General features: G+C 45.6%; 2 protein-coding genes and 1 pseudogene across 2 annotated transcripts; 2 read left to right on the top strand and 1 right to left on the bottom strand.

Moving 5' to 3' along the window:
• Positions 1-11779: 11779 nt before the first annotated feature.
• Positions 11780-12269, top strand: LOC130884717 (CXXC motif containing zinc binding protein-like; annotated as a pseudogene).
• Positions 12270-19641: 7372 nt separating this feature from the next.
• LOC130885131 (40S ribosomal protein S12-like) lies at positions 19642-20046 on the top strand. The gene has a single exon (XM_057786548.1). The coding sequence runs from the start codon at positions 19666-19668 to the stop codon at positions 20029-20031; it is 366 nt and encodes a 121-aa protein (XP_057642531.1). The 5' UTR covers positions 19642-19665; the 3' UTR covers positions 20032-20046.
• Positions 20047-37766: 17720 nt separating this feature from the next.
• Gch1 (GTP cyclohydrolase 1) lies at positions 37767-70901 on the bottom strand. Its single transcript, XM_057786284.1, has 6 exons — positions 70438-70901; positions 54036-54145; positions 50744-50799; positions 42085-42116; positions 41147-41231; positions 37767-39717 (listed from the first exon to the last, which is right to left on the bottom strand). The coding sequence occupies exons 1-6, from the start codon at positions 70772-70774 to the stop codon at positions 39591-39593; spliced, it is 747 nt and encodes a 248-aa protein (XP_057642267.1). The 5' UTR covers positions 70775-70901; the 3' UTR covers positions 37767-39590.
• Positions 70902-71929: the final 1028 nt, after the last annotated feature.

Below are 71929 nucleotides of genomic sequence, written 5' to 3'. Positions count from 1 at the left end.
CACATCCTCAAGTGCCTCGCTAGGTGTGCAGAATGAAGAAGATCGAAGAAAGACCCAGGAACATGCTTTCGTCAACCTCCGATGGGCAGGGGTCCTCAGCTGCAGGATCCTGGGCTGCCCAGCAGAGTCTGGAGCGGAAGCCCCCCTGGAGCAGCCTCCAGGGAAGGAGCTGCTGTTCTTGTCAGTGCTCCAGTGTGGCTGAGGAATGTGATTTACATCAAAGAGGTCTGTTCATTCTTGTTCATCATTGTTGGGATCATAATAAAGAGAGTGGCAGGCTCGACACACTAAGCCAGCTCAATCTTTATTAAAATCTTTTTTTTTTCACATCGTGTTCCCAATTTGTTTCTTTGTTCCTGGTATCAGGCGTCATGCAATTTCTGATATTTGTCTCCGAGATTGAACAAGTTTGATGGGTGGGCCACGGTGAAGGAAGGGTGGTATTCATTCCCTAGGAAATCTATTCCATCCAGCAAGGACTCCCCATCCTCCAGGATTACTGAGCTTCAGCCTCCAGAGGCTCTTCGGTTTGGATGGCTTGGGTGGAGGCTTCCCCAGGCATCAGGAAGATGCTGTAGTTGGTGTAGAACTCTGAGTAAGCCCACAAACAGCCCTCCTACTATTATAGCTAGCCTGGCCCCCTAGGACCTAAGTGGAGAGCTGTCAGCTCTGGCATGGCTTCACCTTTGCTCCTGGACCTTTTCCTGGACAAAGTGGCCAGGGCTTCATGTTCCACAAAGCCCCCAACCCTTCCAACCAAACACGTGCCTTCTTATCTCGTTCATCTGTTGGGGTTGTCTGGGAATTGCCATGCTTATATTTTAAAGTTGTTTCTGTTTTTTATTTTGTTTTTATGTCTAGTTTTGTTAAGGTTGGATCTCACATATAGCCCAAGCTGATCTGAAACTAGTAATCCTCCTGCCTCAGCCTTCCTAGTGCTGGACTTACAAATGTGCGTGCACACACACACACACACACACACACACTTTTCTTGAAACTGAACCTGGTGTGTATGCTTGCAATCCCAGAAGGTGGAGTCAGGAAGAACAAGAGTCCATGGTCTGGAAGATGCTGTTTCTTTGGTGTCTTTCCTCCCCTCTGGCTCTTACAGTCTTTCGTCTTCCACATAGCTCCCTGAGCCCTGAGGAGAGGAGGTTTGGTTTAGATATCACCTTTAGGACTGAGGGTTCCAAACTTTCTCATTCTCTGCACACTGTTCAATCGTGGGTCTCTGTATTGGTTCCCATCTACTCCAGAAGGAAGTTTCTTTAATGATAACTGAATGAGACATTGATCTATGGAAACAGCAGAATATTGTTAGGAGTCATTCGATTGCTGTGTTCCCTTAGCAGAACAATAGTATTTGGTTATTCTCCTAGGTCCATGGTGTATCAGGTTCTTGGCCACCTGAGCGGACATGAGCGCCATCTCATGGAGTAGGCCTTAAGTCTAATCAGATAGTGTGTGCTTACTACCACAATGTTTGTGCCACTATTACACAAATGTATCATACAGGCAGGTTCCCATTGTAAATTAGAGCTTGTAGCTGGGTTGGTGTTTACCTTTCTCTTCTGACAGCATCAAAATGCCTTCTAGTTCCACAACACTAGTCAGTATGGTTATGGCTGAAGGCTCTAGTTAGGGACCAGTTCAACTTCTCTGCATTCAAGGAGACATGTAAGTGATATCTTCAGCAATAGGAGCTTATCATCTATTTGTGGGGAGAAACCAGTAGCCTTGGAAATAGTCTGAACTGTTGGGTGTTTCCGTGGGGCCCCTTTGGCCAACAGCCCAGATGTGACCCGTTCCTGGTACTGATGTGGCTAGAGATGTCTAGCTGGGTTGTCTCTCCATCATTTCATGTATATATGTTTCTTGTTCTTTTTCTTTGTTTATTATTGTTGTTTATTTTTTACTTGCCTGTTTGTAAGAGAAAGAGGGAATGGCATATGATGGGTGGATCTAGGTTGGGGGGGGGGGACCATGATTAGAATATATTGTATGAATCCTGCCAGGCGATCGGTGGTGGCGCACACCTTTAATCCCAGCACTCAGGAGGCAGAGGCAGGTGGATCTCAGTGAGTTTGAGGCCAGCCTGGTCTACCTGCAAAATATGCTAGGGCAATGGTGGCACAGAGCTTGTGGGAGTAACTAACCAATGTCTGATCTGACCCACCCCACACGATGGAACCCATGCCTGACAGTGCTTGGGTGACGAGGAACCAGAGATTAGATATCCCAGGGACCCAGGGTAAAACCAAATGCTATCAGGCTTTTAAAAAGTTGCAATAAAATGACTCCTAATGACAACCTAATATAGTTATAGATCAGCGCCTTATCCAGTCATCGTCAGAGAGGCTTCTCTCTGCAGCAGATGAGAACAAGTAGAGAATCCCACAGCCAGACATTATGCAGAGAGGAAGAGACCTTGGAACACACAGCTATAAATGGGACGTCCCCATCAAATTCTTCCTCGCAGGGAACCCAACAGAAAAGGAGGTGGAAGGAGAGTGGGGGTCATAGGTGATAGAGGACACCAGGAGAACAAGGCCCTCTAAAGCAATTGAGCAAAGCTCATACAAACTCACAGAGACTGGAGCCGCAAGGCCAGAGCATGCATGGGGCTGCACCAGGTTCTTACACATTTGCATAGCTTTCATCTTAGTATGTTTGTGGGACCTCTGAACATGTGAGCGAGTGCGTCTCCGATTCCCGCGCTTTTCCTGGGCTCTTCTAGTGGTTTGCCTTGTTCAACTTTAGTGTGATGGGTTTTGTTTCATTTTGTTGTGTTTTATTTTGTTAAAATAATCATATATTGTATGAAAAAATATTTTTAATTAAAAAAAGGAGTTCAAGGTCACCCTCAGCTATATAACAAGTTCAAGGCCAGCCTGGGCTGCAGGAGATGCTGTATCAAAAAGAAAAGAAGTATTTAAACTTGAAAAGCATTGATTTTAGTATATGGGGAAGAATAGAAAAAGTAGGCAGAACGGTTATGTAACTGGAGCTGGTGGGAATGGAAAATAATGTAAGTACATTGTAGCTAGTTGGAGGTTTCTAAATCCTTTAAGGACGCGTCTGCCTTACATCTACATCCCATTCCCAGGCATGGTCCAGTGAAACAAGACCCAGGTAAATTCATGGTCAGACTGGCGAGCAGCGGTGCGCACAATGGTGTACTACCCAGGGGTGGAAAGCTCATGCTGTAGATGCGCAGAAGAGCCAAGACAAATCTCAGAATATGAAGGCCAGCAAAAGACGTTGGGCACAAAAAGAACACAGCCATGTGACTCCATTTCTCTGTGATTTCAGAACGTGCACCCTCAACCAGTGACAATAAGCAGGCTTAGTTTGGGAGTTTGAGGGAAACGGAGGTGAAGAAATGTTGAGGAGGAAGGATGTGTTCCCTATCTCAGATGTGATAGTTTCACAATCTATGTACGCCAAAATTCCCCAACTGAGCTTTACATCAGTTATAACTTGACCATTTGGTAGGGGTGGGGACTAAAGGAAGAAGACTAGCTTTAACAAGGGCAATCAAGAAAAGAAAACAGAACACCTTTTTGGGGGGTATTCGAAGACCCCAGCAGTTCTGGCTCAAGGTCAAAGGGAAGGTCCCTCTCTCTGAACCTCCTTGCCTGCACCGAACTCAGTTCACTCACCATCTCCTGCTTCCCTGTCCTGCCTGTGAGCCCTTCCCTGGGCCAGTCCCTGGAACCAGGCTGGCCCAATGCTCCAGGTACTCGGCAGCTTCCCACGGGATTGCGGGGGGGGGGGGGGGGGGGAGAAGGGAAGGCAGGAAAGGTAGGAAGGTTTGTCAATACACACAGCTCAGCCTTGCAGGAGATGGAGTTGGCTAAGTCAGTCAAACCCAGCACCCTTTTCCCTCTGCAATGATTTGGGCTGGTGCGGTAATGGTGGCAGTATGCTGGGAATGACTAGAAAATGCTTGGATTTTCTGTACTAAAAGGAAAAGGACAAATATTAATTGTTTCCTTCCTTCTTTCATGCTGTCTGGAGTGCAGTTGCAATGCCCGGAGTTGTGAACAGGAGAGACAGGAGACACAAGATTAAGAGGAACAGCCACCCGCCCTCAAACTGCTGCCCTGAGAGGGAAGTAACCCCTGTGTGGTAGCCACTCTACTTACCTGCCCCCCACCGCAAGGAAAGTCTGGATGCTGTCGTCAGAGCAACAGGGACAAGGACTCAGGAACTAGGCAGACAAGAATGTCTTCAAGGTGACGGAAGGCGTGTGCAACAGAAGCCGAAGGAGGCAGGAGAGGAGAAGCCACTGAAGGCAGCTGAGGCCATGACAAACAGGAATACATTCACAAGAAACTGAGAAAGGGTCACTGGAACGCGGGAAAGAACTAAGGAGAGCCATCAGCAAGGAAGGCTGGGGTCTGGATGCTTCAAATCCTTCCAAATTTGGACTGCATAATAGGAGCCAGGACTCACTCCTGGTACTGCAGATCCACACCCAGGAACAGAGGAAGGTGGTTGATGTCACTTGTACCCATGTCCTCTGCATCCAGAGGGGACCACCTTTTACCATTCTACAAATAGACAGCCCCCAAAGTCAATGTGTAGCCAGGGCGGGGAGTTTCTGGGAGTGTTGCCTTTTGACAGAGATAGGATAGTGGTAGTAGGGTGGGGTAAACACACAGCACAGGACAAGCCTGCTCTTAGAGTAATCTGTAACCCCACGCTGCAGTGTAGATTGTAAGCTGTCAGGTGGGCATCTCAGCTAGGGTTTCTATTGCTGTGAAGAGACATTGCCGCCACAGCAACTCTTACAAAGGAAAACATTTAGCTGGTGCTCGCTTACACTTCAGAGGCTTAGTCATTATCACCATGGCAGGAAGCATGGTGGCATGCAGGCAGACATGGCAATGGAGAGGTACTAAGAATTCTACATTTTGATCCACAGGCAACACAAGTGAACTGTGTACCACCCTGGGTGGAACTTGAACATATAAGACCTCAAAGCCCACCCCAACAGTGACACACTTTCTACTCCAACAAGGCCATGCCTACTCCAAGGCCACGCCTACTCCAACAAAGCCACACCTACTCCAACAGGGCCACACCTCCTAACAGTGCCAATACCTATAGGTCAAGCATTCAAACACACGAGTCTATGGGGGCCATTCCTATTCAAACCACCACAGTGGGTTTTAGCAGTAAGGACTTAGAATAAATCTAATGGTGGGCTTTTATCAGCCTTTCTTTCTGGTTTTGTTGGTTTGGTTGATTGGTTAGTAGGTTTTTTGAGACAGGGTTTCTCTGTGTAACAGCCCTAGGTGTCCTTGAACTCGGAGATCCGCCTGCCTCTGTCTCCAATTGCTAGGATGTCCCACCACCATCCAGCAGTTATCAGTCCTTCTCAGGTTTTCCAGAAGCCAGCTTGTTCCACTGGTACCATCTGACATTTCTGACTTTGTAGACATCACCCTTTGTTCTCATTTGGCTTACAAGTGAAGAAGTTGAGGCTCAAAGAGGTTAAGGAACTGGCCCTGGTCACACAGCTGTCAAGCAGTAGCAGGGAAGCAGAATCAGTCCTGTGTCATTCACCCTAGAGTCCAACATGAGAGGGAGTTGGTTGATGGAGAGACTCATGGATTTCTCCAGGCCCGCTTTCCCACATCAGTCCACAGGAAACTAGCCACTCGAGGCTGCTTCTGTCAGGGAACTCTGAAATTCACGGATCTTGTCAGCATCACTGTCACCATAATGATTAATAAGCATTGAGCTGCTTTATTAATGGAGTGATGAATCGTCACACCATTCTTGATATGGATGCTATTATTATCCATATGGCCTACAGAGCTTAGACGACCTGTACAGCACATGCAGCAAAGGCAACAGCTCCACACACAGGTCTTGATGTTTTAGGAGGCTACTTGTTCATTTCCTGGCTACCTAGTCTCCCGAAATAACAATACACAAACTGTATTAATTAAATCACTGCTTGGCCAATCACTATGGCATATTCCCAGCAAGCTCTTACATATTAAATTAATCCATTTTTATTATTTTATATTTTATCACGAGGCTCTCATCTTTTCCCTCTGGCAGCTACGTGGTGTCCCCTGGATTCTGCCTACTGTCTCTCTATAGATCTTTTCCAGCCTGGCTATATTCTGTTAAGCCATTGGCTGAAAGCAGTTTTTTTATTAACCAATAAAAGCAATACATAGAAGGACTTCCCACACCATTTCCCCTTTTCTGTTTAAATAAAAAGGAAGGTTTTAACTTTAGTATAGTAAAATTACATATAACAAAACAGGTATCAAATAAAAATTACAGTTACAATATTTATATCTACCTTATCTTTTATCATAACTAAGGAAAACTATAATTATAACATCTATTCTTCAACTCCATCAAACACCCAAGAAGGATATAATATTACCTAAGTTAGCAGGAAGTGCATTGGAAGCAACTTCTAAAACTAGAATTGACAGACATCTCACTGCCTAGACAGTCACCCAGAGTTCTTCTGTAATGTTGCATGCACCCATCTTCAGCCTACTGGCCCATAGTATTCAGCAGAATTTTCCGTGAAGCAGGAAATTTCAAAGTGAGTTCCACCTATATTGGCAGTTTATCAGTCACTTTCTTCTGTGTCCTGCAGAATGTCTGTCATACTCTTTCATGAAGCAGGAACCCCTGAGGATTGTCTCATCTTTAGACAAGTTCAGCAGTCATTCCTTCGTGGATCCTGCACATACAGTTCATACAGCATAACATCAAGAAGTCCAGACAAGAGCAGTTTTTTGCCCAAATGGCTGGCAAATTCCATAAGGAGCCTCTTCGATGCCCATCTTGAAGTTATTGGTGCTGCCAGGAGCAAATGTGTCTCATGTCATGAAAAGTCCTAAGTTATTAAAACATTTTAAATGCCATATTCTGTAGGTCTTTGAAAGGTTTAAAGAGTATCTATCTAACTGAAATATATCACTATATATCTAGAAAACCTAACTCACCTTACTACAAGCTTGACTATTATAGATGACTCTCTATTAACCTATATTTCTTAATTATACATTACATTTTTAAATGAGCTGGACAAACACAATACCTTAATCAAGATCAGAAATACATATGCACAGTATAACAAAATTGACCTTAAATTTGTATCAATAAACCAAGATCCATACCAATGCAAAGTATCCATCTCTATAGCATATCTCTCTTTAAATGTAAAGAAACATTTGTAAACAATCATTTAGGGAATTTGGGCATAGTTCTCTCCAAACTACTTCCTGCTTTTTGTTGGGTGAAGTTATTTTTGGGGATGTTTACAACAACCTTTCAGGGGGTCTTGGTCCATCAAATCACATTAGTCTTGAAGGATTCCACAGGTTCTTACCCTCTGTGGAAACAAAAGAAGAACCTCTTTTCCAAAGCAACATATCCATAGACTCAAACTTTGAAGTCAAGAAACCTTTAAAACATATATATTGGTTTAGTTTAGCAGTACCCAGAATCAAATGTCTCTTTGCAGTCAAAAAAAAATCAAAGAAAACACAATAATATACATAATCCAGACTCTCTGTGTATATCCCATTTTTACATAGCTTATTTTCCTTTATTCCTATTACTTTTTATGCAAGTTTAACTTTCTATACTCTTTTTCTTCTCTCTCCTGAGCCTATGTACATTTATCTAACACTGAGACCCATTTAGAGGTCTTTTTTATCTGAACATGTCTTTATTGTATATCTGTTATTATTATTATTATTATTATTATTATTATTATTATTACTTAGTGGATGTGGCTAGGGCCAACAAGGCTGCTTTGCCTTTTGGCTCTGCCCAGTCCAACATGTCAGAGGTCTGTTTATTACCTCTGAGAGCCATTCTCCCCATCCCAGATCCAGGGTCAGATGGCAGCAGGTCTGTGTTGCCATTAAGCAAGTTGTAGCACTCTCTTCACAAACCCCATTTAAATGCTCCATAGCTGGACCTCCCAAAAGAGTCAGAGTTCATCCTGGCAGTACAGCCTAAGAAGCTGCCATTTCAAAAGCGTGCGAGGTTTTTGTTGTTGCTCTTGTTACCGCTGAATCAGGAAGACCTCTCCTAAAGGAGCCACGGTGTTAAGCCATGCTTAGCTCTGTTCTTTTGTGTCTAGAATTCCTTTCCAAGATTTCTCAGGTTTAACGTAGATATAGTTGACCATGTTGGCATGCCACCTTGAGACAAGCAACAAAGCCTTGTTGCTGCTGAGGTGGGGCGGGAGATGAGCTTCCACAGTGGTGCCTACTGTGGTCTGAGACACTGTCTCTGGCACAGCCAGCCCATTGGTGACCCCACAGTGGCCCCATGGGACTAGGGTTTCACGCCCAGCATCACACCACTGCTACAGCCTATGCTCTTCAGCTTCCCTAACATACCTGTGATAAAGTGTACCCTCCCACGAGGCCAAGCAGGTAACCAAGACCGACAAATTTAGATTCAATAAACCAGTGGAAAATATCTTATGAAGTCCAGTCAGATTATAAAGAAGCTATGAAAAACACAAAAGTCACTTCACTGTGATTAACCAAGAGTTGGCACACTATAAAGTCAACCAAGTTCCTCCAAATTCTTCCTTCCAAAGGATGGCTCACCTCTCCATGGCAGCCAACTTCATGGGCCACCCTCTCTCTCCTCCTCCTCTCCTCTGACTGTGGCAAACTTTGTAGTGAAGGCCTGAGGTAAATCCCTGCCAAAATGCTCCCATATTGTCAGTCTCTTAATTTCTAAAATCCACACAACATTCAGGGGTAATATTGCCTCAGAAGAACAGAGGACTCGCCAATATTAGACCTGAGTTTTCCCTTCTAAAAATATTTATCCACAAGGCATTGTGGTACCTTGTAAGCCTTTTTAATAAATTTAATTCAGTTGGCTTTGGTCAAGGTACTTCAGAGTCAGCGGCCAAAGTATGAATTCTTCAGCCTCTGGCCTTTCATAACAATAAATAGGCCAGTTGAGTTCTCCGATTGGCTGCCTCTCTGGGTTATTTGTACCACATGATTCAAAGAACTAGAAAGTATACACTTAATAGTATTTTAATAAACTCCATAGCTTGAGCCTCCTCTCCACACTCCAGGGACATTTCTATCACCCCTAGACCCCTCGGAAAGTGCCTACCAGTCGGGGATCATGAAGGGGCTGACTAGCCATGCCTTCGTGGGAGCAGCTCCTCCTTCCTGCCCTGGCTACAGAGAAGCCAGTAACCCTCAGACTTCCTGGACCTTGGGGTCTTGTTCAGCATCTCAGTCACTGAAACTGGTTGAACACACCCTGCCTCATCTGCCTGTAACTAGATCAGTCCCAGGGTCTTTCAATTGTAATAAGGGACACTAAAGCCCTTCCATTGGTTTCATTGACCTGTTCTCAAACCCTGCCCATCATGGATGGCTGCTTCTCCCAAAACAGCAAGTATCTGCAGGTCTAACTCAGGGTACATTCTTCCATACCATGCTCACACCAAAATCTGACTGTCTTGTTCAGTCATCTCCCCTACCTCTCGGCTAGCCTCTATACCTAAAAAATCGCTAGACACTGAGAAGTGTTGACACTCCTAAGCCTCCTTCCCTCAACCTCAGACCCAAAGTATCACCACTAACTGGAGGGAATAGACCAACTAAAACCTGAAGAGAGCTGTGCCTCTCTGGTTGTCTGCACGCATGATGGGGAGGGAGGAAAGGCCCGAAGTATAGAGAACCCACCCCTGAGCTGCCCAAGCCCGTGACTGCAGCCCAACCACCAAGCCTGCTGAGTCCTGCGCCTTTGCAGCCAGCTTCAGGCCTCGCCCAGCAATAGAGGCTTGGACTAAAAGCCACTGATGGATGATTGAAAACAGATCTTAGGAAGATGAATGTTGGGCTCTGAAGACCAGCAGTGACCACTCTAGCAGCCCTCTGCTGCTGCAGCACACGCCACTCTCATCTTCCTAAGTGCTAACTAATAGCATTTAAACTCCCCTGTCTGGAAACCAGGGAGCTCAGAATAGCCCCCACCAGCCAATTACTCACGGGAGAATGCTCAACCTCACGAAATCCCGGATATTAACAATGAAATGCCTGTTTCACCTTTCAAAATGACAAATCTATTTTTGTTTATAACTAAAGGAAACCACATACAGCTGGTTAGTGACACACACAAGCCAGAAGTGACTGTGTATGTCTCCAGTCCTAATGCCCTGCAGACTGAGATGGAAGGTGGCTGAGTCTCGGTGTTGGAGATTAGCTGGGCCTACATTGGGGGAGACATAGAAACAGCACAAAACAAATGTATACAGCCTTATCCACACCAAACAAAGGTTTATTTGTTTGTTTGCTTTAAGTTCTGGGGCTTTGGGAGATATCTCAGCAGGAAAGAGAGGTCCTGTGTAAGCGTGAGGACAGAAGTCAGATTCCCCAGAACCCACATAAGTAGCAGGTGTGCATGGTGAGTCACGTGTGATCCAGTTCTTTACAGCAGCAGCAAGCTCACTAGAGCAAGATGGCCAGCTAGACTAGCCAATTGGCATGCCCTGGGCTCAAGTGGGAGACCCTATGTCTGTGTATAAGGTGGAAAACAATCAACTTCTACATATATGTATACCCATATATACACATGGGAGCATGCATGTATGCATGCACACACAACATACATTCCGAAAAAAAGTTCTAGGGTTGACAAAATGGTTTGACAGGTAAAGTTGTTTGTTGCCAGACTTGACCACCTGAATTGGAACCCCTGGTCCCATATGACAGAAGGAGAGAACCAACCCCTACAAACCATCCTCTGACCCCCAAATGCACAGCATGGAGCACACCCGCCATCAACCCACACAGATTAAATGAATAAATACAATTGTTTAAAATTTTAAGTGCTAAACTTCAGTGTGAAGAATAAAACCTGTGGATATTCATCACATCAATGTTTACAATGACAAAAAAACAGCAAACACCATGGGTGTCATGTGACAGAGATTGACTAAATAAAATGGCATCTTCCTTAGCATGAGTGGCAGGCATCAAAATGATATTGTAGAGTTACTTAACGACAGAGAACATATTGCTTATAATACAGTATTAGATCAAAACACCAGTTTAAAAATAGGTTAATCTCACTTTTAAAAGGATATGTGCATGTGCACACAAATGTGTGTAAGAAAGCATCTGTAGGTTTCAAATAGATGTTTCAGAAGGTAATGACTGTCACCCAGTTAATGAGAGGGCACAGAAGTGTGTGTGTGTGTGAGAGAGAGGGGGGGTGTCTGTGTGTGTGAGACATGATCTCATGTAGTCTAGGCCTCAAACTTACTATGTAACTGAGGCTGACTTTGAACTCCTGATTCTCTTGCTTCTGCCTCCTACCTGTTGGCGCTACAGATGGGTACCACCCCACCTAGGTTAATTTTATTTTATGTGCAGTCTTCTCTTTATTTTTAACCTTTCCCACAGTGAATGTGCAATCATTTCTGATCAGAATCACACACTCTTGTTTTCTAATGACCTTCACAGTTAAACCTGCCTATCTGGGGTTCTCGCCAGTCTTCATGTCACAAGAAATGGAGCAAGACTGGAGTTTTAGACATATCTAGAACATTTCAAGCTAATAGAGATAAAAACAAGTCTAAATGGGGTGGGAATGTCCCAAGAGTACAAAGCTATAATGTGTCGCTGGTCTAACCTAGGAGCTGTACCTTCTGTGGCCCTCAAATCATGCCCTGACCTTTATCTACCAGAGGACCCTGCCAGTGATGGCCATGTTTACTCTCCCCCTTGAAAGTGCAGTAATGGGAAAGCAGAGGCTGCAGCAGCATAACATGGACAAGGCAGCTTTGGGGAAAATCGCGCTGCAGCTTGAAGCCACGCTGGAGAATGTCACCAACCTTCGGCCAGTGGGTGAGGACTTACGGTGGTATCTGAAAATGAAATGTGGTAACTCTGGTGAGATTTCAGAGAAGTGGCAATATATCTGACTGATGGACAGTGTGGCATTGGAAGGAGGCCTTGGCAGTGCCTCCCTGGAGTGCAAACTGTATGCATGGAAAAAACTCCATTGAAATTCTGAGCAGCACCATCAAGTCTTACAATGCTGAAGAGAATGAGAAGTTCAAGACAATTGACTTCCAGCCCCAGTCCGGGTTTGCTGCTGAAGGTGTGGAGTCAGGGACAGTCTTCAGTGACCTCAATCTGCAAGAAAAGGACTGGATAGACTATGAGGAGAAGGCGCGGGGGTCTGTGGGGATCTTCGAGGTCACCCATCGGTTTGTGAAGTGCTGAAATGTGTTCCTACAAACCTGCTTGGAAGAACTGAGAGGAGAGAAAGGGCCCTGAGCAGCAAATCCCACGGAGGCTTCTCATCGCGATCTCCTAGCACCTGTACAAATCTGCACAGTCTGCATGCTGGGATTTGTCACGGTTCTGAGTCCCACCAATAGAGCCCCCACTGGTGTGTGAAGGCAGTGTGTGCAGTACTCCCTCCGCAAATAAGAATGGACTCTGGAGGCCTCTACTTTCTAATGGCTACTCTGTACCTCATCCAGTTTGCAAAATACACAGGAGCACGCAGCCTATAAAGGCTCTCCAGCTCTTGGGAAACAGGCAGGTCCACCTACAAGCTCAAAGGCTTGAAGGCTAAGAGGCACCAAGGGCAGAGAAGTCTGTGGAATGACGCTGTGAGCCCAGCAGCTCCAAACAAGAACATCATGGCTCTCCAGTAAACCCAGGCATCTGTTAGCTGCTCGCTTCACCCCAGACCTCAGTCCTGGCATGTATCCTTCCACTCTACATTCCTGGCTGATGGCTAGCCTCTTCATTTGCTGTGATAGAGCCCTTCCTGTCAGAGTCAACACGGAAGCTCTTCCTCCTGTGGAATCAGACTCTGTGACCCCTGAAGCACTGCTCGCTGGTCCTGGCTTATCCCTGTGGCCCATATCTGTACGTTCTGCTTCCAGACAACTCTTTGGAGTGAAGACAGTATCGTGACCTGCTGAGTCTCCTGGAACCAAAGATTGCCCGCACAGCAGAGTTGGCCAGTGTAGTACTAGGCCAGGAGGATACTGTGCCTTCATACTTGGAAACCCACCATTTGGGAAACCTGTTACATAGACTATATTTCTCCAATATTCTACTGGAGCAGAAACAAAGTTTTTTTTTTTTTAAAAAAAAAGAGCGGTACATGGCTGTTTTTAAGCCAATGAAGGCAATTTCGCTGGAACTGATCATCTCAGAAGCAGGCGAGTGTAGAGGCCTGCAATATCTGTGCTTAGCAGCACAGCCAGGCTTTCAACCACTAGGTTCGAGGTCGCCTCACCCTTTGAAAGTCATGGTTGTAGCATCAGTCCAGGGAGAAAGCATATATTCAACCAAGCAAGTGATGACCTTCCAGAGAAAGAAAATGGTGTTTTGACGTGGTCAAAATTCCTTGCATGGCAATAGTGCTGGGCAGAAGTGGGACCCTACAACTCTTCCCTAAGGAGTGAGACTCCTGCCAAAAACAGCCACGTGAAAAGTGACCACTAAGGACCCAAGTGGCGGGTCATACATATACAAACAAAATCATAGCTCACAACCATGCAAGATTTGCAAAGTTCTACAAAATGGGATGTCTTAGTGGTCTAAAAACTGAATTTCAGTATTTAAACTGAATGAGTTGTCAAGACAAAAGGCACCCTTGAAATCTGATCTCTGCTGACCCGGTGTTTCACACATGTGAGCCCCTGCCCCCCACACCCCCGTCCACACCATGAGAACAGTGCTGGGCATGGAAGGAATCTCTCAGATCACTGGTCAGCCACATGGCCCCACAGGTCAACTCAGTTCCAGCAGGGAACACTATTCTCTACAGAGACGGGCACAGTTTACCTTTGACTAGAGCAGGACTGATTTGGAGACATCCTCCCTCTCTGGGCACTGCTGTGTCTCCCTTCACACAGGTGCCACAGACAACTCTGGATCATTAACACTGGGACATTGGGACGTATGAGCCAGATACTGAGAGCGATCAGATCTGGGCAGGACAAATACACCCACTGTGCTGCAGTCTTGTGAGCCCCATGGTATGGCACTCGGCCTGCTGGAGCGAGTCTTCAAAATTAATCCTCAGTATGATAGACAAGATGTGACTAAGGATCTGTTTAGGGGAGGGGTCAGGCCTGGGATGTAGTGTAGCTGGTATAGTCCTTCCCCATGTGCACAAAGTCCTAGGTTCAATCTGAATAAAGCAGATATGGTGGTTTAGACCTGTAATCCCAATATAAATTCACCCTTGGCTACTGTGGTAGTTTGAATGCATTTGACCCTCACAATCTCATAGGGAGTAGCACCATTAGGAGGTGTAGCCTTGTTGGAGGAAGTGTGGTCTTGTTAGAGGAGGCTTTAATCCAGACTTTGAGGCTGGAGGGTACATCTTTAATCTGGGCCACACCTTCGGTGGGAGCGGGCTTTGAGGTCTTTTTCTCAAGTTTCACTCCATGTGACAGTCAACTTCCAGTTGCCTGCAAGATGTAGGACCCTCGGCTATTTCTCCAGCACCATGCCTGCCTGCATGCCGCCATGCTCCCGCCATGATGGACTGAACCTCTGAACTGTAAATGAGCCCCCTCAATTAAATGTTTCCTTTATAAGAGTTGCCATGGTCATGGCCTCTCTTCACAGCAACGAAAACCCAAACTAAGACAGCTGTAGAGTTGCAGGCTAGCCTCAGCTACATGAGGCTCTCTCAAAGAGTAAATTGGGGCTCTAGGGAGATGGCTCAGTCAATAAAAGTACTCGAATTGAAAGCATACAGATACTAAGATCCCCCGCACCCACAGAAAAAGCCAGCAGCAGTGATGTGTGTCTGCATTTTCTTCAGTAGAATCTCAAGCTTAGGAGAGCCAGCAGGCACTCTCAACAAACACCTTCGTGCCAGGTGAGGAACCCGGAGTTAGATCGGACCCTGGCCCTCCCAGGTCAGAGCCCAGGGTACAGAAATGGCAAGATGGCTGTCTCTGATCTTCTCCCATTTGTACTGAAGATAGAATGGAGACAGAGATGTCTCGTACGGGCCACATACAAGCAAGCATGTGTGCACGCACGCACACATCTAGGAAAAGCAGCTCCATCACTTGCTTACAACCAAATTATCCCATTTCCTGACCTTAAAAAAGAACAGCGGGTTTCCTTAGAAGATTTCAAACCTTATTAGCCACAGTGGGGAATGATGCTTTAATGGGACTATGATGGTCTCAGCCTCGGGTGTCTATGTACGCTGCCGTATTACTTAGCAACACCGTGGCCGTTTAGGTTTAATTTCCTAGCTTTCCTGATAAGGGGACTGCAAATGTAATTTGTGAGGCTGCAAGCTGGGCAAACCTGCAGGGCTATTAGATGAGTCACTGGGTGAGCCAGGCGACTGTGCCCGGCTCTGTGGAAGAAGAGAGATGAGCTCCGATCTGCCGGGACTGATACCGCTGAGGCAGACACAATTTTCCAGGTGTCTAGGAGCTTGCTTCCCTCCTCCCCTCCTGCTTGCTGGGCTGGTGCCATTATTCATTAAGGAAAGCGTCGTTCAGCTCTCAAATCCGGGTACAATGATCTTCAAACTCTCCGGATTCTGCCCGAACGCTCAGAGCTTGGCGAGATGAAGCAGCAAAAGTAATAGCCACAATAAGAAGGATAAACGGCTGGGAGAGCAGCAACAGCAATATTGTAAGCACTTGGTAAACACTGCATTGTGCTTTATGGGAAAGATCTCTGTTATGCCCAGAAAGTAGGCATCACTGTTACTCTGTTTTCCACTGAGGAAGCCAGGGCTCAGAGGGTGGCCACCAGCTATAAGGCAACAGAGAGCTGGGGACACGGCCACTCTCTGAACACAGCATGGCCTACCTAAGGACCCAGCTGTCCTTCAGCCCCTACCAGCACAACCATGCTTCTCACTGTTCTCCGCGGAGCAGGAAACCCAAGTTTTAATACAAATTTATATGAGTTGGCTAATTCAGTTATTTGATAATACTTTGAAAACCAAACCCAACTGGTCTGCCAACCAGATTCAGCTGCTCCCCCCCACCCCCCGGGGGGATTGGCTACGTATTTACAATCTTCTCTGTAGAACAAGCAAGCGTGATCATCAAAAGACCCACTTCAAATGGGATCTCTCCTTCCAGGAGTGGCTGGTGTCCCAGGCCTTTTAAGGCCCTCCTTCCGTGTGGCACCGCCCTCCTTCAGTGTGGCACCGCCCTCCTTCCATGTGGCACCGCCCTCCTTCACTGTGGCACCGCCCTCCTTCACTGTGGCACCGCCCTCCTTCCGTGTGGCACCGCCCTCCTTCACTGTGGCACCGCCCTCCTTCACTGTGGCACCGCCCTCCTTCACTGTGGCACCGCCCTCCTTCACTGCGGCACCGCCCTCCCATCTGCTTCCGCCACGGTTGTCTCCTCTCGTGCAGCTCACCCTCACGCCGTCTCCAGATCCTGTCCGCTCCACCTTTAACACCCAACCACGATCAGACTGTTTCTCACATCTCCAGCGCGACTACCCTGGTTCAAGGCACCACCATCTCTGGCCACCAGCTCTGCCCCTATTTCCCCCCCTATTCTGGTCTTACCAGAAACAGCCCAAGTGTCCCTGTTGAACCTGTTTAGTCCAGATTCTCTGCTCAATGTGGTTTAGTGGTTCCTAACCTGCTGAGTGAAAGTCGGCATGCTAAGTGGCCACCAGGCCCCTCCTGGTGCCACCCCACCTGCGGAGATTCATCTTCCCTGTACCCCAGATATGTTACTTCCTCTTGATTCATCTTCCCTGCACCCCAGATACGTTACTTCCTCTTGACTGTTGTCATTCCCACCCAGTGAATGATAGCCTCAGGCCCGAGACCCTCACTAAGCCCCCGAAACTTTTGTCTATGTAACCTCTGGGCTCTGTTCAGTCTCCACCAAGCTAGAGACGGTTTCCTGGACAATTTAAGGAAACAGCAGTCTCACCTTATCTTTCTCATTCCTCACTACTGCCTGCCTCCTCTATTGGCTCAATTATCTGCCCTCTAAGTGGAGCACAAAACGGGGAGTGTGATCCCTTCTTCACTGTGTGCCTGGCATCGGAAAGCAGGCCTGGTGCCTACAACTGTTCATTAGATGTTTGTTAAATAAATAAGAGAGGCTGTTCCCACAGGGTGCCCTGTTAATACTCTTGAGTACAGCATACACACCGGCCTCATCTTGGCCTCTTCCCTCATACGTACCTGAGACAGGGGAGGTCTGTCCTCTGCCTATTGTCACCACCACCTCCACCACAGTCCCCACTGAACGGAAGGAGCTCAGTGTGTTGCCTGAGTGATCACTGGCTGGAAAAGGACACGGGACTTCTGAGTCACCGGTCATTTGTGCCTTGTCCTGGATGAACTAAGGAACATGAATAAGCAGTCATGATACTGCTTAATTTCATAATCAGCCGTGTTGAGACATGGAGGTTTGTGTGAGGGCAGAACATTCTAGTCCTTGATTATAAAACTAGATAGAGGAGCATTGCTCATTTATCTATAGAGTTTGCATGTGAACTTGTTGACCTCATCTTGGTACTACTACTTCTTTGAACACTTACATACAGCTGAGGTCTGGATGCGAATGGACCCCAAAGAATCATATGTTTAAATACTTGGTCCCCAGTTGGTGAAACTGTTTGGGAGAGATTGGGAGATTGGCCTTGTTGGGGAGACGCATCGCTGGGGGCTGGCCTTGCCATTCCCAGTGTGCTCTCTGCCTCCAACTGCTCCTGCCACCACGCCTGTGCTCTGTCATCATGGACTCTAACCCGCTATAATCACAAACACTTCCTCATGAGTCGCCTTGGTCATGGTGTTTTATTACTATAGAAAGCAGTTAAACCATATATCCCAGGAAGGTAGCTGCAGTTCAGTGTTTATGTCAAAGAAACACTAAGGGTTGATCAAACTACCAAAGACAGAATGTTGGAAGCGACAAGCTACGAATGTCTCGTCACTCTCGGATCTAGCAGCAGCTTGATGGAACGTTCATTTTCACGGATTTTTAAATTTTCCTATTTTCCCACTACATTCACCTATTTCATCCCTTGGAGGTCAGAAAAGAAACTTGATTTAAGTTTAATCTCCTTAAACTTAAGACTTGTTTTGTGACCTAACCTAAGTTCTAGCCTGAGGTGCTATCCTTGTTCACATGATAAGAAACTGTATTCTGTGAGACACCAGGTTTTTATCAGAAATATAGGAAGGAGTGAAATCATAATTTCAAAATGCTAGGAGAAAAACCTGTCAGCATAAGAATGTTATGCGCAGAAAAAAATATTCTACAAAAATGAGAGGCAGCTGGGGAGATGAGTCAGTGGGTAAGGGGCTTGCTATACCAGCATGTGACCCTAGTTCAGATCCTTAGTACCCACATAAAAACAGGGCACAGTGGTGCACATCTGTGATCCCAGAATTAGGGAGCCAGGTGGATCCCATGAGTTCTCTGTCCAGCCAGCCTAGACAGGCTGGAGATCCCAGGTTCAGTGAGAGACCCTGTCTCAAAAACAAAGGTGGAAAATAATCAATGGAAACACTTGAAGTCAACCCATTGTATCCACATGCACACTGACCCACAGGAATACATGCATATAGCACACACATGCACACACGCGTACTCTCTCTCTTTCTCTCTCTCTCTCTCTCTCTCTCTCTCTCTCTCACTCTCTCTCTCTCACACACACACACACACACATACACACAAGATGGAGACTTCCCTAGACCAACAAAACTAAAAGAGTTCATCACCACCAGATCTGCCCTGGAACCTAGAGTCGAAAAGGAGTTCTCCAGTTGAAATCAAAGGGTGTAAGTCAGTAACACAGTTGCGTGGGAAAGTACTAAACACATTGATACAGGGAAATATGTAGCCACATATAAAACATGGTATCACAGTAATGGGAGTGAGGACATCACTGTTGAACACATAATAAACATAAAAATATGAAAAATAGCTGTAGCCATTATGTTAAAAGTATGTTAAAAGATGCATAGTATGAATAGATGCAAAACTGTTAAATCAATAAAATATATCATTTTTCAGGTGGTTGTAGCTACATTGTCACTAGTTGACAGTATACTGTTAATATATTTTATGTGTGTATCAAGAAAATACCTGTAGACGTTATACAAAAGAGAAAAGAAGCGAAGCTTATTGCTTTAGCTCTTTAGCCGTGGGGAAAACCTGTGGTGAATTTTCTTTGATGATTGATGTGGGGGGGCCCAGCTCACTGTGGACCAGGCCACCTCTTGGAAGGTGGTGGTCTTACGTCCCATAAGAAAGAAGGCTGAGCAAGCGCTGAGCCCTAAGTCAGTAAGCTGAATTCCTCCATGGCTGCCCTGCTTAAACTCTAGCCCTGACTCCCCTCAGCATAGACAACCTAGAAGTGTAAGATGTAAATAACCCTTTCCTCTCCAGGTTGCTTTGAGTCAAGGCGTTTATCACAGCATTAGACACCAGCATTAGCAAAGAGAATGAGACGATGGGAGGAGACGTGAGATAAGGAACAAAAGACAGTTTTTAAAAAGTGAAGTAAAGCTTTTTCCCCTGCCGCCGCCGAGTTGCACGGAGGCGGAGCCACGGGTGCATTCAAGATTCGGCCTCACCCGTAATACACTGCCACGGCCGAGGAAGGCATTGCTGCTGGAGGTGCAATGGACGTCAACACTGCTCTTCAAGAGGTGCTGAAGACCGCCCTCATCCACGATGGCCTCGCACGTGGCATCCGCGAAGCTGCCAAAGCCTTAGACAAGCGCCAAGCCCATCTCTGTGTGCTTGCATCCAACTGTGATGAGCCTATGTATGTCAAGTTGGTGGAGGCCCTTTGTGCTGAGCACCAAATCAACCTAATTAAGGCTGATGGCAACAAGAAACTCGGGGAATGGGTAGGCCTCTGTAAGATTGATCGAGAGGGAAAGCCACGGAAAGTAGTTGGTTGCAGTTGTGTAGTGGTTAAGGACTATGGCAAAGAATCTCAGGCCAAGGATGTCATCGAAGAGTACTTCAAGTGCAAGAAATGAATAAATAAAAATTTTGGCTCAAAAAAAAGTGAAGCAAATTGTTAAAAATCCAGAAAGATAAATACATTGATAGATTAACTTAATAAGAAAAAGAAGGAATACTCAAATAAAATTAGAAATTAATGGAAGACAATATAGCTGATGTCAAAGAAATTTTAAAAGGACCATTCAAAACTACGATGACCAATTAATTATACACCAACAGGCTGGATAACTCAGAAGAAAATAATTAATCAATTCCAGGAAACACTATATATACCATGAAGAGACAGAAAAGTGTATGTCATCCATACCCAGAATAGAGACTGACTCGTTGGCCAAGATCTCAAGAGAAGTTCATTCAAAAGTCCCACAAGTTTAAAATCAATGCCACTCCATCTAACAATCTTCCTAAATGTTCAAGAGGAATAAAGAATTAAGAGGTCAGAATTATTCTGGCATCAAAGCCAGACAAATATACCTCAGGATAAGCATCTACAGACCTGTGTCTCTGATGAACCTAGACACAAAGCTTTAATGGAATTTAAATTCTCTGGTTCTTCACTGATAATTTTTTGTAACTCAACCAAAAACCAAATTCAACCAGTTGATGTTTGCCTTGGGGAGGTAAGAATGGCTCAATACCTCGAAAACAATGAACAGTTTAGACTGAATGGCTGAAATTTCCCCGCTACTAAACCCCCACCTCTGGCAGCCTACCTGGTCAGGTGGATTTACTTACAATAGTTATGGTTATGGCTTAGATCTGAAATATTACCCACAGGCTCACATGTTGAAAAATGGTCCCTAATACATTTCAGAGAGGGGACATTGTGAGTGATGGACCAACGAGCGTTCTGAGTTCATCAATGGATTGACCCACTGATAGGTTCAGAGCTGATGGTAACTGAGGAGGAGGGACCTAGTTTGAGGGAGTGGGTGGGGGTGCTCTTAGGAGCTGTTTTAACCTAACCTTCTCCCTGGCCCTTCTCTGACTCCTGCTTCTCTCTGCCTCTCCCTCTACCCTTCTCCTTTTCTCCCACCCTCTTTCTTGCTGGCAGCCTCCTCTGGCTGGGTCAGCACCACTGTCTTGCCTCAGGCACCAAAGTGGGAGTCAGCCAGCCAGGAACTGAAACTGGAAAATGAAGTCGCTCTCTCTGTTTTAAGTGCATTTTCTCAGTTACATTTTCCCACAGTAACAGAAAGCTAGCACAGTATACAGAATTATTGCACAGATTTTGAGGAAAGAAAGACAAAAAATAAGAAAATTTAACTAATAGTTACTAAATTATAAGTGAACATTAAGGTAATATTTTCTATCACTTGCATATTTTGCAGAAAGCCAACTAAAACAGAATCTGACAGAAGTAATAGCTCAATAAATATTTTCTAAATCATGAGTGTTCTCCTTTAGTTTCTTTTTTCACACTTTGATGGCTTGGTGGTGTCATATCATAAGACATGCTATGAGAATTCCACTGTTGACTGTGTCTGCCATTTCAAGTTCCTAATATTATAAACTTCAAAGTAAGCGTCTTCACAGATACACATGTGCACACACATGCCCCGCATTCTCTCTTCCTGGAAATCTCCTCTTGCTTTCAGATGAGTCATCTGCCACTGTTTCCTGAGCCCTGATGGCGGTGTGTGATCTTTGAGGAGTTATTTCTTCTCCATTTTCCTTGCTCTTCATCCTCTCCCTGGCTGGCTTCAGCTCTGGGGATGACTTGAGTCCGTCTCAAGCAGCCCAGCCCTCTTTCTGCTCATCTTTCCCACAGAGACTTCGGTGAGCAGTCCTGAAGCCGATGGCTCCTCTGTCTGCCTTTCTCTCCTTGACGCCCACTAATAGTTTGCATTACTGTGAAATGCCCCTACCAGGCTCATGGGTTTGGATACTTGGTCCTATCTAGAGGCACTGTTTGGGAAGCTGTGGAACTCTGGGGAGATGGTGTTTGTTTTTTGAGGCAGGGTTTCTCTGGGGGAGATGGGTTTTATCTGGGGTAGGTGGGCTTTGAGATTTCTAGATCAGCCTCCCCTCCTGTCTCAGATCAACATCCTGTTTCTCCAAGACATGAGAAGGGGCGGAGTCCCACCCTCATGCTCCTGTGACTGTGGAGTTGATTGCTGTTTTAGCAGGTGGGTCTCTTGGAGGCAGATACTATAGGCTATAGCTTGCCCCAGTTCCAGCCCAACCAGTTGCAACCTGCTGGGATATAAGCAAGGTGTGTCCCACTTCTGTCCCTACAGGTCCTAATGAGTCTTCCCAGGCTCAGTGGGCTGAGATAAGCCTCTTCTCCCTTCAGTTGCTTCTTGTCGAGTATTTGGTGCTAGCACTGAGAACCGGGGCTACTCTGTCCACTCCTGGTAGTGGGCATGCTCTTCAACTCGCAGCTTCTAAACTTCTCTACCGTCTCTTCCCCTCAGCCTCGCGTGCACTGCCCCGCCTTTGCCCAGAGGTAATGTAGCCCCTATGATGCCCTTCTTCCGATTCGGATCACAGCCCCAACGCTGCTTGCTTGAAAGCCTCCTCCTAGCTTTTCAAGGCTTTCCACTGCTTCCGGGTCCGTTCTTGGACCCTCCGAGGATCTCTCCAAAGCTCTGTCTCTAGAACTCTGCATCCACTGTGGGACCCACACACACTAGAGCTCTTCATTGCGTTGCAAACTTGCATCTCCGTTGCAAACATGTATCTCCACTGCTCACACTGCGCCTGAGTCTGAAAAGGCAGGACTGTCTTCCTTGCCTTTGTATGTCCACAGACAGCACAGTCAAACCTAAGGGAGCAAAGGCTCTACACAGGCATCTCGGGAAAGTGTCCTCACCGCAGCGGTGCCAGGAAGGAGCCTGCAGGGTTATTGCTCTGGGCAGGTAGGACCTCACTCCCAGTATTTACCTAGGCTTTCCACCTGTGAGAGGAAAGAGGGCCTGACACCCCAGAAGCCTCTTGAGTCCATACCACCAGGAGTCTCGGGCCAAGGTACCCAATCCAACCGTCTTGCACCAGAGAGCCCAAATCCCTCCCTCTACAACCGTCAATAATGTGCTGGTTGGTTTTTGTCAACTTGAGGCACACCCAGACATATTTGGGAAGAGGGACTTTCTATTGAGGAATTGCTTCCATCAGATATGGGAGTGCCTGTGGGGTGTTTTTCTTGGTTAGTGATTGATGTGGGAGGACTCAGCCATTACGAGCAGCCCCACCCCTGAGCTGGTGGTCCTGGGTTCTATAAAAAAGCAAGCTGAAACAAGTTGTGGAGAGAAAGCCAGTAAGCAATATTATTTATGGTTTCTGCTTCGGTGCCTGCTTCCACGGTCCTGCCGTTAGCTCCTGTCCTGATTTCCCTCAGTGATGAACTGTAACAAAACAAACCCTTCCCTTCCCAAGCTGTTTGGGTCATAGCGTCCATCACAGCAGCAGAGGGTAAGTAAGACAGACTGTATCTTTCCCTTGCCAATAACACTAAGTAGTCACTAAACTATGGCTGCATTTGCAGGGATGTCGCTAAACATAGACACTTAAAAATACTTTAGAGGAGCCGGGCAGTGTTGGCGCACACCTTTAATCCCTGCACTCGGGAGGCAGAGGCAGGAGGATCTCTGTGAGTTCGAGGCCAGCCTGGTCTAAAAGAGCTGGTTCCAGGACAGGCTCTAAAGCTACAGAGAAACCTTGTCTTTAAAAAAAAAAAAAATTACAGGGACAAGGGAAATGGCCTCTTATGTGAAGTGTTTGTACACAAGCATCAGAATCTGAGTTCAGATCCCTGGCACCCATGTGAAACCCAGGCATGGAAGCATGCATCTCCAGGGCTGGGATGGGCATGAGCGGATCCCTGGAGCTCACTGGTCAGCCAGTCTAGCCAAATCAGTGAGTTCAAGGTTCAATGAGAGATCCTGTCTGAAAAGCTAAGGTTGAGAGGAAGACACACAACTTCACCCTCTAGCCTACATGTGAGCACACACATGTATACACATACGCACACATGCACAAATGAATAACACATACGCACACATGCACAAATGAATAACACATGCTCACACACAAATAATTGAGAACAAGGTCAGAAAAGAAACAAGAAGGCTAATTCTCCAAGGTCCAATAGGCCCTCAAAGCCCTCTGAGGCAATCCCCATGGCTGTGATTTCTTGCCTGCTCCACAAAAGCTCCCATAGCAGCCCAGATGGCTGGATCTCTTTGCTGTGCATATGAGGGGACCACATAAATGTGTTGGGTCCAGAGCAAGTGTCGCCATTGACAGGCGCTGGCCAGTTCCTATCCTCCACCTGTTTTTACATGTTTTAATAATTGAAAAAGCAATATTTCATGACACATAAAAATTACATAAGGGGCTGGAGAGATGGTTCAGCAGTTGCTGCTCTTCCAGAGGACCCAAATTCAGTTCCCAGCACCCAGGCCAGGAGGCTCACAGCACATGGGATCTCTGCTCTCTGCTCACCTCCTTGGACACCTTCCAACACATGGTATACAGAGAGACATGCACAAACAGTCCTGTGAAATCCAAATGCCAATGGTCATAAATAAAATTACTTCAACACACGGCACACTGCTCCACTCATGTATGCCCTGGGGTTGTGAATGAGAACTGCCCCATGTCTCAGATGTTCGGATGCTTAGTCTCCAGGGCGTGTTTGAAAGGGTTGTAAGGATGGCCTTGCTGGAGAAAGTGTGTCCCTGGAGGTGGGTCCATGCCAGCCCCAGTCTCTCTCTTTCTGCCTACAGGCCAGAATGCACTGTTCCAGTGCCTGCCAGAGTGCCACCATGGTCCCCACCATGATGAAATGGACTGAACCTCTGAAACTCTAAGCTAGCCCAATGTAATGTTCTCTTCACAGCGATAAAAGAGTGACCAAGACATTTTCTACAGTGAATTTCACACTATGATGCCAGAGTAGACCAAAATCATGTTACCTACAAAGTGGAAAATATTTACTACCAGGCTCTTTCCAGAAAAAGGTTGCTGGTTCTCTGATCCAGACTGCTCAACACCTGTGAGTACAGAGAAATGAAGATGCAAAAATTCAAGCCAGGTAAGATTGTCACTTTTAACAAAGTAAATAGGCCTGAGTTGTTGTTGCTTTTGTAGATTTCTTTTTAAAACCATGGGCATATATGGGGTCAGCATATAGGTGTGTACACATGAATTCAGGTGCCCTTGGAGACCAGCTGAGGGCATTGAGTCCCCTGGAGCTGGAGTTACCACCTGACATGGGTTCAGGTCCTCTGGAATGATCTGTATTCTTTGACTGCTGAGGCATCTCTTGAGCCCCATGTGTGGTTTTGAGGTAGTGTTCACTATGTCCCCTAGGTTGGCCTCAAACTCCTAAGGTAGCCCTTGGCTAGTCTGAGACTGTGTGGTCCCAGGTTAGCCTCAAACTCCTAGGGTAGCCCTTGGCTAGTCTCAGACTGTGTGGTCCCGGGTTAGCGTTAAACTCGTGGCAATCCTTTTGCCTCCTGAGTGCTAGGAGTATAGATACCTAACTTTTGATCATCAAATAGTGACAGAGAAAACGTGTCTAACTGAAGGGTCCTTTGTCTCTTGTGGCCCCACCTCCTCACTGAAAAAGACAGGTATCTGTGAGACTTTCAGCTATCGCCTCTACAAGTTACTTCACCAAAAACTTACCCTTCAGTTGCTCTTCCCGGCTGGTCAGTTTAGATGCTGCGCAAATGGTTGGACAGCGGAGAATGGCGCTCACACGGTGGATAGCTCAGTTTTCAGTTAACTCAGCAGCTGCTGTTCAACTGTGACTATGTGTGTATTTCTCCCAGCAAACACAAGTGAAGCCCTAGAGAATTCGCTGTCTCCTTCTTGTGTTCTTTTTCTGCACATTTGAAAGCTTTAGTAGGGGAACTCCATGAGACAAAACTGTGAGAAGTTCTAGGTCTTCCTTGCTTATAGTGCCCTGCAGATTATTAGAGCGATTATATATCTACAAAGCAAATCCTACAGCCCAGGTGTCCCCCTCAAATGAGCAGCCACAACCACTTTATCTGTTTGGAGAGCACTTTGTCCTGATCCGCCTGCCCTTCCTGCTTCAGACCCTGAAAGTAACAGAAGAGCAAGAAGATCATGCTCCCAGGTCCACATTTGCTCACACACAGAATGACGAATGCTTTGAGGGTTCACAATGAGAACCAGCCAAGTCCTGCCCAGCTGAGAACTGTGCTTGGCATGAGCTACAGAGATGAGGTGAGCAGTGGGTCAGGGAAGAAGGACCCTAAAAATCAATCCAAATCCCATGGACCATGGCACATGCTTTGTGCTTAGAATAGACTTTATAATATATAAAAACTTTAAAATACTACAATAAATAACCATATACACAGGAGTAATCTTAATATGCAGAGAGAGAGAGAAAATAAAAAAGCCCCCAAAGTAGAATTGTTGGGACAAAGTATATATGACATTGCTGTTGTTTTAAACAGCATTTATACAGCATACATATATGTATAAAGATACTTTAGACTCTGATTTTCTTTGTCCATATTCTATCTATAATTTCTTTACTTAAAATATGCATGACTACATGGTTAAAATTAAAGTATATCTTTGTAAATTAATTCCTCCAGGTTAACTGGGGACTAACTCATCCTAAATTAACTATTTGATAAAATACCTCCCCACTTACATTTGCTTAAGGACAGTCTTCTGCATGCCATCTACCTCTCTACCCCACACAGGGGTGACATCCTCTCTATTCTAAGTTCATTCTCCACTCTGTTGTTTATAGGGACTGCAGACCCTCAGACCCTTCAGCAGAAATTTGAGCTCACAGCACAGTCAGATCCCACTGACATCACTGCAGACCACTAAGCACTCTGACCCCACAAAGGAGACAGGATTATCTAGCTTACCCAGCAGGAAAAAAATGTATATTTTCAAAACAGGGAAACTGACCCCCTCCTCAGAGATGACTTCAAACAGAGAAACTGACACACACACACCACCTGCCAGAGATGACTTCAACTTCAAGAAAAACAATTTTTATTAAATGTTTTGCAAGTATCTTTTGAGTTAGATAGAATCTTTTTAACAATGTTGGCAAAGCCTTGCAGTCTGCCTATAGCCAGAAAACCTAATAAGAAAATATCACTGGGGGAGGAAACTAGGGTTCGAGTTCAGTCAGCAGAACTTTGTCTACCATACACCAACCCCTGGACTCGGTTCCCAGTGCCACCTTAAACCAGGGAGGTGGTACACATCTACACTCAGAGTGAAGGCAGGAGGATCAGAAGTTCAAGGTCACCCTCAGCTACACAGCAAGTTTGAAGCGAGCCTGAGCTATACAGAGATCTTACCTGAAGAAGAGAAAAAAGAAGAAGAAAAGGAGGGAGGGAGGGAAAGAAAAAGGGAGTGATGAAAGAAGGAAGGGAGGGAGGGAGAAAGGGAGTGATGAAAGAAGGGAGGGAGGGAGGAAAGAGGGAGGGAGGAAAGGAGGGAGGGAGGGAGAGAGGGACGAGTAGTTTATGATTTGGTAATGTCACTTACTGGTAGAACATGCAGAGCAGGACCTTGACATGTGCTTAGTGTATATGTAGCATGCATTAGTATGTATATGGTATATGCTTAGTGTGTGTGTGGCATGTGTTTAGTGTGTATGTGTAGCAAATACAAGGCTTTTTTTATTTTAGTTTTGACCCTCAGCACCAAAACCTGAAATATACACATATTGCCTCAGGCCCACAAGCAGTGCTTCTAAAATGGACAGCAGCTTTGTTAAAATGGAAATCCGCATGCTATTGCATTTGGCAGCTTCAGTAATCTGAGTTTCACTGAAAACAGTTTCTCCAAGAACTGGACAACCAGAGAAGAGGAACATGTGCCCCTTTCCTTGTAGGAGAATAGCAGCAATGCCTGGGAAGCTGTTGGGGACTGCAGACCCTCAGACCCTGAATTTGCTGCGACCCCTTGCCTGCCGGAGTAAACAGCTTGTTTTCCTGTGCCTGCAGCTGTTCTGAGCATGAGACCCTCATGAGTTTCTGATGACAGGGGAGTGAGTTCTGGGGGACTTGCAGCTGAGAAATCCTGAGAGCTATGGTCTGGCCATTAGTCAAGGAGAGCCCTATATAAGCTGCCCTGGAACACAATAAAGGGAGCATTCTTGTTTCAAGGATTCTCTCTCTCTCTCTCTCTCTCTCTCTCTCTCTCTCTCTCTCTCTCTCTCTCTCTCTCTCTCGTGTGTGTGTGTGTGTGTGTGTGTGTGTGTGTGTGTGTGTGTTTAAGTCTCCAGGCCCTTGCTCCACTCGTGAACCGTCCTGTACAGGTGAACGATACAGGAAGCAGATCTGATGGTCCACATTCCAGAACTTTAACATAAAGCTAGACATTGTCAGTATTATCTGAGGCAGGACAGAAAGACACAGAAAACCATGAGGACACAGGAAGAGAAGAAGCCCCAGCCCTGAGTCCAGGAAACCCCTCACCTGCTGAGCGAATCAGGAATTCACTTAGCAGTGGTTGTTCTCAACCTGTGGGTCACAACCCCCTTGAGGGTTGAACAGCCATTTTACAGGGGTCACAAATCAGATATTTACATTATCATTCATAACAACAGCAAATTTACAGTTATGAAGTAGCAATGATAATTTCTTGTTGGGAGTCACCATGACAGGAGGAGCTGTTTAAAGGTGTGCAGTGCTACTGCCTTCCCCTCGCACTCTTTCCTGCTGGAAAGCCTGTACCATGTTTGCGGAGAAAGGACCTGCCCCAAAGCCCTTTCACAGTCCTGCTGTCTTCTCCTTTAACTTCTCTGATTGCCTTATTCTATCCACACTGTAATCTCATTCCTCAAAGGGGGCCCAGGCGGAAGTTCTTAGCAACCCTTCGAGAAGTAACTTGAGAGTCACCAAAATAGACAGGAGGCTGATACCTCTCTGAGGAGATCCATTCTCTCACAGTGTGACTTTCTTCCTGAAAGCCTTTCTGTTAACCCCCATTCATAAAACCCGTGTCAAAAACATCATTAATAAACTCCATGTCATACTGGTTCATCCCCAAATTCTTTTCTGCAGCGAAGCAAGGATCCTGTTCTGAGTTGAGGATCCTCAAAGATTAAAGGATCTCCTCAGACTTGGAGAGCATGCAGGCATGACCTGGTGGCTGGAGAGCATGCAGGCATGACCTGGTGGCCAGCCTTCTTGGCACTCTGCTTCTAAGTAAGAAGCTTTGGCACGCATGCTCCTGAGCGTCCCTGCGTACATGCTGGGCTCTGAAGCGGCTGGCCTGCGCTGGCCATGTTCCTTTTATGTGCTTCCTCCTCACAGAGACCCCAGTGGTGTGAGTGCTCATTGTCCATCTGAGGCAGCGTGCTACCCAATTACAGACAGGCTTCCACTATAGAAAGCAGAGATCCCCTGGAACTGTCTCTGAAGTAAGTGGTTCATCTTGGGAATCTTTACTGACCCACAGTTACTTTGATCTTGCGGGGGCGGGCTGGGGGGACAGGAGGAGAAGACCCTGCTAACTGTTAAGTTTCTAACCCAGGAAAAACAGCTGAGGTGCCTGCCTATTTGACATATCAAAGCTGGACAGGGTTGCCAGGTTCGGCCAGCATCCCTCCATCCCTACCTGTTACAGGGTTCCCTGAACTCTGCAGCCCAGAGCTGGGCTGCCCTTCCCCAGCAGCTCTTCCCTATAGAATCTAGCCATGTTCGTTACACACCCCTCCCTTCCCTTTGGGGCCTTTGTCGTCCTGGCTGCTGCACGCACTTGGTTTCCCTCTCCCCTCCCGCACAGGGCTGACTCTCCCTGGTGGCCCTGTCTCTGGCTATGCTCTCCTGCAGATCTATGATAGCCTTTCTCTTCCATCACATCCAGGAGCGGTCCTGTCCTTTCTTTTCATTCAGTAACAACAGCCAGCTTGCTGTGAGTGACAGCAAGGAGCTGCACCTCTGCTCCACCGACTCGGACATCACCTATTGTTGGCTCTCACGGGCATCCACAGATCTAGAAATGACCTCAGCTTGGGCTTAGAAGGATTTCTGGAGGGTTAGGTGAAAACCATCATTCCTTGGGAATTTGGGACCAAAGGGGTCACTTCTCTTACTTCTGAAAGAAGGGACTGTGGCTACCTGTGGTGCCAATTAGCACATCAAAGCCCATACTAGCCTGCAGCTTCTCTGGTATCACAAGTACCTGTCATACATTTCAAAGTCCACACTAGTCTTCTGGTCCTTCCCTCGCCACAGCTACATCCTCCTTATAGCCACTACTTTCTATTTTTACTATTCATATTGTCTCTCTTTCTCTTCTCTAACCACACATCCCCATAGTGATATTTCATTTGTATTTTAATAAATAAATCTTACCTGAAAATCAGAGAGTAAAACAGCCACACTGGTCAGCCTTACAGACCAGACAGTGGTGGCACACACCTTTAATCCCAGTAGCCACACTAGGTTGCCATAGAAACCGGGCAGCAGTGGTGCACGCCTTTAGTTCTAGCCCTAGAGAGGAATATAAAATGGGAGGAAACAGTTCTCATTCTGAGATTCCCAGAGGCAGGATCACCATTTCAGACATAAAAGAGCCAGTGACTGACTGTTTTGCTTTTCTGACCTTCAGGCTGTTTTATTTATTAAAATACAAATGAAATCTCCCTACACATCTATCTTGCTAGTTCACTGTCTCCACTATTGTCTCATACTCCCACTTCCCTAGACCTGGCCATGTCCAGTCTGCTTCTTCCTCTCTGTTCTAGACTCTTCCAGGTGCCTCTAGATATTTTATTTCTTGGATTCACAATAAAAACCTTACCCTAATAATGAAATGGTCACATTGGCAGTTTCTTTACCACACCCCTCGGATAGATCTAGTGACAAAACCCTTTCATGTACCTACCTAATAGCATGTTACACTTTAAAAACGATACACTCGATGATGGTGTGTCATGAATTTAGCATGAATTTAATAATAGCTCATCAGGAAACAATTTGAAGTATATGCCAAAAGTCTTTGAAATGGGCAGGGGCTGGTGGTGAGTGGTCAATGAAATAGGCAACTTGGCGGGCCCTACGATTGGAACTCTCAGTATATTCATGGTCATGGTGGATACGTGACTTCCCAGAGTGAACTGATCTCAGCATCTAATACACACACACGAGGGAGGTACAAGCAATCTCAACATTGGTATGTCGTCCCCATAAATTTGTGTGCCATTAAAAGTTTAGCTATAAGACAGTTAAGATATATGAGAACAATTGTACCAGGCTAAAGCCAGAGGCAGACAAATAGCTCATCTGAAAATATTCATTCTTGCTGCTTTAGGGAAACAGACAGATGAGTTATTTTGTTTCAAGGACTCCACTAGAATCCTACTGTTACCTCCTTTGTCACAAGAAACTGGAAACAATTAAAAGTTTGTCATTGTAAAAATAATCATTGCCTGTGTTATTTATACCATAGAATTCCATGAGATGCTTTAAACGAAACTATAAAGATGCAATACCAAGGAAGGGTAGGGAAAGCGATGTGGCCCTCGGGGCCTCCAGGGCATAGATAGTTACATCAAGGAGAATGGGGCAGAGCAGAGGAACAGATGTCAAAGTCTGACTCTAAAAGAAGTTTAAAACCACCTGGGAAAGGCCAAGACAGGGTTAGAATCAGATAGGAATTAATCATTACTCATTGGGGGTGGGGTGAGGCTTTGTAGCACCTGCACTATGGGACAGGACGGTTTGCTAGCCAGGAACTAGGCTGGAGACTTAAAAACATACCCACAGAGACAGACAGAGACACAAGGACACGGTCACCCTTGAAACAAGAATGTCAACTTTATCGTACTCCAGGGAAACTTATATAGGGATCCTTAACTGACAGCCATGCCCCAGCTCTTAGGATTTCTAGCTGTGAAACCCACCAGAATTCACTCCCCTGCCATCAGGAATTCATGAGGGTCTCTGTGCTCAGAGCAGCTGCAGGGCACAGGAAAACAAGTTGTTTTGCTCAGTTCACTCCAGCAGGCAAAGGGTCTGAGGCGGGCAAAGAAACTCAAGGAGGCAGGAGTCTGCAGCCCCCAACAAGGTTTTGTTTAACTCTTTACTCCTTATCCATCAGTAATACAGCCTGAGGTAAATACAGGTGAAATGTCTGAATGAAATTGCTTTAAATCACCATTTTTATTTTTATTTTGTAAACAGAAGTTTCTGTCCAACCCAGTCCCGCAACTTTTCAATCCCAAAGAAACACACAGAGGCTTATATTAATTATAAACTGTTCGGCCCATTGCTCAGACTTATTACTAACTAGCTCTTACAACTTAAATTAGCCCATAACTCTTACCTATGTTTAGCCACGTGGCTTGGTACCTTTTCTCAGTGCATTTTCACCTTGCTTCCTCTGCTTCTGGCTGGTGACTGTATCTCTGCCTTTCTTCTGCCCAGAATTCTCCTAGTCTTGTTGCCCTGCCTATCCTTCCTGCCTGGCTAGTCAATTAGCATTTTATTAATAAAAGTGACAAATCTTTACAGTGTACAAGAGCATTATCCCACAGCATTTTTAAAATATGTACTATTTATACAATTGATACAATTCAGTAGCCAGTGCTTTTCTTTTCACCTTACTCTTATTTTCTCAGTATTCCATGACGAATCAGGGGGTGGAAGTATAGAGTACATTCAGAACAGTCAGACCAGAGAAATAAGTTACTCCTACATAGGTAATTTAGCACTGATTGTATTAATCTGGAGACAGTCTCTCTTAAGGGACAATTTACCGTTAGCCTTATCAGCTGAGTGGTTGCAGATGCTCTTAACTGCCCTAACTAGATCTGGAGCCCATTCTCCCACAATAACCCATGTGCTGCTCCCGCCCAAACTGCCCAGGCAACACGGTACCAGTTTCCTGGAGGTCTGGTTCCGTGGGTCTGAGGAATTGTATTTTTAGCTAGTTGTTCTCAACAGAAGGAGTTCACTGGGATAACAAAGGGTTTTTTATTTTCCTCCCCAAAACACAATTATAGGATACTGAGTAGTTCTCCATAGGGTGTAGGCGTATGTATTGACAAGAGCTTCCTAGGTGGTTTGGGGGAGGGAAGCACGTGTGGCCTGGAATCCCTGATATAAAGAAAACCTGTGTGGATGTGCATGCGATCCTTTTGGAAGAGTACGTAAGAAAGTGGGGGTAGCGGGGAAGGAAACTGGGAGACAGAAGAGAGGGGAGACTTTTCCCTTAATCTTTGATCTTTCTGAGCTTTGCACAAGCATGTTCTAAGATCACGTAAAGCGAAGGCGGAAGGAAACCAAATTTCAAGAGGCTCTGCCTTGGCACTCAACTCCCAGACCCTCTTTTTCTCACGCCAGGGTGTTAAAAGTTCTCCAAAGGACACATTTTTTTATGCAGATATTTTTGCTTTTCCATTTTTCACGGTTAGCATCCACCCCGTAAAAACAGTCATAAAGAATTTCCAGCGTGACTCCTACAGAAACCACTCCCACTCCCGAGGCACACATTCCCCCCCCCCCCCATGCTCCGGTTCATCTGAACTGCGAGCTAGGCATAGGAACACGTATTAGGAGTAATCTTAAGACAGTTTGAGCATTTAATTCAGATAGATGAAACTACAAGGTGATGCACACAAATAGGGGGTGTCACTAAACAGCCCAGGCTGGCCCTGAACGTGCAATCTTCCGGCTTCCACATCACGCCCAGCCTGTGATTATTTTCCCATATTGAACTAATACAGAGATGCTACTAGGGCTGTCAACCCTGCCACAGAAGTCAATCTCCTCTTCTCCCTCAGGACAGCTGGGCTAGATGTACTTGGATGTGGGTTTCATGTGCCCATGCTCCATGCTTAGAGGCACATCAACATTCAGAAACCCAGAGCTGAACCTAATGAGAAAATTTCATCTGAGATTAGCTGCCCTTAACTGGTTAAGGGAATTTCCCGAATGATTTCCAGAATATAACTCTGGAGTCCCTGAATTGTTTTAAGCTGGTGTATGTGTGTATGTGTGTGTGTGTGTGTGTATATGTGTGTATGTGTGTGTATGTATGTGTATGTGTGTATGTGTGTGTATGTGTATGTGTGTATGTGTATGTGTGTGTGTATGTGTGTATGTGTATGTGTGTGTATGTGTGTATGTGTGTGTATGTGTGTGTATGTGTGTGTGTATGTGTGTGTATGTGTATGTGTGTGTGTATGTGTATGTGTGTATGTGTATGTGTGTGTATGTGTGTATGTGTGTGTATGTGTGTGTATGTGTGTATGTGTGTGTGTATGTGTGTATGTGTGTGTATGTTTGTGTATATGTGTGTGTGATGAATATAGTATGTATGGCGGTGTGTGTGTGGTGTGATGTAGACAAGTGCACAGGTTCACAGACTTGTGTGCCAAGGCCAGGGGTCAATATCAGGTCTCTTCCTCGATCACATTTCACCTTGATTTTTGAGATCTGGGGCTCAGCAGGACTGGCTAGTCAGCAAGCTCTGGGGAGTGGGGAGGATCCACCTTCCAAAACTGGGGTTACATAGGTGTGCTATTGTGCCTGGCATTTACATGGGTGATGGGACCTAAATTTAGGTCTTGATGCTTATGCAGCAAGTACTTTACCCACAAAAGTTTCTCCTCAGTCCCAGCTTTTGTTGGTACTATTCAGCATACCTCTGTTCTACAAGTAAAAAGCCCTTCAAGAAAAACAAACAAAATGCAGTGATATTTTGTTTGTGATCTAACAAATAAAGCTTGTCTAAAGATCAGAGTGCAGAGCTAAACCACTTTAGTCATAGAGGCCAGGCAGTGGTGGCACACACCTTTAAACCCAGCACTTGGGAAACAGAGGTAGATGGATCTCTGTTAGTTCAGGGCCACCCCGGGCTACATGAGATTGAATCTGTCTAAAAGAGAAACACAGCTCACACAAAGGTGATCCCAGCACTTGTGATCACATGCCTTTAATCCCTGCTAGGGAGGTGAAGGCAGGAGCGATATGGCTGGTGGAGAGAGGAATATAAGGTGGAAGTCGGGAGCTCAGTGCAGTCTGAGTCAGCAGACCGAAACAGCCAGTCTGAGGATGCAGTCTGAGGACAGGATCGCCCCTTTGGTCTGAGCCTTGGTAGAGGTAAGAACTCTAGTGGCTGCTCTACTTCTCTGAGCCTTCAGCTTCTACCCCCTAATATCTGACTCTGAGTTTTTATTATTCAGACCAATTAGAATTTATGCAAAAAAAAACCTTCCATGAAGAAATTTATAGTTGGGGCTGGAGAGATGACTCAGTGATTAAGAGCATTGACTCCTCTTCCTGAGGTCCTGAGTTCAATCCCCAGCAACCACATGGTGGCTCACAACCATCTACTATGAGATCTAATGCCCTTTTCTGGTGTTCAGGCAAAACATGCAGCCAGAATACTGAAATAAATAATAATTAAAAAAGAAATTTATAGTCAAGACAGAACAGCCTATTTTTTAAAAACCTATCATCACCATGTATGTAGTAGAAAAAAACACAAAAAGATAAATCAGAAATGTGTCTTGTTTGTCTATCTAGGGGAGGAGAGGAAGAATTCCACCTCCTAAAATCAGAAAACATAACCAATGACCCCTGGAAGTTTCACCAAGCTCAGGCATCATGCCACAGAATCCCCTCAGCTCACCAACCATCGAACCCTTTTTCCCTGGCCAGCAGAGTCAGTTCCAGAAGCTAAGGGAGTTCCCAAAAGGTCAGAGTTATGCACGTGTTGCTCAGAACAAGCAGTAGAATATAGAAGAAAGCAGACCATTAGGACGATCCCATGCACTAAAGGTCTCTCAAGGGAGTTGCTACCCTGTGACAACGAGAATGGAAGAGGCTGCTGCAGGGCCGGGGCTGGAGATCAGTGCTGCAGTGCTTACCCAGCATATAAGAGGACCTGGGCTCAATCCACAGTCCTGCAAGGAGGAGGGGAAGAGGGAGGAAGGAAGGGAGAGAGACAGAGGTACAAGGCCTGAAGTGCCACCATCCCCCCTCCATCCCAAGCCAAAGCCAGATTTTCCTGCTCAGAGGATCACCAAAATGGGAGTGAAGACAAGGGTGGGGGATTCCAGGCACTCCTACCACCCAAGTTCATTCTCGGGGTTCCCGGAGATAGACCCCAGAAGAGACGCAGAGCCTTGTGGGATTCATTGTTCCTAGTCTTAACCAAAACCTGGGCAGCCGAGCAACCCTTTAAGTCGAAGCTAAAGAAGTCATGTGGCAGATATTTTAAAACTGAAGCCTGTTTCAAAAGGGCAGAAACAGAGAAAAAAGAAAGAGGAAGAGGAAGGAGGAAGAAGAAAGGAGGGAAGAAGGAAGGGGAGGAAAAAGAAAGAAAAAGGGAGGAGGAGGAGGGAAGGAAGGAAGGAAGGAAGGAAGGAAGGAAGGAAGGAAGGAAGGAAGGAAGGAAGGAAGGAAGGAAGGAAGGAGGAAAGGGAGGAGGAGGAGAAAGGCTAGCTGAGAATTGTTTTGCGACAGTTCAGTCAGGATGGAGGTGTGGAGGTTGTAGAGAAGCTGTCAGGAGCTGTAAGAGGTGTGGGGGTTCATATACCAGTGTCTCTACTGCTGTACACGTTTTATTTCACAGTAACAAAAAACAAAACAGGCCAGGTTTCTTTGGGGGAACGTAAGGTAGTTATGGATTCTCTTCCCCTTGAACTCATCTCCTAGGGCTTCCTCTTTGCTCTGTGAAAGACCCGTGCCCGTCATGACAGGTTTGTAGAAAGACCCGTGCCCATCATGACAGGTTGGTAGAAAGACCCATGCCCATCATGACGGGTTGGTAGAAAGACCCGTGCCCGTCATGACAGGTTGGTAGAAAGACCCATGCCCATCATGACAGGTTGGTAGAAAGACCCATGCCCATCATGACGGGTTGGTAGAAAGACCCGTGCCCGTCATGACAGGTTGGTAGAAAGACCCGTGCCCATCATGACGGGTTGGTAGAAAGACCCATGCCCATCATGACAGGTTGGTAGAAAGACCCGTGCCCATCATGACAGGTTGGTAGAAAGACCCATGCCCATCATGACGGGTTGGTAGAAAGACCCGTGCCCATCATGACAGGTTGGTAGAAAGACCCATGCCCATCATGGCGGGTTGGTAGAAAGCCTTGTTTTGGTTTTGTTGTTGTCTTGTTTCTGAGACAGGGCCTCACTGTGTAGCCCTGATGGCCTTGGAGACACAGAATGCCCCGTCTCTGCCTCACGCACTGCCTCTGAACACGGGCATGCCTCTGCAGGGTGTTGTAAGTAACAGTGGACCACTCCAGTGCCTGGCACCTAGACACACAGACAACCAGTGAGCGCTGGAGCCATTGTCCAGGGGACAGCAGAAAGGCCACGAGTAAGAGGGCACATGGACTCGAGCACAGGGCAGAAAAAAACAGCAAAACCCTTGCATCTTACCTCTGGTTGTCCCCAGGAAGGTCCTCCTACAGAGGAGGGCAATCTCTTTCCACTTTCTGCCCCAGCCACCTTCCTTCCTCATCAGCTCTCACACATGAGCAGCGCCTGTCCCCGGAGGCTGCAGCCAGCCCAGACCTCCCTGACCCGACAGCAGCAGGAAGCTGGAGCCAGTAACACTCGATCACTCTGAGGAGCTCAGAGCCTCGGATGGCAGTGCATTATCGTGGAGATGTGTGCTCTAACACTTTAATGGATGAACAAAGGCTTCGTGATGGGTATTTTAGCCAAACAGAACCAAAACAATCAAATCAATTGATATGCTATATTTATACCAGAGATTGAAAAAGAAACGTTCACAGGAACAAAATTATAACACTTTAATCATTTAAACAGAACCAACTTCAGGGACATACATACACATACAGAAAATCCAAACCACGTTAATTGAACAGTATACATAAATACATCAAATTCTTAAAAATCTCCCAAATGGACTCAGTGTCATGGTGTGAAAAGGTAACTTTGAAGCACTACAGACCAGGGTGAAACAGACAAGGTGGTCACTTTGCAGCTACTGATGAGACTAGCCTGTGGACACGTCACGCTTTTGTTAAGAGTTTCTAGGGAACGAGCGAACAGAGCTATTCAGAAGGAATATAAATGATAACCCCAGAAAAATGAAGTTATAGCGAACAATTTCTTTGGTCCTCTAAGCCAAGTCACACCGGTTTTTACTTTAAAATACCAAGTAAGAGTACTTAGCATTCTACCTAGAAATAGCTGAATAGTAACTGGGCTAACATTGTTATCAGGTCAGATTTTAAAAGGAACTCAAAATAACCTGACTATACTTTAGAAACTAATTGTGGAAAGTGCCAGGGAGAGGTAGAGATAAAAATAATAATAAAATTAAAAGCCAGCTCTGTCATCGCTTCACCCTAAGTGTCTAAGTGGCAGTGGCAGGGCCAGAGGGAGACACTGGGAGCACTGTCAGCCAGTGGGAGACCTCGTCGTGGACCGGCTCTGTCCGTGTGTGTGCTGGACGCTGTGCCTTCCCTCGGCCCACACTGCTCCAGTGCAGGATTCTGAAAGTAAGCGGTAACGAGCTTCCTGAACAGCAGCACCGTCTGAAAGTACTTGTACTGAAGACAAGACACACACTGACAAGGAAGAACCTAGACCAAAGTCCCCAGTGCACCTGCACAGCCCCCATGCAGGCCTCCCTCAGCCCCTTCTATGTTCCTTCCAGTTCAGAGGAGCTAGGAGTTTGCAGAGCTGACAGGATAGGCAGTTTCAAAGGGTGCTGGAAATACTTAGAAAAATACTTCGCAAGAGTTTTTGAAAATGCTTTGAAGCCTCTCCTTGCAACAGACAAAACGAACTCCCAGAACTCCTCCCGGGAAATCGCAACGGCTAGTTACCTGCAGGGCTGGCACTTGTCAACTCATGAAGTAATGGCTTTTCCTAAAACGTGAAAGTCCCTCCACTCCAAATGGTGTGATATTCTCATCAAGGCACAGAGTCAACCCTCGACATCCATGCATGCCACCATGGAATGAACTCAATCCAGGAACGAATTCCCTCCACTCAAGTCTAAAATACAGGAAATGCCTTTTTAACTCACAGCAAAGCTAAAGCCAGACAACCCACCGCCCTCCCTCAGAAGCTGGTGTTACAGGTAGACAGCTAATGACTGTCCCAAGAGTAAAATGTCCCTGGAACTTTCACAAGCATGAGGACAGCAGAGTGGAGTCTACGGTCTCTCTCTGTACATCCAGAGTCTCCATCACTTCCGTCAGCATTCTACCATGCCCACTGGAGGTGGAAACCCCAGCATAGTGGCCACGGCTCCTGGAATGTCCAGTGCCCTCTGCTAATGAGTCAATTATGATTTTAGCCAAATGCATGAGTTCTCCTCCTTGGCAGCATCCTGGGGAATCTGCATGGCAGTGGTTGGTGCGGTTAACCTATGCTCTTGGCAAGTCACTCTAAACACTGCCACTAAGAAGGTGGCAAAAAGAAAGCAGAAGGCTCACCCCTCGGTTAATTTCTCTTATTTGACATATCTATAAATAATTATTAAATACAATTCATGGTGAGAAACAAAATTCAATCTGTACAAATTGAAACTGGAATGCATGATTGAGACAGACAATGCCGGCAGCAGTGGGGTCTGCACACCGGGCCATGTGCACACACCGAAGTTCAGCTCCTGATGAGCGTGAGAAACTCTTCCCGGGTCTTGGGGTCTTCCCGAAACACGCCCAGCATGGTACTGGTGACAGTCTTGCTGTTCATTTTCTGCACCCCTCGCATCACCATACACATGTGTCTAGAAAACAAGACGACAGAGCTGTTTCAAAGGCGTAGACAGTGCTGTCTCATTTTCAGTTCAACAGAAAGCAGGGCAAAGATGAATTCCAGTTCACAACTATCAAGCATGTCAAAACATCCCTTCTTAGGAAACTATTAAACTTTTTCTTGAATCATTTTTTGTCATACAGCTATTTGTGATTCAGTCCTTGATATATGCAACCGGAAAGGAATAAGGCCTTGGTGAAGAAACACGAACGTTCTAAATCAAAAGAAATTCAGAAACCGTGCTTGATCCACCCCCAGGACCATGACGGCTCTGTGCTGACGACAGTGTCCCGAGAGATACTCGTGGACACTGATCCTGCCCGCAGAGAGAAGGTAAAAACGATCAGTATGTCTAAGCAACACGGTGAAGCCAGACAGCTTGCACAGAGCTTGGGGACTGCATAGCAAGGGCAGAACGGCCTCTACAATGCGTGCGATTCTCCTAACTCACTCCAGCTTCAAGAGTATCTGGAGATCACTACATGAGACACAGAAGGCTCACAGTCTGGTGTAGGATCTGAGAGAGTTGGTCCCATGGACAGAATAGCGCTACCCAGAGGCTTAAAGCACTGAGTTGGGTAGATGGGCTTGAAGTTAGCGCTAAGTCCAGTGAGAATTGTGGCCCGCCGCTGTAGAGCAGTGAGTAGAGATGGCAACGCTGTCTGCATTATTTAATTTTTTCTTACTTATAGAGGAATGATGAATGTCTGGAGAATAATCCAGTTTAAACACTGTGGTCTTATAGTCATCAAGACACTGTGTTATAAATCATCAGCAGGTTATTTTCATGTTTACTAAAACCTCAGTTAACAGTTAAATTGAAAAACAGGAAAAACTTGCTTTTCTTTTTAAAACAGTGTCTTTGCTACCCTTTATACCAATTCTTACTTTTCTCTCTGTTTTGCAAATCTGCACTCACCAAAAATAAAGCTAAGGAAAAGGGCAACATTAAAATACTACTGACTACACATATAAAATTCTACAGTGATACATATGACTCCCAAGAGCTCCGAAGTTCTCAGAAGAGGGAAAACCAAAAACCAGGGGCTAGAAAGACGGCTCAGTGATTCAGAGAACATCAAATGACCCGAGTTTGGTTCCTAGGACCCATTTCGGGAGGCTCACAACTCCTGTCACTCCAACTCTGGCCTCCACAGGTACCGCCAGCACACACGTGCACAGGATTCAAATAAGATTAAAAACAAACAAAACTCCCTTTTCTATTCCCTGGCTCCTCCATCAGCATCACAGTGAGGAAGCAGGAAGCAGCTGCAGGCCCATGGATGGGGGCCACCAGCAGCTGCAAATGGTCCTTGCTTGGTCCTGGAGAAGCTGAGTGGCAGTGTAGGTGGAGGTTGTATTGATTGTACTGAGATGCATCAAAGGCGGTTTGGACTTACGTTGCTTCAATCACTACCCCAACGCCGGCAGGCTGCAAGGCTTCTGTGATAGCCACCGCAATTTGTTTGGTGAGGCGTTCTTGAACTGTGGGGTGTGACAGAGAGAAAGGTTTAAAAGCCAGACACAAACAACTGGAAGATTTTTGTGTGTGTGTGTGTCTCTAGAATATTTGTGATCTTACAAAACTGTGGGATTTAACATCCATGACATGCCAGCTTTCTCTGAGATTATTCTATCTGCTGCTGTCGAAGAAGCCCCTGGTGTGTGTCCTCCCAAGCACGACAGGTCCTGGGGAAACTCTGCAGGGGAGGGTCTCGAGCATCAAGATCTCTTCTGTGTGCATCAACAACACCGATACCAGCTCACAAGCATCTCCATGGGTCGGGTGGAGTGAAGAGCTCATCACCATGCGACAGAGTTAGCCTGGAAGCCAACTGCCGGACTGCTGAGTGCCGATGCTGGAGCCTAAACAATTCAGTTGCTTATGGTAACAAAAACAACTCGTCTTTGAATGCATATAAGGGTGTTCTCAGAATCGTGCCAACATCAGGAAACTGACAAAAGTCCCCAAATGTCTACCAAAGCAGAGACTGGCTAGACTTGAAGCATTCACAGGAGTGAATGACACGGTTAGGGGGTGGGATGAGGGTCTGCTGAACATGTGGGAAAGGAAATGGGGAGGGAAGTGAGGCCAGTCACATATGAGCCACCTCTGTTTACCTGTATCCGATCTGATTTGAAGATGTCGGCACACGCACGGACACAGAAAGAATATAAAAGCATGACAGGGTTTCTGCTAACGGTGTAAAAAGACTATCTCGTACCTCCCTGGGAAGGCTCCATTTCTGCCCCTCATACTTATTACACTTGCAACAGAGTAAAAATATTTGTTCCATGGGGAAAATGTTTTCTGCAAATAAAATTTGTAAATGTTTACCTTGTAGTCTTCTACTATAGATTTCTACAATCCTGGAAAAGAAGGAATTGTTTTAGTTATACATTTGAAATGAATTTGGCAAACATGAGACGAAAAAGGACCTTGTGGCAGCAATGGTGGGATACGGGCAGGAGAGATGGCTTATGGGAAAGAGAGAGAGACACAAGCAGAGACCACCAGTCACACTTCAGCTCTGCCCCCTGTGTCCCCAAGGAGAGAGAGGGAGAGCTAGTAAGTCCTCGAGTGTAGCGTTCACTCACGAGAAACAGAATTGCAGGGGAGTAACAAACCTTGGCGCTCCCTGGTCATCAACTTCAGGCTAAGTCCCAAGCACTCTAATCAATCATACTGTCTTATCAGAGCTTAAAGTTCAAGTTAAAAATAAAAAGGCATTTGTTAATTAATAGTAGGCCAACTACTGAACCAGCTAAATCTATTAGAGTAATCAGATTAGAGCGATTAGATTTCTTCAGGCATTTCTTTATGAAAGGTTTATGTAAGTATTTCACGGGATTAATGCTCTCCCAAATAAGAGGTTTCTGGCCGTGCAATGAAACCTGCCAGGTGGCAGTGTGAACAACCCATGTGAAAGTGGAGACTCAAGCTATAGACCTTTTCTTCACACACACACACACACACACACACACACACACACACACACACACACCCTATACCTCTCTGGACTTGAGTCTCTACCCTGACTTCCTTAGGTAATAGAGTATGATCAAAAAGTTCTAACATGAAATAAACCTGTCCTACCCAATCTGCTTTGGGTAATCCTAAGTAAGACAAACACCGGTAGCAGAGAGTGGATTATTGCTGTGACAGACATGACCATGCTGGTGTAGGAGGACTGGAAAGGACTTAGGAATTTTGACCTGGAAAAGTCTTTGTGAGCTGGCGTGGGAACTGCGAAGACAATGAAGACAATGCTGAGAACGATGCGGACAATAGAAGCCAGGTTTGTGAGGTTTCAGAGGGAGTCAGAGTCTATCAGGACCATTCGTGTGATATTTTGAATTAAGAATCCATAGCGTCTAGCAAGCTGGAGTTGAAGAATCTGCTGTGATTATTAACAAGAGTCTAACACTACTGAAGTGAAACCTTTGCTTTGCCGGGGCCATCCATACGGTCCAGCCAGCGCTGAAGAATCAGCCGTGATTTAGAAGAGACCAGCATCACTGAGGGGAAATGCCCTGAGAGGTTTCCTTAGGGTCAGCACACAGAAGTTATCATCCAAAGCTACCCGAGGCTGTATCTCGTGCTGATAGTCGAACTTAGTAATGTGCTGCTGGTTTTGAAGACATGAAGGGGTCACAAGAGAGTTCGAGGCTCAGCACTGTGAGAGGCCAGGAGAGGCCATTGGTGAAGGAGCAGCCTCAGGGTTAGTAGAAGCCCCAGGACTGGGATTGAAAGGGTCATGGAGAGAAGTTGAGACTTGGCACCCTGTGGCAGGGTCAGAGTCCCTGAAAAGAACCCAGGAGGCTATCGGTGAAACTACAGCCCCGACTCAACAGAGACCCGAGCATCTTGGAGATGCCAGTACCACAGGATGACCACCATGTACAGCAGCAGCTGTGGAGTGAGCCACCTGGAACCATTCATTGGTCTCCGTGTGTGCTGTGGATGTGCGGATGGAGAGCCGGGTGATGAAACTGCTCCAGCTCCTCAGGCCCAGGAGATGAGAGTCCCAGACCCCGACACTGGACTTCATACTGCTGAACTGTGATTTTGCTTTGATCTGAAAGTAACTGTGCCCTGGTGCTTCCCTCTTGAAGTATGAAAGTGTTTATCAAGCTTTTGATATTTCTTTTTCCCTACAGGAATCCACAGTTGAGAGACTTTGAACTTTTAAAGAGATGTTGGATTTTTAAAGAAAACTTGGACTTTTCAAGTATTGACATATTTAGAGATTGTGGGACCGAGCCATCTTTCCATCACCATCAACCGCACCACCTGTCTTGGTGATATTCATTCTGAGCAGGGCTTTGTGAACATGAACCTGTGGGCGCTTCTTCCGGTTCTTCCTAATCAAGAGTCACATTCCTCCTCTGTACCGTGGGGACAGACTATGGCTGAGAGCTAAGTCCTGTACATCCTCACTGCAGTTGTTTCTGCATCTCCAAAGCATAACCGCCCACATGCAGGGCCAGGCAGGCATCAACAAGTGCATTCACTGCACCCGTGTGAGTGGTTGTTGATTTTAGTGTAAAGCGCTTATATAGCAATGAGTCCCATTGGGTTGAAAACAGCATTGCAACTAACATGTTAGAGTAAATTTTTTTTTACATTCAAAATTTGTACAAACTATATTTGTAAATGAGCTCAGTCTATAACTGTTATCTAGTCTTAGCAGGCCGTTATCAGGAGTAGGTGGCATCATCACTTGGCTAAGCAACGTTACAGGTTCTTCTATGAATTCTTCTTGGCTTTTTTGAGAGAGGGTTTCAATGTAACCCTGGCTGCCCTGAAACTCTGTGTAGACCAGGCTGGCTTTGAACTCAGAGATCTTCCTGCCTGAGTGTTGGGATTAAAGATATGTACCTCCATACCATTCTATGAATTTATTAATACATCAAAAATTAATGGTTATTTTGGTTAGCCAACAAGGAAGGACTGTTCACAAAACTGACCAGCTCTGACCCCTTCTTACCCATATCATTAATCTGACTTCCCCTGTAGTCACGTGCAGCTTCCCTAGCTTTCAATGGGCTGCATGAAAGTAGTTGGCCACGGCAGTAGCTGGCCTAGACAGTCCTTCTACACCGGGGAAATCAATATACAGGTTGGCCAAGGCTATCCCAGGAACTACAGTTCCAAATTCAAGATTTAATTAAATTAATTCAATTGTTCTAAGGCAAGAAAACAATCAGATTTTTAGCAACAAAGAGAATTTCTATTTGATGTGAGTTTACTCTAGACTTCCCCTAGAATCAAACCAGCTCACTTCTGGTGTCCTCCTGTTACTTAACAGCTTCCCTGCCTGATATTTGACTTTACAGGAATGGAAAGGTCATGCATTTAAAGGTGAGCACACAACAAACTTCACCACAAGATTAAAATGAACAGTAAGGCTTTGCTAAGATGCAGCTTTCTTTATTACTACTTATTCTCTAAGCATTCTTACTTCCTAAAAGAAATAGACAGTTGGACAAAAGCCTCAGTTGACTTTTCTGTTTAACATGCCCTTTCTTTCACTGTTTTACGAAGTGTGAAAGTAACACATACTCAATGCCTTGGTTTGGTGCCCCCTTTTATTCCTAAATTTTAATCCTATTAGCAAAACGGCAAATCCTCATGCAAGCAATCAGCTTCTTTATATTGCTCCACAGAAGGTTTAACTAGTTAAGATCTTTTCCCCAGGAAAGGACAGAATTAAGACTGTCCTCCTGTGCCTCTGAGTCATCATTTGTTCCATGACCCCACTGGATCACCCTAGAAGCCACTGCTCATACTGTCAGTCAAGACCAGCAGAGGATGTCTTCAAGGTCTTCTGGGGTCTTGGAGGTATGACTCAGTGGCAGAGCCACTCACTTGCCTCGACCGAATGAAGCCGTGGGCTTGATCCTCAGCACCAAAGAGAGGGAAATAAAAAGATCACACCTAAGCTTACAGTGCTCTGTGAAACTTCTTTTTAGTATGGAAGTCATTCCCCAACTCCATCTTCCCTGTATAGACAGTCTGTTACAGTCTCAACAGTGCCAGAATTTCCATGATAAAAGCATATAGTTGTTATGGGAATTCATTTAGCCAACAGCTTTTGAGGGTACTGGACTTAAGGGCATGGTCTTCTGTCTGTGGACTGATTGCTTTTAAGAGAAAGGAGGGGCTCCCTCACTCTCTTGGGTGGTGGTGGGAGATCTGATCACAGCTCCTAGCACCCACAGAGCAGAGGACCATGGCAGCTGCCTACTTTATTGTTCATGAGTGTTCACCAATAAATATTGGATACCTCCCTTTATTTCGGGCTCTCATGGATTCACTTCTTCACGCTTATACCTGGCACCCAATGTGAGGGTGGAATATGAAGTTTAGGCTCAGGAATCTCTTTTGGAAAAGAAAAAAGAGGGAATGGATGGGATGAGATAATAGGTAGATCAGTGTACCTACTATTACTTACAGACAATTTACATTGGTGTAGATTCTTGTATATTGATATATATGTAAAATTATCTTTGTATTCCTAAGATAATGTGTATATTGACATAAATTTAAACTATATTTGTTATACTGTATATGCTATTTCTGCTTACAATATTTGTATACATATGTAAAGTTATTTTCTCATAGTGTATGTATATATATTTCTACCTCTGCTTAAGATATTTTGTATATTGATGCAATTTTAGGATTTTTTTATCATATTCCACTACACATATCTACCTGTGATGAAGATATTTTATATTGATACAATTTAAATGTCATTGTCCTCATGCTGCACATCTACTTAAAGACTGTTTATGTTTTTATATGAAGCTTTTATTATACAGGTTATTTAAGAATGACAGGTTAATAGTCACCCACGTGTGTTATACTATTAGTCATGTTAGTCAGGCTCTCTAGATGCAGAGATTGTACTCTCCATAGACAGGTAATCTTCAAACACTTCAAAACCTGAAGAATATGGCATTTAAACAACTCAGGATTCTGTAGACTTGAGACACAGTTGCTCCTGGCAGTAGCAATCTATTCCTGAGAGGATGTTGGGCACTGAAGGCACTCTACTTAGGGTTTGTTTTCTTCTTGGCATAACTGGCCTTTGGGCAAAGAACTGCCCTTGCAGTATGCATGCTGTTCAAAATTGGGCAAGCAGGACATAAACCAAAGCAACTGCTGAAACTTGCCAAAACAGGGTAGGACAGTCTTTCCGATTTTCCTGCTTCTGAAAGTGGCCTGTCAGATATTCTAGGCCCCAGTCAAAGTTGGTTGTCCCAACATTGCCAATGAGATTTTAGGTGATTGTCCAGGTAGCCAGCTGTTTCTGTTATTTCTTACATGCTTTGAAAGCCACTTGCTTGCACTTCCTACTTACTCAGGTAACATTACTTTTCTTCTCAAGTCTTTGATGGGGTTGATGACTAGACAGGCGTGGCTAATATCATCTCATAACTTAACTAAGACATTTTAGGTACAAGACTTTGACTTCTTAGGATAGGACAACTATTGGATTACTCTCTGTTAGGTGCCTATTTATCTACATCCTGGACATTTAGTATGTGTGTTTCATGCTTGATGGTTTAGTTCTATTTTATATGTGTTATTACCTTTTCTTTCTCCTGGTTGACACTTGATATTTGTCCTTACTGTATATAGTTTTGTACTAGATTTAAAGCCCTTTTATTCAGACAAAAGGGGAAGTGTGTGGGAAGTTATTCAGTCAATAGCTTTGGGGGTACTGGACTTAGGGGTCTGGTCTTCTGTGTGTGTGTGTGTGCGCGTGCACACGCATGTGATTGCTTTAAAGAGAGGAGGGGCTTGCTCACTCTCTTGGGTGGTGGTCAGTGATCTGACTGCAGCTTCCAGCACCCACAGAGCAGAGGATCATGGCAGCTCTCTACCTTGTTGCTCATGAGTGTTTTCCAATAAATATATTGATATTTCAGGCTCTTGTGGATTCACTTCCTCACGCATACATAGAGCTAACACTTCTTGATGGAAAAGGGAACACCAGAGCACTGTACTATGACTGTGTACAAGGAGTATGCTGATAGTACTACTATTCACAGAGCACTGACCTATGACTGTGAACAAGGAGTATGCTGATAGTACTACTATTCACAGAGCACTGGCCTATGACTGTGTACAAGGAGTATGCTGATAGTACTAATACTCACAGAACACTAGCCTATGACTGTGTACAATGAGCACGCTGGTAGTACTAATACTCACAGTCAGCATAAATTTGTTTTTACTATTATTTGGGAGTAAGTGGGGGACAACTGCTCTGCCTTCTGTTGCTGTGATAAACACCATGACCATGACAACTTATAAAGGAAAGGGCTTATCTAGGCTGTGGATCAAGAGGGATAAGAGTCCATCACCATATTGGTGGGGAGGTATAGCAGCAGGCAGGCACAGAAACTGGAACAGCAGTCTGAGAGCTCACATCTTAAACCAAATGCATAAGGCCAGAGAACAAACTGGAAATGGCAGAGGACTTTTGAAACCTCAAAGCCTACCCCCATTAACTTACTTCCTTCAGCAAGGCCAGACATCCTAGATCCCCAAACCATGCCAACCACTGGGGACCAAGTGTTCAAACACATGAGCCTAGGAGAAGCACTCTCATTCAAAGCACCACAGGTTTATACAGATACCAAAAAGGAAATGAAAAATATGAGGGCTACCACTTCGGGACTAGGGCAAACCTCACTTTGATGGGTTATACATCAAAGCCATGGAATAGCCAGTCATATTCATTCCAGTGGTGACTGAGGTCACTGTAACCTCAATCAAGTGATTCAAACATAGCTTTAAATGCAATGACTGCACATTCATTACTTACCCCTTCATTTGGTTCTTCACACACACACACACACACACACATGCATGCACGCACATGCACGCATGCACCTAGACATCCCAGTATTTCTCCAGATAACCCAGGATTCACTGTCTCCATAAAACCAAATTAAAACACAAAAGGACATTTAGGGGCAGTAAAACATTGATGGATAGGGCTTAGCAGAGATCTATGAACACAAACCCTCACACTGACTTCCAGTTAAACACAAATGGCCAAATATACACATCACCTCTTTTCAAATCCCAAATAAAAGTGGAAACACATTTTTTTTTTGTTATTGCTTTGTTTTATTTTTTGAGACAGGGTCTCTCTACACAGCCGGCTGTCCTAAAACTCACTATGCAAACTAGGCTGGCCTTGAACTCACAAAAATCTGCCTGCCTCTGCTTCCTAAGTGATGAAATTAAAGGTGTGTGCCACCATGTTCAGCTCAAAAGTGATTATTTTTTTTTGAATTCGTGAACATGTAAGTAAAAAAGGATGGGAGTAGGCAAAGTAGCGGGGGTGTGCCCTGTGCTGCGGGGGCAAATGCCTGCAGCGTTCAGAAACACAAGGCACAGGGGAAAGAAAAGCAGAAGGAAACAAGAGCCTCATATGCTGGTCTATCACAAGTTTAAAAACACATATTTCACATGCTAACAGAGCCCCCAAGTGGCTTGGCTCGCATTACTGTGAGACCGTTAAGACACCACAACACTGTAAATAGTAGGAAACAGAAAATAATGGAGAAACCGGACACTGAAAATATTATAAAACTCTAGAAGAAAGTGGAGTGGTAGGAAGAAAACAGAACACAAAAAGAGGTGGTCCATGCAGAGAAAACTTTACCCCATTTCCAGACCATGCAGTGAATAAGACAACTCATTCTCGTATAAAACCACACAGGAACAATGAGAGTGGAGAAGTCCTACTTGCCTATCCGTCCCTAAGCACGCCCACTGGGATTCAATTCTATAAATATCAGGAGCTCGGACAAAGATGTGAATGCAAGGAGGGCAGGAAACCCTCAGTTATCTTCAGTGCTTTCTAGATCACGTAGTGATTCACACCAGACAGAATATCGTGTATCTAAGGAATGGGGGAAAACTTCACTGGTTAGAATCCTTTCTATGGACCAACAGAACTCACACTGGAGAGAAACCGTATATGTAAGCAGACAGGAAATCCTTTCACACAAAAGGGTGCACAGTGGACAGAAATCCTACGAATGTGTTCTATGAGTAACTCTCAAATACATAAGTAAGTAGTCACTAGAGAGATACCATATGGTACAGCAATGTGGAATATTCTTCACTTTATTTTTTTTTTCTTTTTGTACCCTCGCAAACCTGAACATACTCACACTAGAAAGAAAACTTATCTGTGTCAGCCATGTTGGAAAGCATCAATCAGTCCAGTTCCATTTGATAACATGAAGGATTCACAATGGGAAGAAACCCCAGTAAAGAACATATGAAGACTGTATAACCACAAGCCTCTTCGAGCACCCAAGAGGATGAAGAAAACTCACTAACATGAAGTGTGTAGTCTCTAGTGGCTTCTGTTCAATTCATGAGCATAGAAGAATACACCCTGGCAGAAAACTTTGAACAATGGGACAATCAAGGCGGTGACGTGTCTTCATTAGACTAGGCCTTACTGTGAGTATGAACCCATAATCCAGTCTTCTGGGTCTGTTTTTTGCCTACATGACTTATATAAACACACAAATATTTCCTACAATGCCCTTGACACTGTTCTCCATATATGCAGATGCTCTTCAATTCCCTGCCCCCCAAAATATAAAGCAGTTAGACCCATGATGTATATGCTTCTTCCCCTCACTGTTAACTAACTTCCCCTTAAGACCCAGGGCTGAACTGGGGGGCAATCTTGAATCTTTTTCAGTCAGGGGAAACTCTACAGAGAAAGTTGTGAGCTCATATGCCAGTGATGGGCTGGGAGAAGAGAGGAACAGGCAGTGAAGGAGAAGCAGGAAGAGATATAATGTTTCTAATCTTGAAAGCAGGGCAGCCTGTGCAAGGACAGATTTTTAAATTATAAGATAACGTATACGTTAGAGCCATAGAGGGGGAGGTAAGGAATCTTGAGGGTCTCAGCAGATAGGAACAATTCTATAAAGCTCATTCTTACCTGGCAAGTTTGCTGAGGCCAAGGACCTGCTTGTTAGGAAGATAACCGATGTGGACCTTCAGGGAAAAGAAAAATTATCAGCAAAATGAGGACCAGTAAGAGGAAACTATACAAGGACAGACTTGTTGCTGAAATGACAGAATTCAAGCTGGAGCGCTCCTCGGTAAAGTTGGGTTCTTGATTCACATGTGAAAGTCTGTCCTCTATCTAGGAAAAGGACACTCGACAAAGGGAGGAAATGACCCCATAACGTGACGGTATCATCAGAAGAGACTCCTCTAAATGGCAGAAACTATATACAAATGTCACTACTATGTGTGTCACACAGCCTTAAGAATCCCACCCTAAGCCCTGTGCACAGTTGTCTCTGTGTCCTTTTACTCCTAGTTGTCCCTTCTAAGCTGCTGGAGAGCTCCAGCATCCTGGCAGAAGAAAAAGGACGCAGTCTCCACGTGATGGCTCTTAAGGAACATGAATTTATGACCCAGGTTCTCTAGTTTTTCTTTTTCGAGATGGGGTTTCTCTGTTTAGCCCTGGCTGTCCTGGAACTCAAACTGTAGAACACACTGACCTCAAACAGGAGATTCACCTACCTCTGCCTCCCAAGTACTGGAACATTAGCATCTTAAAACGTATCAGTGGATGGATATCTAGGGTGTTATCACTTTCTGAGCCAAGAATTGAAGTATGCGAAAACATGCCTTTAAAAGGACTAATAAAGTAAGGGGCCATTTGTTGGCAGTTGACCAAATTTAAACTTCCAGTACAACTGCATCCTGAATGCCAGCATGAACTAGCTTTCACAACCTCACTTAATGCTGATCAGACATTTATAGAGTCTATGTAGTAGTACTTAGCACTGTGCTGTAAGAGTTTGAGAACTGTCTTCCTGATAGAACAAAGCAAAGAGGCACAAACCCGGGGATCGTCACAGAAGGCAGCAGGATGCAGCAGTGAAGAGCCGAGAACAGAATAAAGAACCCTGAGTCTAGCCCAGTCAGGACACTAATCCTTCCCACCATCTTAGAGACAAGCTTTCTCACCCACAATAAAAGGCAGGGATAAGCAAAAAGGTTCCCTCAACATTACCTGTGGATAGCCTGACATCACATATCTCCTGGTGTGACAGAATATGAAGTCTTCAGCACTCTGTGAACTACTTGGGTCAGAAATGTTCATACTAGCCGGGAGGTGGTGGCGCACGCCTTTAATCCCAGCACTCGGGAGGCAGAGGCAGGCGGATCTCTGGGAGTTCGAGACCAGCCTGGTCTACAAGAGCTAGTTCCAGGACAGGCTCCAAAAACAGAGAAACCCTGTCTCGAAAAACCAAAAAAAAAAAAAGAAATGTTCATACTACAAATCTAGTCTAGTTTACAGGCAATCCAGAGGTTCCAGGAGCAAACCCAGAAGGTTGGTCAACTTGCCAAATTGTTTATTTATTCTTATCTTTTACAGAAACATGCTAGATGATATTACAGAATAAATAAAATCTGGGATTGGACTGACTGCAGTAGCAGTAAGTGGCTCCATATAATATGATTGGTCCTGTATTGAGAACTGCTGGTGCTGATGATGGGAACATGGATACTAGTACATTAATACTAGTCTTTCTGCTATTAAAGTGTTCAGAGACAGACAGACAGACAGACAGACAGACAGACAGACAGACAGACAGACAGATATGGAGTGTACAGATAGATGATAGATAAATATAGAGTGTACTGAATACCAAACTTCAGAGGAAAGAGCCAAGTGGTGTTAAAGTATTAAATATTGATAACTCCCACATGCTCCTGGGAGAGCAAATTGGTACAACCACTTTGTAGAGCCAAAGGTCAGCAGAGAGTAAGGTGAATATGGACACACATATTACCAATAAAGACTCAGGAGTCAGATTGGGTAAAAACCTGATAGATCACAGTAATGGTGGAGGAGCAACCAGCTGACCTTCTCTCTACAATTCCCAGATTGAAGAGGAAGTCCAAAAAGCCTGTGACTCTCCAAATGGCTCCCTATCTATCCTCGGTCCTCTGTATACTCTATGACTGATTCTTGTCAGCTAGTCCCTGGCTACACCATGATTCAAAGTCAACTTTATTAACACAGTCTCCGGGTGTCACCGTGCTATCAAATATCCTGCAACACACTTATGATCCTACAGTCGCACTCCTAGACACACCCGTAACAGAAATGAATGCATATGTGTACCAAGAGAAAGTTGGCGACCACAGTATCTTCAGTTGTGAGAAAAGAAAACACAAATGCCGACTGAGCGCTGAACTGCAGTTTGTACAATGTAATAATGTATAACACTGAAAATAAACACATCTTTGTGCGTTGTTCTATTTCTCTGTTTTACAACCATAAGAAAGCAAAGCAAAATATTTTAACATAAAAGCAAAGTAGATATTAGTACTCATTAAATTTAGATAATGGGGAAATATTCATATTTTACCCTAAAATTCTTCTGCTGGAAAATTAATAACAGAAAGTCAAAATAGAATTAAACTATTATGATAGTGGGCATAACAGGACATCTCTTTGTCATAAACATACATGTTCTCAATGACATGACTTATCTAGCTTGCACTGGATCATCTTTTTCTAATATAAAAGGGATAGAATCCAATTAAATTCACTAATGCCATAACCTCTGCCTCCAGAAACTTTGCGGTCATCCCTGTTTGTGTCATGATGTCACACCCTGCACACATGGATCTTAGATTAAACAGTTCACTCAAAATATAACAAAACTCTCCAGAGCTGCAGCGGCCACCTCTAAGGAGTACATTTTAACCTCGCTATCCCAACCTACTCTCACGGCATCAAAAATGAAAGACTGCTTCTGGACATCTTTGGTTGTGTTCTGTTTGGCTTTAAGACAAGGTCTCTCTAGGTAACACAGGCTGGCCTCAAACATCCTATCCTCCTGCCTCTACCTCATGAGTGCTGATGTTATAGGTATGAGCCACCACACATGGTTGGTTCTTTTTTTTAAATTTCCTTTTTTTAAAAAATGCTTTGTCAAGATAGGGTTTCTCTGTGTAGCTCTAGCTGCAATGGAACTCACAGAGATCCGCCTGCCTCTGCCTCCTGCGTGCTGGGATTAAATGTGTACACCAGCTTAAATTTCTAATTATTAGGTTACCCAAAATTGATGGGATAAAAAAAAAATCTATATAAACTGTAAACAGAGACTATTAAGAATCAGTAGACAATTTAAATATAATTATCCTATTTCAAAACTTTCATTATACATTCTTAAATTATTGGGCAACAAGAAGAACCTTACCCTTCCCACAAATGGAACGAGGTGATGCTCACACATGGAAAACATATCTATGTCCTTCACAATCACCATCTCATCGTGGTCCTCATCAAATATGGCGTCATTCAGGACATCTGAGATCAGAAAAACACAAAACAGAAAAGCCAGTTTGGTTAAATACAAAAAGACAGTAAATATTTTTAAACACCCACTAAGACATTAAGAACAGAAAAATGAAAACTGCCAAGTTCCCCTTCTGAGTGAGCACTCTTTTCCTTCAATTGATATAAAAAACCTTGGGACAATGTATCCTGAGACATGGAGGAAGGAAAGCAAGGAGCAGGTATGACAAACATGGGCTGGTTCTTCCCACCCTCACACTCTCTAACACATGTGTACAAAGCCGTCGATGAGAAAAACAGAGGCCTTAGCCCTCTGACTTCTGAGGCCAGATCTAGTTTGGGGGAAGTATTGGACTTACATGGTTGCCTTCCTAAAGAAATAAATCTCATAATCTGCATGTGTATTCCTCTCAAGGGAGCAGAGGTCATAGGAAAGCTGTGAGCCTCAGACATATGGTCAGGCATACAAGAGACATTTCAAACAAAATGCTGTGTGTTTAAAAGCTGCACTTAAGCCGGGCGATGGTGGCGCACGCCTTTAATCCCAGCACTCGGGAGGCAGAGGCAGGCAGATCTCTGTGAGTTCGAGACCAGCCTGGTCTACAAGAGCTAGTGCCAGGACAGGCTCCAAAGCCACAGAGAAACCCTGTCTCGAAAAACCAAAAAAAAAAAATAAAAGCTGCACTTAGTTAAGTGTTCCTTCCTCATCTGCAAAGGAGAGGATTAACTAGAGGATGACCAAGAGCACCAACCCGGGCCAGCAAGAGCACCCTGTTCTGGCTCCGGAAAGATAGAGGAACAGAAGCCGCCACCACTGTAATATAGCCATGGAACTGACAAACTGGTGGATGCCCTGATACAGAATGTCATGTGTCCTTGTCAAATAAGAAGAGACGTTGCACAGTGGGTGCTTTCTCACTTTTATAAAACAAATCCACGGATAGGAAAACCCCGACCTCAGCTTGGCAGACCAGATAACACAGACAGCCAGTGTTAACCGAAAGGATTCGGGGAGTGCCCAGTCCACAGAGTCTGGGGAGAGGAGCATGGCTCTGCAGCCGCCCACACCTATCCCCCCTTAGGAAGGCAGGCTCTGAGTCAGAGATGTGCAAATGCCCACCCCCACTGCCTGACCTTCATGGCTCTCTACTGAGTCACACTTGAGTCTCTGTCCTCATACAAGTCAGGCTACTTGGAGTCACCTGGGATTGGGTGGTCAGAGTCACTACTGTGGCCACCAAGAATGGACATGTGTAGGGTTTAAACACGCAGAACAATAAGGGCAAGAGCAGGGAGGGGACAAACTCTCTGTCATTGTCTAAGTCAATATTCCTTCTCCAGCAGCCGTCTCCTATGCAGAATACCCTGCCCTAACCTTTGGCTGTATTTCTGAAAACAGTTTAAATATAGCTCCTTGGTATTCCCGGAAGTACTCTGACTCTCTCCAAGAGTTTAATATCATGATAAGGCCGTGTACAGTTCACTAAGATCTTTAGTCACGTGAGAAATATGATTGAGGGTGAACACAAAACATTGTTTCTAAATGAACAAAAGAGGATCATGGGATGTCAGGCATCCATTCTCTCTGGCAAAGGAAATTGTCAAAGTTCTCATAACCACATAGCACACATAAGAGTCAGCCCCAAGTGAGGCTAAGTCGGAATCTGGTTTTGTCAGCAGCTGGCTGTTGGGCCTCAGGCAAGGCACACAATGGGGGAAACCTGGCGGACAGGGCAACTCGGCCATACTCTGACATTGGCGGCCACCTGGGTAGCGTTAACCCTGAGGCACACGCTACTTTAAGATCGCTTTAAGTCACGTTTTCATCTTCTTTTATTCTAGAGCCAAGTCTCACTAAGTTACCTAGGCTAGTCTTGAACTCCTAGTCCTCCCAGCTGAGCTTCCCAAGTAGCTGGGATGATAAGAGTCGACCGCCAGGCATAGCTCAATGAATATTCTTTTAAATAAATCATTAAGGCCATAAAAAACATAAAAAAGCAGTGAAATTTCAGAGTTGAGATTAGTGAAATATAGTAGCTAAGTGCAATTAAAACCAAAGTCAGAACCTAAAGTATGTAGTTATGCCACTATTGACTTCTTCAGTCTTAGTAACCGTACCATGAACATGTAAGGTTTTTTTAGGAGAAGCTGGTGAAATTGTATATGAAACTGTCTGTACCGTTTTTGTAATTTTGTCTGAGGTCTTAAAAATTACTTCAAAATTTAAAAAAATATCGGACAACTGCAATACAAAAACAAAGGCGTTTGACTCAGTGAAAACACAGTGACCTGGTGGCAACAATCTGCCGAGTCTGAGTGGCATAAAGTCACTGGAAACACGAAAAGCTGCTCCTGTACACAGCTACGCGCAGCCGAGGACAGGCCACAGGCAGTGGTGGCCCGAGAAGACAGTGTCTCCTCGCCATGAACTCCACAGTTCCAATCTGTGCCGTCTCAAGAAACTGCGTAGTGGCACGTGATGGTCCTAGCGATGAAATTCTGGGGAAGGCCAAAGAATAGTAGTAGAGAGAATAGGTGGCTTGCGGGGGCACAGAAGTGGGACAGAATTTGACTGAAAAATGACAGGAAGAAACTTTTAGAGTGGTTGAAAAGGCCCTATTATCATTGCCCTAGCGGCAGCATGTGCGTGCAAGCGCGTGTGTGCTGTGTGTGCGCGTGTGTATGCGGGTGTGTGCTGTGTGTGCGCGTGTGTATGCGGGTATGTTCATGCATGCATGAGTATGCGTGTGTATGTGGGTGTGTGCTGTGTGCGCGCGTGTGTATGTGGGTGTGTTCATGCGTGCATGAGTATGCGTGTGTGTGTCCATCTCAACTCACACCTTGCAGAGTTGTGAGATTTTTGTTGTTCCTTAATAAAGTTCACTTCATTTTTTTCATCTGTAACATATAGTTTATTCCCCAAAAGGAACAGTAGACGTCTAAATCACAAAACTAATAAAACAATTACTTATAAAGGGTTACAAAAAAGCAAAAAGGGAAACAGCTGCTTTAAAATATAATTTGTCATAGTTTTAAAAGAATTCTTAAAAATTAATTATTTGTATGGGCAGAGTATGTGCACATGTGAATGCAGATGCCTGTGGAGTCCACAAGAGGGTGTTGGATCCCTGGAACTACAGTTAGAAATGCTGGGAATTGAACTTGGGTCCTCTGAAGAGCAGCAAATGCTTTTAACCACTGAGCCATCTCTCCAGCCCGTGTCATGTAGTTTTGACTTTGAGTTCATATAAATGTTTATATACTCAAGATCAAACCAAAAAGAAACCTTAAGTGTCCTCATACGGCTTAAGGTTTTGTGTAGAACTGAGACACCAGCGTGTTGCCTTGCCTGTATCCCATTTCATTAAAACGAGCCCAGATTACAAACTTGACCACACCAAGTCATTTTTCTTCAATAATGAAGCTTCCCAGCTATATTTACTTATGTTTGCTCCCACGTATCTGAAAGCTGCCATCTGTGGATAATAAGAACAAAGCTTTATCACAGATTGTTTTAATTTCCTGCCTGTTATCAGTAGCAAGAAGGTAACCCTGGAAACGGGTCCACACCACTCTCCCTCCTACTGTCCGCTAGTCACAGCCACAAAGGAAGCCAGAGCAGCCTCCTGAAGTCAAGGTTTGTCCACACCACCACTGCACTTGTCAGCTTTAAACAATGAAGTAATACGGCCCAGCACCCATCCCTGCAGCTTTTAGCCGGCTAGGACCCGTCCTGGAAACACAGTGAGACAGCAGGGTGAGGCTCTCTGTGTACCCTTTGAAGCGAGGGTTGTCAGACCCTTCCAGTGGTTGTGGTAAAACAGAAATTGCTAGGTCCCATCCACACACAGTCCTCTGTAGGTCGGGGTGGGCTTGAGAATCTGATTTCTGAAAAGACCCCAGACCTGTGATTCAAGTTTGACCCATGTTCTGAGAACTCCTGTTCTGAAGTCTCATGGCCGCAAGAACGTTCATCTCCTAGATGCTGCTGCTCAAAGATGTATGTGTATATTTAGGACAAGCACAGACTTTTTCTGCCAGGAAGAAAGGCAGAAGGGAAGGACTCTGAGCACCAGGACACTCCCATCAGTGGAGTTTGTTTAACTGTTTTCAGTGTTTGGGGCATGGGAAGGCATAAAAGGCCAGGCTGTAACACTTGATGCTTCTTCCAGCATTCGAACCTGACGAAAGATGGCTTTGGTACCTTCGGTGTTCATCCACCCTCAGGAAAAAGATACAACAACGTCTGCCTACAGTTTTTAGGAGAGAAAGATAAGGGGGAGGAACAATGGTGCCCAAGGATTGAAAGGGGGCAACACAACCCAGGACGTTAGAACTCTTGCCCAGGATTAAATTGTTTAAGGTACCATCAAAGATAAGCCTATCGTGTTTGAGAGAAACAGACCTGCACCACAGACCCACCTCCCCCATGTCACTACATCAGAGGAACTTCCAAGGCCCACAGCACTTGTATCATTGGCTACCTGACTCCACAGGGAGTGGGTTCCAGGCTGCCAGAGTAAACACTCCATCCTTGCGCTTTGGCATTTCCACAGTGCCCTTGGGACACCGTAAGACTCCTGCAGAGTTAGCTTGAGGGCTCTCTCACACCTCCCACTAACAATTCAGACATCCAAAAGCCTCTGCCCTCCTGCCTTAATGCACTCAGGCACTTGCTGGGATCAGGCACTCTCTGGGAAATTGGAAATTACCAATTTCCACTGGTAATTCACACATTTACATCTCTAGCCTAAAACTGTTTAGGGCTCTCCCTTTACTCTGTGCAAATGCAGGGTTGGTGAAGATCTTCTCCCATTCAGTAGAATGCCTTTTTGTCTTAATGACAGTGTCCTTTGCTTTACAGAAACTTCTCAGTTTCAGGAGCTCCCATTTATTCTCTGTTGCTCTTGCTGTCTGTGCTGCTGGGGTTATACATAGGAAGTGGTCTCCTGCGCCCATGTGTTGCAGTCTACTTCCCCTTTCTCTTCTATCAGGTTCATTGTGGTTGGATTTATATTGAGCTCTTTAATCCATTTGGACTTGAGTTTTGTGCAAATTCTATGTATCCTCATGTCAGAATCCATTCTAGATGCTTCTGATGCATAATCAGAAGTGAGTGTCCTACAGCTAACTTCTTAAGTACATAGATTCTATGGACCAGAAATGAGAAAGGTGTTCGCCGCTGCTCCTCTTCCTTGGGGCTGGAGTCAACTATGGGCTTTGACTCACGTGTCAAACACCAGCAAGCGGTTCCTGCATGTGCTCAGGATGTTCCCAGAGAGCAGAAGCCTTGGGGCTGTTGGACTTTTTATGTGGCAGCTCAAAGCCCCAAAGTGGCTCACGTTCTTAAGACATTCCAATTAGGCCAGTAGCATGAGACAGGGGATATATTAGCACCAGTGCTTTTTGCAGTTTCTTAATTCTTCCAGGTCAGGTGAAGCAGTAGTACCACCATATACAAAAGGAAAAGGAGAACAAGTCTATAGACGTGACAGTAATCATACAGGTAAGGAGCGGGTTCACATGTAAGCTCTTATCTTCCTGTATTCAATAAAATCAAACTTGCATTGCTTAATGGTGGGGATATGTTTTAGGGCTTTTTTTTTTTTTGGGGGGAAACAGAGTCTCATGTACTCCAGGCCTCACCTCCCAAGTGGTGGGTTACAAGAATGTGCCAACTATGCCTGGTTATGATAGGGCTATGCTCTGAGAAATGAATCATTAAGCTGTCTGCTACTGTATGAATACCATGGAATATGCTTACACAACCTACTATACAGTAAGATAACATGATCTTAGTGGTGTGTATCTGTGTGTGTACCTTTACATATTTATAGATATATTCTGTTGTTTTAAGGCCATGACAAAACACAAGATTAAAGCAAACAGAAAAGAATGCGATTGAGTGGCAAGATGAACACAGGACGAAGAGGCTCTCCAGGTGCACCAAGGCAGACTGTCCCACAGTTAAGTGTTTTTAGTGAGTAGGTGCACATCCTGAAATAACGATTAAGAGTTTAACATAGTCAGGCGGTGGTGGCGCACGCCTTTAATCCCAGCATTTGGGAGGCAGAGGCAGGCGGATCTCAGTGAGTTCAAAGCCAGTCTGGTCTGCAGATGAGTTCCAGGACAGCTAGGGCTGTTACGCAGAGGAACCCTGTCTCAAAACAAACAAGCAAAATAAGGAGTTTGACATAACAATCACCACCCGGGAACACGGTGGTTTATTGTTGTTGAGCATTGGTGCTGTACACAGTCGTATGTGCTATGATCCTAACCTACTGGCAACGGGAGCTTGACACGCATCAGTAATGGGGTGTCCTGACCACAAGGGTTTTGCTCCACTACGATCTTACAGGGTCACAACAGCATACGTGAGTGATGCTGACTGAAGCCTGAGGAGGCCCAGAACTGCATATGTATTCTCTTCTCTTGAACTGCAGGACCAAGTTTCCAGCGCTACACATGCTCCTGCCACAATGACTGCCGGTCGCTTAGTCTTGGGTTTGAGCTGGCACAGTCAACATCCTCACAACAGCTAGCTGGACACTAGGGGAAACCTCAGAGCTGGTGGCTGAGCCCCTTCCAGGCTGTCCACCTGTCTGCCAGCGTCCGATGCCCCCCGCACAGTCCTGCGATCATTACCCACCTCTGCTCCTCCCACAAAGGGCACCAGGAACCCTGTGGGGAAACTGTCCAGGCTCGGGTTCCTATAACACTGAGGAATTTCTATGAAAGCAAGAATTCTATAATTCAAATTACATTTCCTCTCTCATTATCAGTTCTGTCACTTTAAAGAGAGCTGCTGCCAGGAGTGGAGGTGCACACCTTAGTCCCACCACTCAGGAGGCGGGGACAAGTGGGGTCTCTGAGTTCAAGACCAGCCTGGTCTACACAATGAGACTTAGTTAGGAAGAAAGAAAGAGAGAGAGAGAGAGAGAGAGAGGGAGGGAGGGAGGGAGGGAGGGAGGGAAAAGGAAAGAAAAGAAAAAATGCCATGCTGAACTATTCTATAATATATATGCAATTGAATAAAAAGAATGCTTTATTTTTTTGTATTTTGCTGAAAATGCTTTTTCTCAGAGTATATAAAATATTGGGGTTTTTATATTTATTTTTGTGGGAGTTTATTGTTTTTAAGTAATCTAGGAGTGGCACTGTTTGTCAGACCTGGCATTTACTTGGGTTTTTTTTCTTTTCCTTTTTATTTTATATTTTGCAATGTTTCATAATATTTAAATTTCCATATTTAGATATTTTTCTTTGGTGAAGCACAGCTTTCTATTCATGGTCCCTGATCAATTTTAACAGCTGAGCAGCATGGCTTGGCTGACTGCTTCCTGGGCAGTCTCTTCAGCTTGAAGGGTTTGCAGGATACCCGTCAGCCAGGGATTGGAGGGACTCTGGAGACTGGAGTGTATGAAGTGGCTCTGAGTCATCAACCTCCAGCAACACGCTAGTGACCTTACAAGCAGGAGCTGGGTGTGTGACATTAACTAGAGAAACAACTGTCCACCCAACTTTTGCTTTTGGTGGGGGACCGATGCCAACATGGAAGCGGTCCACAGTTCTTGGCCTTGTACGTGGACAGCAGGCTGTCACATGGTGATGAACATTAAGTCCACCGTGGAGCAGGGACTCCTGCAGCGTATTTTCTCTGGGAAACGGTGTGAACAGCAAGAGCAGCTACAGCAGCAACTGTGGGACTGGACTCACCGTCTACATGTGTTGTGTTAGCTACATGTGTTGACATTGTTTATACAACCTGTAAGGAAACTGGGCTCACGGTACTAAACGATGACGTCAGAGCAGCTGGGTAGATAGCACTGGTGATGAACTGGAACGGACAAACCCTGAGCAGTCCAGGAGGACCTGGTCTTGATGGAACAACCTCGCTCGGCAATTGTGGCCAAGTTCGGAGTCTGCGGGACAGCCATTATGAGTGACATGAGGAGGTGCTGGCTGGCAGAGGTCAGTTACAGGGCGGGGCCGTTTTCTACATACTCTGGGTAGTGGGGTGAGCATGGCACCCTTAGCTCACTGAGATGAAGCTACACATACCGTGGCTGTCACAATATTTTTAATTTATTTGAAAATTTGAACATGTACTTAGAAAATTAAATATATTAAATACAGTAGACCCATGAAGTTGACTGTGTTAATTTACTTATATATGGGTTGCTGAGGATATTTCTGACAGCTTGGTAGGGGGTGAGTATCAGAATCAGGTAGCTTACCAACATTTATAAGATAAAGGCTTGTATAAAATAGACACCGTCAGCGGTCTGCTTTAATCATTTACTACTGTGGAAATACACACAAATCCATTTTTAAAGTAAATATTTGGGATGGGGAAATAGCTTAGTTGGAAAAGTGCTAGATGTACAAGCTTGAGGACCTGGGTTAGGGCCCTCAGAACCAATATAAAAGTAATTAATTAATTGATTAATAAAAAAATCTAGCCGGGCGGTGGTGGCGCACGCCTTTAATCCCAGCACTTGGGAGGCAGAGGCAGGCGGATCTCTGTGAGTTCGAGACCAGCCTGGTCTACAAGAGCTAGTTCCAGGACAGGCTCCAAAACCACAGAGAAACCCTGTCTCGAAAAACCAAAAAAAAAAAAAAAAAAATCTAGGCTTGGTAGCCATAATGGTGGCCACAATCTCAGCACTGGGAAGGCAGAGGCAGGAGGAGGATCCCCAGGGTCTTGCAGGCCATCTAGCCAATCAGAGAGCTGCAAGTTCAGGGACCAACACTGTCCCAGAAATCACAATGTTAACCTTGGTGTCCCCCACATACGTGCATCCATGCACAGAGAGTGAAACTTCCTTCAGGTGTGGGCTAGTGTAGCCCACGCTCTGCCCTTTGTAGTCAAATGCTAATAAACACTTCAGCATTAAATCATAACCGGAAAAGCATTAACCGGACTGCTGGAGCAACTCACCCTTGCCTAGGATGCTCAAGACCCCAGATTCAATGCCTGACCCACAAAACTATTAACTGTTGAACCATTATGATTTCATAGCTTCCCCCATTGTCATGAGTTTGTCTTGACTTCTCTGCCAATCTTGAGCAGTTCCTCTCTCTAGTAAGTTGTATAACCCAGTAAAAATGATCTCTCATAGTTTGTAAATGTTTTTACTATGTATAATACATATAACATATCATCTCTGTATTAGTCTGTTTGTTATTAGTAAGACTTCCTGTCGATAGCAAATTATCAACTCTTAGAAGACTTGGAAGCTCAACAAGAACTCAGAATTCTACAGGGGTTGGTACCTTACACTAGCATTGCTCCAGACAACTGTGGAGCGCCGTCGAGCATTTTTATCCTTGCCCATATCCCTGTCTCAAAAACAGCAACAAGAAGAGTATCCCAGAATAATGTGGGGAATTTGTCTTAATCAAGATCAGTTTATGTAACGCCTGCACTACTACAGGACGGTTCACTAGCCAGGAACTAGGCTGGAGACTTAAAAACACACAGACAGACAGACAGACACACCTGGACACTAGTCACCCTTGAAACAAGAATGCCAACTTTATTGTGCTCCAGGGAAGCTTATATAGGGATCCTTAACTGATAGCTATGCCCTAACTCGTAGGATTTCCAGCTGTAAAACCCATCAGAATTCACTCCCCTGCCATCAGGAACTCATGAGGGTCTTGTGCTCAGAGCAGGTGCAGGCACAGGAAAACAAGTTGTTTCATTCCAGCAGGCAAAGGGTCTGAGGCAGGCAAAGCCAAGGGGCCAGGGATCTGTAGCCCCCAACAAGGTTATACAAAGAAACCTGTGTGAATCACAACTGCAAACATTTGCTAGATACTTGGTATTAAAGGGCCATAGTCAACTGGATTTGGGTGCATATGTTATTGTGTTTCAAAGCCTATTATTTTAGAGATCAGCAGAGTGCTTACCAATGAGACCGTCACATCAGGGACTTGCTTTAAGATGATGATTCAGTGAAAAAGGATTATGAGGCAGGGAGGGACAAAGCAAGATAGACCTGTATTTATGTCAACAGTCGCAGAGGCTGCATGGTGAGGCACAGCCTCTTCTTCATGCACACCGAAACCCTTCCGCAAAGAAAGGATTTAAAATTTCTAATTCTTGGCTGGAGAGAGGGCTCAGCAGAGAACCAGGGTTAGGTTCCCAGCACCCATATGGCAGCCATCTGTAACACCAGCTCCAGAGGATCCACTGCCCTCTTCTGGCCTCCATGAGCACTACACACACACACAGTGCAAAGACAAACAAGCAGACAAAACACCCACACAAAACAAAAATAAGAGTCTCTTACAAATAATTTTTAAATCCATAATCCTAACAAAGCACCAAATGATCTCTCTCTCTTTCAAAAACAAATCCAAATATCTATTAAGTTCATCACTGTGTATGGCAAGCTGCTGAGAATTCAAAGAGGAGCACCTACAGTCTCTTCTTTTCTGAAGATGTAAAAACAAAATTCTAGTAAATCAGTATCTTCAGCCCTGAGCATAACAGATTTCCCAGATAGTTCAGATCATCTCAGCTAACTCACTCGAAGTTTGTCCCCGAGTATAACTGCCACAGACTCAACAGAGAATCTATAGCTGTCAGAAACATCTCCCCTCACACAGGATTAGGATCCCTGCAATCCAAGACTCCTAATCTAGAAACCAGTTATTAGGCATCGGCCCTCTCCTGGTCAGTTTGGGTAGTGCAGTCTCATTCACCCAAACTCAAATAAGTAAAGGATGCTGCAAATGCAAACCTGGGAGATTCTAGGATGTGGAGGAGTTTCTAGAGCCAGACAAAGCAACGGCGGGAAAAATGCAAAGAAGGAAAGAGCCAAGTAAACTAGTAAGATATTGTCACTGCCTGCAAGCCATGTCACATGATGCCCATGACCCTCTCAGCTCAGCAACTCTCCATCCACCACCTGGAGGCTGTGCTACCTGTGCATGCCTCAGTGTTCTTTCCACGGCACAGGAATACGGTATGCCCTACAGGGCAATTATGGGAACAGAGCAAGGTGACACCTATCCGGCGCTCAGGGCGGGCAGCTAGCAGCCCCAGCACCACTGTACCCTCCACGCTGCCATCTCCCCGCACTAGTCAAGGGCCTTGGCTAAACGCTCACAGAGCCATGTGGTTATTGTCATATTTCTCCCTCCTGTGGCTGCTTAATGTTTCTCTCCTCTAGCGGCTGTAAGCTCCTGTGAGGATAAGAAGCAGATTCAGCTTCACTCATTCAGTGCCCAGGCACAATTCCCGGAACGCTAAGATAAATTGACTCTAGGCTTGGTGGTATACATCCTTAGTCTCAGCATCCAAGGGGCAGAGGCTGGTGGGTTTCTGTGAGTTCGGGGAGAGCCAGGGCTACCTAGAGAGATCCTGTCTCTAAATAAATAAATAAATAAAAATTCCCAGGGAATATTATGAATAAATATATTCAGTACTGCTTTGGATTGAACCCTACCAAGAAAATCATGCTGAAGCCCTGGGTGCATGTGACTCTGTTGGCTACAGTGTTGCTGCAGGTGTAACTCAGAGGAGATACACCAGGACATGAGTCTACAATCACCAGTGTCCTCAGAAGACAAAAATGTGGGCATTGACAGAGACAGAGATGGGAATATGGGCTGCAAGTCAAGGATCAGGGATTGGATTTCACAACCAGAAATGAGGATAAGGCATGGGAGGTCTCCAGTACAGTTGCAGGGGGTTTGCTGGTTCTGCATTCTCAAACTTAGCCTCCAGGACTGTAAAATCACAGCTGCTTAAACCCCCAGTGGTATTTCCACACGGCAGCCCTAAGACACTAAGGCCAGTACCAATGCTGTGGTGGTGGCAGGGAGAACGGCCCCCAGAGGCTCATGTTTAAATGTCTGCTCCCCAGTTCATAGAACCACTTGGGAAGGATTAAGAGGTGTGGCCTTGGTGGAGGTGTGATACTGGGGATAAACTTTGAGGTTTCAGGAGCCCATGCCAAGCCCAGACCCCACCACCCCACCTCCAACCTGAGGATAAGATGTAAGCTTCCAGCTACCGCCCCAGCACCTTGCCGGCCAGCCTGCCAGCTGCTACAGTTGCTGACATGATGGTCACGGGCTCGCCCTCTGAAACTACAAGAAAACCCCCGCTTAAATGATTTCTTTCATAAATTGCTTTGTTCATGCTGTCTCTTACAGCAATAGAAAATTAAGGTATAATGCTTGTCTGTCATTTTAGAACTATGCATGGTGCCTTTACCCGCCCATTCAAGCTTTTTTTCCCATTCTCATAGCTCTGATCCACATGAACTGCTGTGCCAACAGCTTCCTGATTTCCCCTTTACTCATGGTTCTTTTTCTGGCAACGAATATGCTCTATTTAACAATCCACTAACAACATTAACAACCGAAAGTATTAGTGAGTCAAGATTTCAATGAGCCACGTGTCATATCTGTCCATTGTGACAGTTCATCTCTTTGGCCAGAGATCGATGTCAAGTGTCTTCCTCAACTTCTCATCTTTTATGACACTCCCCATGAACCTGGAGCTTGCCAATTTGTCTAGACTGGTTAGCCAGCAAGTCCCGGGGATCCTCTTGCATCCTCCTCCTCAATGCTAAGATAATACAAGTGTGCCACCATGCATTGCTGTCTCATGTGAGTGCTGGGAACCAGAGGTAGGTTTTAATGTTATTCAGTAAGCATTATATCAACTGAGTCATTGCCCAAGCTTATAGAACACGTATTTTAAAACAGAGGGCATGAATTTGTCTTTCATCTGTGATATAGGAGGGAATAGGAAAGAATTTTATTTTGAGACTAGATGGATGGCTCAGAGGTTAAGAACGTGTACTGTTCTGCTGGAGGACCCAGGTTCAATTCCCAGCACCCATTCTGCATAGCTCACAAGTGCCTGTATCTACAGCTTCAGGGATGTGATGTCCTCATGTGGGCATTCTCTCTGTCTCTCTCTGTCTCTCTCTGTCTCTCTCTGTCTCTCTCTGTCTCTCTCTCTCTCTCTCTCTCTCTCTCTGTCACCCATATATACAATTAAAAAGTAAAATAAATCTCAAGAATTGTATTTTTGTCTCTCTTGATGCTTCAGGGCTATCACTTTTTAGTTCACTGATGCAACCTGATCTAATAAATCAGACACATTTGTGATTTCCCAAGGAAAACCTTCCATAATTACTGACTTTTCTCATGAAGTAGTAAAGACTCTGTTTTTATAAAAGCAAACTGTCCCATTGTCAGGATAAACTCTTCTGCAACACAAACGACTGAGGGGGGCCTTGGCTTACTGTCCCTGCCAGTGCCATGGCCTCATGCTGGACTTTACATATGCTTCCTGAAATCCGGGACACTGTCACCATGGTCATGAGGACTCTTGGCAGTCCAGGAGAGACAAGCAAAAACACAGCCGTGAAGAAACGCAACAGAAGGGTGAAGTCTTGTGCATTTTCACAAACTCAGAAGAGGAACAACTGAGGACGGGGCCGGGTAGAGCATTTAACCTTGCCGCTGGTAAGAGGGCTGTCACGATTCACACCTGGAGAAGACAGCGGAGAGAAAGGGCCACTCCAAAGGGCCTCGGGGAGTGGAGTAGCAGAGCTGCCAACTTAATTAGTGAAGGTTCTGAATGAAAGCAATGTAGACAACGTCTTTGTGCTGTATACCTGTAACCCCAGCACTCAGGAGGAGACGGGAGAAAGGTGCCCTGCACGGAGCAACCCAGCAAGGTTAAAACCTCACCTCTGAAAGAGACGAGGGTTTGGTTAAAGAAATGGAGAAAGAGGACTTGGTCTGAGTTAGACCAGGGATAAGCCCGTGACGCTAGGTTCAAAGGGAAGTCAGCCCTGGCAGGGGTGCTGGCTTCTCCTCCACCCCACCTCCTGGCCCACAAGCTGTATCCCAGGGAGACAGCCGCAGGGACACTTGGTAACCCTGACACATGCAGTCCTATCATGGATGACCACAGTCTCTCTTATGGAAAGGCAGTACTGGAAAGAGGAGAAAGGCCTGACAGGGAAGGGTGATGGGAAAATGACCAACTCCCCAGAGCCAAGAAACAAACAGAAAAGAAACTGAAAGAGAATGGATAAAGGGGTAATATGAAATACCACATGGTTTCTGACAAGAAATTGATAGATAGGGCACCAAATCCCTTCAGGCTGTAGACAGAAGCAGGTGAATCCCTGTGAGGTCTAGATCAGCCTGGCCTACATATCCAGCACCTGATCAGTCAAGGCTACATAATAATTTTTACAAATTCAATTGATAGCTATCAATAATCTTAAATAGTCCAAGTTTGTATTGTGGTAAATACCTATAAAATCCTTTTTTTTTTTTTTTTTTTTTTTTTTTTGGTCTTTCAAGACAGGGTTTCTCTGTAGCTTTGGTGCCAGTCCCGGAACTAGCTCTTGTAGACCAGGCTAGCCTCGAACTCCCAGAGATCCGCCTGCCTCTGCCTCCCGAGTGCTGGGATGAAAGGCGTGCGCCACCACCGCCCGGCTACCTATAAAATTCTTAATTTTCACCATCTATAGTGTGCTGTTCAGTAGTACCCACAATGGATGCAGTCACCACATCTGCGTAGTTCCAGAACATTCTATCACTGGAAAAGGAAACTTCATACACATTAAGCTGTCACACTCCCGCCCTCCATCTTCCTCAGCTGACAGACGCCAATCTTCTATCTCCAGGTCAATGGATTTCCTACTAAGAAATTGGAATGCAGGGTGCTTTGGAGTCCTTACACTTCTGTAGCTGAAGCTCAGCTTATGAGGCAAGCCTGGGGCAATAGTTCTCAAATAACAGGCAAGTCTCTCTAGAGAACGATGTGGCTTGTATCAAGGCTAGAAACTCCTCTCCTTTGGAGTGATGAGCCCCACAGAAGGGAGAGACTCCACTGTCTGATGTGACAACCATCTTTGAATACCCACTACAGGCAGAATGAACAAGGCTCCACCGGGTCGCTCCTCGTTACATCCTGGACTACCAAGCACACCGACACTCCCAGATACTGAACTCACAGGAAATCCAGTGACTGCTCGGTCTTTGCCATTTTTCAAGCTCTGCTTTTGAGACCCAAACTTCCACCATCAAAACAGTGAAGCTCAGACTCAGATCTAGGTCTAGGCCTGCTTCCTAGCACTAGGAAGTGGTTTGCTTCCTTTGGGGCCCCACCCTTCTCAGGCTCTCATTTCCCACCCTTCCTTTGAGGTGGGGAAAGGTTTGGTAGAAATAATTGTTCTTTCTGGGGCAGGTTCTCAGTCTCCCAACATCTTCGGGGAAATGGCAGGGGCTGACAGGGGACAGGGTGGACTACCTTTCAAAGCAGTGCCGTTTTTTGTTGTTTTTTTTTTTCCAGGAGAAATTGGTGGGGGGACACACACACAAAAACGTGCCGGAGGTGCACAGATGTGAACTGAACATGAGGCCTTTGAGCGCAAAAGAATCAGGTTTTTGTTTTAAAATGGAGACCAATACTGCTCACCAATCAGGCAGCGAGGTCCTTGTCATCCTCCACTTCCCCTTCACCTGCCTCGGCATCCTACCTCACCAACTGCTTCCCCATCACTGGGTGGGAAGGGCTTGCCGCCTGAAAGCTTAGCCTGCTGATTTTAGTCTGGGGCGCCCACAAGCACGGAGTCCCAGGCCCACTGAACCTCCCCGCGAGTTCTCAGCAGGGGCGGGGGGCAGGGGTTACTTACTTTATTTCTTTTGATGGAGCGAGTGTGAAAGGCTCCCAACAGCAATACTAGCTCAAGAAAACCCCGCACCTCAAACTGCAGAAGCCTGAACCCAGAACTGTGCCAGGTTTTGGCAAAGTCCAAACCTGGAGTAAACCTGAGGAGGTAGGATGCAAATTACAACTCCGTGAAGAAGCGGCCCCCCCCCCCACACACACACAAGTACCTAACTTTGCTCACTGACATACAAGAAGCCTGGCTTTACCCCCAACGCTCTGCACTGCGTCCCTTCATGAACAGGTGTCCAGGGGATCCTTAAGTGGGGAAGGCGGTGCTGCCTGTGCCTCATCATGCTCTGGGCGCTCCTGTGAGAAGGTCCCACATTCTCTCCCGCCCCGGAGCTCAGTGTCCGTGGCCGCGTCCACGCGAGCCCCCTCTCCCCAATGCCCCCGGGGCGCCAGCAACACGACCCAGGAGAAGAATCCGCCTCATCGAGGCGGAGGCTCCTGGGCTGCGGCTGGGAGGTGACAGTTTAGCTCGCTGCGCCAAAAGTAAGGCAACTCGGGAAAGTTCCCGGAGCTTGCCCCACTTCCTGAAGTCGCCTCCCCACGCCCCACACTCCCCGGCGGCCGCACGGACCTGAGATGGTCTCCTGGTATCCTTTGGTGAAGAACTGCATGGCGGTGGCCGCCCTCCAGGGCGTCTTGAGCAGCCCCTGCCGCTGGGGGTCCTCGCCCAGAGAGCGCAGGATGGACGAGTAGGCGGCCGCCAGGTTGGGGAGGTTCAGCTCGTTATCCTCCTCGCTGCGGGGCCGCCCTGCCTTCCAGGCGTCGGCAGGCTGTGCGCCCTTGGCCTCGGGCGGCTGGGACTTCTCGGCAGGCCGGCTGGCCACGGGCCGCGACAGCTCCCGCTCGGGGAACCCATTGGTGCACCTGGGTCCCCTCGGCTTTTCCGTCGGCAGCGGGCCCGTCTCCATGGACCCGGCGCGACTGCTCCCGAGACACCCAGGGGTGCTGCAAGCGCTGCGGCTCAGCTTCGCCGGCGGCCGTGACCTGTGGCCCTCACCGGCACAGGGTGTCAGCCTGGAGAGAGACACTTGGAGCGAAGGGCAGCGGCCAGCTGGGGAGCCCCGCCGCGCCTCTCTTTTTATAGCGGGGCGACTCTGCCGGCGCCGCGAGGTGCCCTCATTGGTCCGAGCCTCTTGCGTCACGGCGCTCACCCCGCCCCTTAGCCCCGCCCTCCTGATTGCCCCCTAAACCCCGCGATTGCACAAGATTGGCTTCAGGTTGTACCCCCTTGGTTTAGGAAGGGAAGATCTGAGTCAGCAAAGCGACAGGAGTCAAGAGAGTTGGAACCTCGGGGAACAGGGACTTCTGGTACCTCATTTTCGAAGGGCAAAGGGGGCGTGGTCGCAAAAATGTTGTGGTCTGGTTGCCCTGTGAAAGATGAACTAACAGGTGACCTGCTGGGGCAGGAAGGGTGGAGCAAATTAGCTGGAGATAAGTAACTCCAGTGCTCTTTTAAAAACATCTTTTTTTTATTTACTTTTTAGTTTTGTTTTATTTTGTTTTGTTTGAGATTATAATTAAATTCATTTCTGCTTTCCCTTTCCTCCCTCCAAACCTTCCCACCACCTTGCTTTTTCAAATTCACAGCCTCTTTTTCTTTAGTAGTTGTTACATCTGTGTGTGTGTTTCTAAATAAGCAAGTACAGCCTGCTCAGTCCGTATAATGTCAAGTGTCTGTTTATGTTTTCAGGGCCAGCCATTTGGTACTATTGTGCTCTTCCCTGGGGAAGTCCCTTCCAGTCTCTGCAGTCCTTGGTTAACTGGCGTTCTTTGTGATGAAGACATCCCATTCATCCGCCACCATCACCCGGTTCATGTTCACATGCCTGTTGGTGTCATTCTTTTGTTTTGCTTTTTGAAACAGTCTCACTACATAGATCTCTCTGGCCTGGAATTCACAGTGTAGACCACCAGGGAGGCCTTTAATTCACAGTATCTGCCTGACTTTCAAGTGATGGCATTAAAGACACTTGCCCAACCTCTCGGGCTTTGAAGGCTAGAGAAGTTGCGATTAAAAACTTGTGCAAAGGTTAACATGTATGCCACACAGCTGCCACTCTAGA

The sequence above is a fragment of the Chionomys nivalis genome, chromosome 12 (genome assembly GCF_950005125.1).
Source record: "Chionomys nivalis chromosome 12, mChiNiv1.1, whole genome shotgun sequence".
NCBI lineage: Eukaryota > Metazoa > Chordata > Mammalia > Rodentia > Cricetidae > Chionomys > Chionomys nivalis.
Note: the sequence above shows the minus strand (reverse complement) of the source record. Positions and strands in the feature narration are given on the sequence as shown.

Coding starts and splice junctions, on each gene's coding strand:
- LOC130885131 (XM_057786548.1), top strand. CDS start 19,666: ATGGACGTCAACACTGCTCTTCAAGAGGTGCTGAAGACCGCCCTCATC.
- Gch1 (XM_057786284.1), bottom strand. CDS start 70,774: ATGGAGACGGGCCCGCTGCCGACGGAAAAGCCGAGGGGACCCAGGTGC. Junction 54,146..70,437: donor ATACCAGGAGACCATCTCAG/GTCCGTGCGGCC, acceptor TTCTGATCTCAG/ATGTCCTGAATGACGCCATA. Junction 41,232..42,084: donor CTATAGTAGAAGACTACAAG/GTAAACATTTAC, acceptor CACACCCCACAG/TTCAAGAACGCCTCACCAAA.